Source organism: Emys orbicularis, chromosome 2 (genome assembly GCF_028017835.1).
Source record: "Emys orbicularis isolate rEmyOrb1 chromosome 2, rEmyOrb1.hap1, whole genome shotgun sequence".
NCBI classification, from domain to species: Eukaryota; Metazoa; Chordata; order Testudines; family Emydidae; genus Emys; species Emys orbicularis.
This window is the reverse complement of record NC_088684.1, coordinates 258,202,334-258,274,422: the sequence shown is the minus strand read 5'-3', so window position 1 is coordinate 258,274,422 and position 72,089 is coordinate 258,202,334. Positions and strand designations below refer to the sequence as shown.

The 72,089-nt window shown below is 44.0% G+C and overlaps 1 protein-coding gene across 1 annotated transcript; it reads left to right on the top strand.

Moving 5' to 3' along the window:
- Positions 1–23,715: 23,715 nt before the first annotated feature.
- Positions 23,716–69,316, top strand: ST8SIA6 (ST8 alpha-N-acetyl-neuraminide alpha-2,8-sialyltransferase 6). The gene is made up of 8 exons (XM_065399660.1): positions 23,716–23,810; positions 24,214–24,321; positions 39,269–39,364; positions 49,527–49,613; positions 58,650–58,794; positions 63,984–64,096; positions 66,287–66,379; positions 68,848–69,316. Exons 1-8 carry the CDS (start codon positions 23,716–23,718, stop codon positions 69,314–69,316), a joined length of 1,206 nt encoding a protein of 401 aa, XP_065255732.1.
- The last annotated feature ends 2,773 nt before the right edge of the window (positions 69,317–72,089 follow it).

Genomic DNA, 72,089 nt, shown 5'->3' with positions numbered 1-72,089 from the left:
GGTTATGGGTTAAATAGCTAGGCAGGTAAATCAGAACTTGGAATGGAGTAAAGAAAGGATCTTTGACTTTATTTCCCAATTAACTTGTAGAAATATCCCCAGGGCAAAGGTCTCTCTACAGGTTGATCTCTCTCTTTATTATAGTACAGTAGGTACCTTTCCAGTCCACAGTAACTATTTATGTATAAGCAACTTACCATTATAGCTTAGAGTCATCAATGCCCGGCCCAATCCAAAGCAGAACTTGGGTTATCTACAATGAAGACTGTGGCCCACAGGGACTCCTTGCTATGTAAGATAACTGCACCCTTACTTTATCCTAAAAGCTTGCTGCTATACAGTCTAAAATAGTGGTTCTCAACCAGGGGTACACAACTCCTGGGAGTACGCAAAGGTTTTCTGGAGGTACATCAATTCATCTAGATATATGTGTAGTTTTACAATAGGCTACATAGAAGCACTAGTGAAGTCAGTACAAATTAAAATTTCAGACAATGACTTGTTTATACTGCTCTATATGCTATACACTAAAATGTAAGTACAATAGCTTACGTGCCTATCCAACAGCACATTCGTTCAGCCAATAAATACAGCACTATTGAAATGGATGACATTGCTTGTGCTGCAGTAAGATGATGGTATTAAATAGTTCATGTAAGCTACAGCAACAAGTATCTCAAACTTACATCTAGGAAATAAAAAACAAAGATATAGAAATGTTCTTTAGAGAGAGTAAAGATGTAGATGTTCATGCTTCCAAAACAGTGTCATTACCAGCTCTAAAGCAGATGTTCCCTCATGCCTGATGCTGTGAAGTACTGAGCAACGTACTTGTAGTGGCATTGCCATTCACTAGGTGCCTCCATGCAGCCAGAGGTCTTTCCACATGGCTCTCCCTCTCTTCAGTCTCCCTTGGGAGTGCCATAAAGTTTTTCTTAGGGCTACCACCAGGCCCACCCCCTCGAAATAGGCCAGTTGCCCAAAGTCATTCAAAATAGTCCTCAGTATCCCAAACAAAAGGTCTATCATAATAGACCCATAGTTCATGCCAATCTCCCACACTCCTGTCATCCACAGAGACCTTATTGTGCTCAGCGGAAGCCTCGCCTTCTGGCTCAGTCTTCCTTCCCCTTCGTTTCAGCCAGACTGAGCCTGTTGTCACACCAACAACCCTGAAATGGGGTCTTCTGGTCCCCTTAGGCTTAATGCAGTCCACCCCATTACAGTACTCATTGCCCTCAACAGCCACTGAAGCCAATGGGAGCTGGGGAGGCACAGTAATAAGCACTTGACACGTAAATTACCATTATTGGGTGGTTACTGAGTTTGAGATTTTGAGTGAAAGTAGAGCTATCCAAAGGTTCCTGATTGATACTCAGGAAGCTGAAGTGCTCTCCACAAAACTTCAGTGGCACTGCAAGATGCCCAGTCTGCCTGTGACAGGTTGCAGGGACACTACCTCATCCCCAGCGAACAAAGCGTTTACCACCGCTCAGCTTCCCCGTCCTGTTGCAGAGAAGCTTGGAGGACTATAGACTGGTTGCTGCTATAAAAGGTATGGGAGAAAGCTTATGGACAGATCATGCTCTGCACTCAGAATCATAAGACTGGGTTGAAACACAGGCTGAGAAAGTTTTCTATTATTGTGTCTTTATTTGGTTATATTCACTTGTTTTGATTTTTGGAATTGCAAACAATATTCCCTTGAGGACAAACCCTTGCTTGACTGCATCTCTGATACGTTTCTGATATGTCATTCTGCCAGTTTATACTGCCATTTCAATGTTCCTTCGCCTTGATCGGGGAGATCACTTCTTGGGGGAAGATGAAAATCTCCATCTGTGATCTCTGTTTATCCAGTCTTCATCTTATCTGCTCTGACAGCCATTATCAAAGTCAGTTAGGATGGTGGCTTCTGTGATATGAAATGAGTTTGTAGAATGCAGTTTGGAGAACACCAATTAATTTCCCATAGATCACTCAATATTTCCAGTCCCTATTGTCCAGATGGATTCTTACTGGTGCCCTAAAAGTGAACATTTTCATTTCCCTTTACCAGTCCCCAAAATCATGCAACACTCCACTCTCCACAAATTTGCTTTTTAAGATTTGGCAGTATACTTGTACCCTATTTTTACATATTGAGAGTTCATCTGGCCACACAAATTTCCTTTCCTTTGTTTGAAATGCCATATTGTAACATTTATTAAAATTACTTTTTCTTTAATTTATATGCCCATGTAAATTACACTGCCAGTATACATTAAAACAAGTTTTTAACTGGGATACAAACCAGTAATTAAAGAGTAAAACACTTGTCTTATAACAGTGTTGCCAGCTTCCCAAAGAACACTGTATCTGAACAAATAAATCAATATGTCACATTTTTAAATTATTCAATGCTTTTTAATTTCCTTCAGATTATCTTGCTTCAGATCTTGGCATACAACACTGTACCGCACTCTAATCTTAGGAGCGCAGCAACTGTCATTACATATCTTACAAGATCCAATACTTGCATATGACCACACCGTGTAATGGATTTTTGAGATAGAGATGCACAAGGCACATTGGTGTGTAACTAGAATTAGTGATTCAGAGATCAAAATGTGCAGTTCAGTCCAAATCACTGGGTTCTCGGAGGCATGAACAGCTTAGGGATTTGGTAGTGAATTATAGAACCTTTCATCAGCGGGTCAGATCTGTTCTCTGCCCTCCGTGAAATAAGTTGGTGGTCTCAGTCTAATTTTAAGTGACTTGGTGTCCAAATGACAAAAACATCTCATTGTAGTTAGTACTAATTGGTATTTGGATCAGAAGAATTGAATTCACATGAATGCTGAAGTAACTGCTCCCCCTTAGAAGGGTCCACCCAGAATGGTTTGGTGGCTGTGTTGTTGCTGCCCATGTTACAACTGACTAGAAGTGGGTGAATAACTTTTTGCTTTTTGTTTTAGTTTACTGATAGTTCTGGCAAACAAAAAAAATCAATTCATCCAGTTTGTCATTTCATTTTGGGTTGAATAAGAAGTTTTGTTCGACCAGAAACAAAGTGTTTTGTTTTGTTTCCAGGTACTTTATTTTAAAAAATACTAAGGACATTAAGGGCTAGATTCACCAACAGCTGGAGGGGGCAGGTCCCTTAAAATCTTTAACATGGAGATTAGAGCACTCACCTGGGAGGCCCAGTTAAAATTCCTCCCTACTGCAGAGCAAGAATGTGAATGTGGTCCTCTCACCTAGCAGTGAAGGGCCCAGAACCAGCAAACTACAGAGTTATTCTCCGGCTCTTTCTGGCCAATGACCATTCAGGCATTTGATACAAAGTGGAACAGCTTCAGCTTGTTCTTCCATTGCTCTAGTAGTTATGTAGTTGCATTACTTTTGATTTTCACAGGAGATCTGATTCTGCAAAGTTCTGTTTAACCATTCTACCAAAAATCACCTTCAGTTTCAATGGAATTGTTCAGATCAAATAATACCCTAAGTAGCCTTTCATAACAATAAAGTACATAAAAACTGCTAAAAATGTGAAGTTGAAGTTGGGCTATATGAATCCCAGCAAGAGAAAATACATCACATCACAAGAAAAGGGGAACTGGAGCTAATTTCACTGCCGTTAGGGCAAAGGATCCTGTTTTGCGGCCTGGGACTCACTATGTATGATAGTAAAATAACACTATCAGTATTTATTGATCCCTCCCGTTGGCTTGGCATTTATGTCTGACACGCTCTATTTGGTTTCCTCCTGTGCTAGATTCCTTAGTTCTCTGTGGCCAGAACATTGAAAGTGCTGGATAATAAATAATACACCAAAGTGTGCCTTTATTGGAAGCACAAGCCCCTGAGACAGAGCTAGATAGCTAAGTAGCAATATCCGGACTATAGGAGAAATTCCTGCTTACATCTCATGTACACCTTGGGAGAATTACAGAGTCTGTTTACAGATACTAATGCAAGTGAGTCAGAACTGTGGTGTGATCAGCAGGGTTTGTCACTGAGGACCAAAATACCAAGATATTTTGCTGAAAAGGTGGTGAAGGTAACACTTTAAAATAATTGTCCCCTTTAATTGATGCGTGAATCATAGACGAAATTATATTTCCATACCAAATGAGCCCGCGGTGGGGCCGGGGTGCCTTTGGTGTATTATTCCAGGGGAAAGAGAGAGAGAGAGAATTGCTTACAACAACAGATTTGGGTCTAAAATTAATTTTTCTGCATGAAAAATTCTTATTCTTATTATCAGTACTGTTCAGACAGCAAATGACCTTTTGAATACTTATTTGACAGCCAAATGCATTTTGACAGACCCCTCTTCACAATGAAACCTCACAAATCACTGTGTGACCCACTGGGACCTGAAATACTGTCCGGATATTTCTATTTTGGGGTAGAGGTTTTCAGTCTCACTTTACAAATAGCCCAGCATGTGGTACAGCAAAGGCCTGAAATAAAACAAAGGTAATTAGTTTCGGCTGAGTTCTCTATAATGTTACAGCATTGAGGGTTAGAGATCTGCCTGGCTCATTCTCTTTCCCTGGGTGGTTTCCCTTTTTCAATATGTCCTCCAAGGTTTCTTTTATTGTCGCTTTTCCCTCCAGCGTGTGGACTTCCTTTTTCTGTCTCAACATTGGTATTTCATGTCTAATTGAGGAGCTGTACTGAGGTTAAAAAGAAATGTATAGATTTTGTCTGATGGAGTCAAAGGGCCTGATTCTCCTTGTTTAGACCCCCAGTTCAGCATATACCTAACTTTAAGTATGTTAGTAGCCCCTTGAAGTTAACAGAAATACTCACATGCTTAAAGTTAGGCATGTGCTGAAGTATCTTCCTTGGCCTGGGACCACAGTAATTTACAGTTGTGCAGGGTTGGTGCAAACCAGTTTCACCATGATCTGGCAGTGTTTTACAATAACTTTGCACAGGTGTAAATGACTATAGAAGGTGCAAGTTAGTAGAGAATCAGGACTAATATTTGTACCATATGTTTCTCTAAGGTACTTGTCCTTTTGAACTAAGAGGAGTAGAAGGTGGAGTTTATTCCTGTGCAGATGACAGAATTAGCCTGAAGTCTTGGCAATTATGTTTGTTCTGTTTTTGACTTTTTGATGAAAGCATCTAATTCGTTTTGTTCAGCACAAAGAGAGAGATTCATTTTTCCTTGTTACAGATTCAACAGCCACATGCACTAATGATGAGGTGTATTATAGCTGTCATTTCACTCTTTCTAATACTGACAAGGTACCTTGACCTCTATGTGTCATCAACTTGCATTCTTGCTTTATTTTTTTGGCCTAAATGAATTACAACAAGAGGAAACTAGAAAAGCACCAACAGAGAAAGGAGACTGGGCTGTTTCATCACTTCTGCTAGCCCTAAGGGTCCCATATGGGGCTACAACTCACAGAGGGCCCACAACTCACACTGAAGTCAACGGCACTTGCAGGTGATCATTCCATCTCAGAACAGACCATTAATCCAGGGGTCCCACTTTTTCTTTGTGAAACTGGACTGTGTACCAAAAGCAGCAGACATTTCCATTCATCTGTTTACTTAGAAGATCCTCTCCCCCCCCCCACACACACAATCATGTGGGCTACAGGATCCCATGAACACAAATGATGCTGGCTGCCCACTGCAGTCCATCAGAGTAAAGTATTGAAGGGCCACTCATAGTTCATAGTCCCATCCAGATCAACGAATGGTTTGCATGCTAATGGAGGCTAGTGTATGATCCTAAATTTGATTTTTTCCTACAGACATGGAGATGAGCCTAGTCTGACCCACACCACTGAGGTAGGGGTGGGGTGGCGGAGAAGTGCACTAAGGGCCTTGCTATGCTTGAGGGAATTAATGCAATCATTGACCCCACTGTTTGACTAACCCCTCTCCCCCAGCTTTTGTTAGTTTCCCAGGTCAGATGTGCAGTGCTCTTCAAACAAAGCTGCACGCTGAGCTATGACCAGTAAATGTTGTCTGGATATGTTTTTTAGGATTAATATTCTTCCTTCCCCCTGTATTTTAATAATTGCCTCTGTGTTTGACACTCCATCACTAGCCCATTAGGATTTGGATGAGTGTTTGTGTCATTCTTAATTTGCATTCACAGTATGCATCAAAACTTGTTTTGAATTCTTGCAATGGATGCTGTGAATGTGATTAACAATACTGCAGATTTGTGAGGTGTGTAGCGAAAGTCTACGTGAAAGTAATTAACTACCCATTCCCAGGCACTTGGGGTGACCACATTTCCCAACCAGGAACTTTTTTTTCGTAACTTGGTTTGGGATGGGGGAGGGGTTGTGCAGGGGAAGGATTTGCAGTTCAATGAAGAAGTTGCACTGAGTGCATTTGGATGGGATGAGGGCAGTGACTCAACTCTTCTTCCATAGCTTAACAGCTTCCACCCACCAAGGCTGCCCCTCCCTCTTCAGAACACTCCTCTGTACCTTAATGGAACTTGGGACTCAGCTTGCTCCCTGCTTTCCTCACATTAGCTTGCAATCTGGTCTGGAGCATTCAGACTCTGCAGTGTCCTAGTTCACATGAAACTCTTGTATGGTGCAGTGTGGGGTTTTCCAGACTCCATTGCCTGCCAGTGAATTCATCAAAGACGCTGGCAAAGAGGGACCCACAAGGCCTCAAGTTCACTTAAGCTGGAAGGTGCCTGGCTGAGCGTGGAGAAGTAGGGTCTGCTACAGCGCAGGATCACTACGGGGATGGCCCTGGAGGAAGTTAACTAGCCAATTATACTGAAAGCAGGGCACAGGGGAAGCTGGAAGTAGGTACAAATCTGCAAAACTGATATCTAGAGATCAGAGTCAATTTTCAGCAGTGATTCAATGAAGACCATACTGTATCTGTGAGGCGGGACAGAAAGTTTGCCCTTTCCTTTCTCCCCACTTTCCCCCCTCCCTGTTACTCTGCACAAATCTAATTGGCTGATTGCAACTCCAAAAAAAGGACACAGAATTAACTTTAACCCCTGGGAGGGTTTGAGTGAACAAGCAGATGGGAGTGGAGAGGGCGCAGGACTGGGGACCAGCCTGGGAAAATTGGCACAGAGGAGAGGAAACAAAGGAAGAGGCAGGAAGCATGAACCCTGAGCTAGAACAGAGAGGGAGCTTCTTGGAGGAGACCAAACTGCTTGCAAAAGAGGGCTTGAATAAACGCTCAGCCTGGAGCTAACAGGAGAGCTGAGACCACAGAACAGGACCCACTGTTCTGGGCTCACACCAGCATCAGAGTGCATACTCAGGTTCGATGGTCCCAAAGGCAGGGGGAGAGGGGATGGAATTGGTGTGGGGCAGAGCATCTGTGTGTGTCTAGAAGGGAGTGAGGAAGGCTGTTTTGCTGTACACTCTGTAACCCTACTAGAGATTCTCACCTAGGTCTAATTCCGGGCATTGCCTGGGTTAGATAAAAGTGTCATTCTATTGTTAACAGTTGGAGCAAATACCATTAACTCTGAATCCACTGTGGAGGGAGGGTTGGTGCAGAGATGTGCAGCTGGGACCTGGGCCCCCTTTCCCAACTCTGGGAATCCCCAGCCCGACAAGTGGCACCATGAATAGGATTTGGAGAGTTTATGTAGTGATCCTTGGGGACCATGTATGCGGCACCAGGAACATCTTTCAAGGAAACAGACTTTCTCACAACTCCTTCCAACCCAGCCCACCTCCTGCCACCCTGCTCAGCCCCAGTGATTTTGACATACCACTTAAGGTCCCTACGGTTACCCAGGTTTACAGTGGATGACCTGACCAGCTTTCCAGGCAGGCCTGGACTCCACATTTCACATGTATAGCTTCCTTGAGTACCAGAAGTGAGGGATCCTGTCGTCCGAGATGAGGGGAGCCACCCTAGTGGAGGTGCAGAACTGGTCTGATGACTGGAAGAGTATCACCAAAAATATTATAAGGAGCTAGATTGGATTTATGGGCCCCTAGAGGAGTTAATAATATTTGTAATTATTAATAAGGGAAACCACCAAACACTAATTTCACCACAAATTCCTTTATTAAATCCAAAGGCCTTTATGCAGTTGATATAAACATGCCTAAAAAGCCTAAATAATAAGCAATTTACCACATTCAAATGTATGCATTTGATCAAGATATTTACAAATGGGCTAAACCCAGAGGTGCTTAGACCCTTATTGGTATGGCTCTACCAAATTCACGGCCATGAAAAAAGCATCACGAACTATGAAATCTGGTCTCTCCCCATGAAATCTGGTCTTTTGGGTGCTTTTACCCTATACTATACAGATTTCACAGGGGAGACCAGTGTTTCTCAAATTGGGGCTCCTGACCCAAAAGGGAGTTGCAGGGGGGTCGCAAGGTTATTTTAAGGGGGTAGCGGTATTGCCACCCTTACTTTTGCGCTGCCTCCAGAGCTGGGGGCTAGAGAGCAGTGGTTGTTGGCCAGGCACCCAGCTCTGAAGGTAGCACCCTGCCAGCAGCAGAAGTAAGGGTGGCAATACCATACCATGCCACCCTTACTTCTGCACTGCTGCCTTCAGAGCTGGGTGGCCGGGGAATGGTGGCTGCTGACTAAGTGTCCAGCTCTGCAGTCAGAAGTGCAGGAGTAAGGGTGGCAATACCATACCATGTCATCCGTACTTCTGCTGCTGGCTCTGCCTTCAGAACTGAGATCCCGGCCAGCAGCCACCGCCCTCCAGCTGCCCAGCTCTGAAGGCAGCGCCGCCGCCAGCAGCAGCGCAGAAGTAAGGGTAGCAGTACCAGAAACCCCCCCCCCCCCCCCCACACACACACACACAACTCCTTTTAGGGTCAGGACCCCTACAATTACAACACAGTGAAATTTCAGATTAAAATATCTGATGTCATGAAATTTATGATTTTTAAAATCCTATGACCATGAAATTGATCAAAATGGACCATGAATTTGGTAGGGCCCTACCTATTGATCACCTCCACCATGGTCAGGCAGGTATTAGCAATGAACCTTTAAGAGCTGACTTTTTATATCCTTTAACAACCAATGATGTCACTGCCAATTACTGACTTCAGCTAATAATCAATCTGAGACAGTTCACCATCATTTCCAGTCTTAATCCAGATATGATTTACAACCTCCTTTCTTCCCGAGGTCCTTGCTCCCCTCAATCTTGTCCAAAAGTTTTCCCATTGAACCTGGGTTGACACAGGCTTTAACACTGGTGTGTGGGTTGGGGAAGGGCTGTGTTGGCTCACTTTAAGACAAATCAAACAAAACCATCTGCAGCCACCCCTATCAGGTGCTTTCTTTTTAGAAAGTTCCCCTATCTCATTAGTTATTCTTTGAACCAGACATCCTCCCAACTTTATTGCTTCTGGCCTTAACACTTACTATTTTTAAGACCTTTCTTTACAAGACATATGATATATATTTCCTTAACCAAACTTAAGCCCATTTTAATTCTTTAATTTTATATTTATCCTACAGCCCTTGATCCTAGATGAACAGTTGAAAGAGCTCTTTGCTTGAGCCCAAAAACCTACTGAGACCCTCGGGGACTTTGCCAATAGTCTTCAAGTGTTGCTCTACTCCATCAAAAAGATGAGACTCCCTTCCTGACTCAGAAACTGGTGCGACAATTGGCAAAAGGGGCTGTTGCTTGGCAAGCTTTGTGCTCCCTGCAGGTCCCATACCCTGATATGGGCTTGGAGGACTTTAATGGGAAGGCTGTGGACACAGTTGGGTTGCAAACACCTGAGAGCCAGGGCTGGGCTGCCACCCACACGCTGTGCTTGAGTTGCCTACACCTGACACTCGGGGCCGGACTAGGGTGGACCACAGTTTCCCAGCCAGCGTAGAGACCAGCTACAAATCTGCAAAACTAATACCTAAGAGTCAGAGTCAATTTTCAGCAGTGAGGATCATACTGTATCATACAGGGGAGGCAATACCTACTCTGAGATTCACAGCTGCTGGATAAAACCAGGGAGGCAATGTCTTGCAAAGTGCTGAGCACATCCTCCGAGATGCTGAGCAGCCTCAACTCTTTCATTTTATACCTCTTGGGAGGTGCTCAGCAGCCATTAGGCTTAGGCCTTTACCTGGTGTACCGGATGTGCCCCTCAAAATGGGGCTTATTTTAGCTACTGTGAAAACCTCAGTAATTTGGATACATATACACCTCTACCTCGATATAACGCTGTCCTCAGGAGCCAAAAAATCTTTCCGCGTTATAGGTGAAACCACGTTATATCGAACTTGCTTTGATCCGCCGGAGTGCGCAGCCCCCCCCCCCCCGGAGCGCTGCTTTACCGTGTTATAGCCAAATTCATGTTATATCGGGTCGTGTTATATCGGGGTAGAGGTGTATTCTTTCTTTAGTACCCAACAGGACCTGGGGTCTTTAATAACTGTAAAGCAGTGATTATTTTTTAAATAAAATTCATTCTTACATTTTAGGACACAAAATCCTGCCCAGATAAGCCACTGGAAAACTATCAAACAGGTTTCTTGAAAATTTGTAGCAAAATCAAAATGTTCCCAGGCTGAGAGCTTATGTGTTTTGCCCCTTCATGCACTGGTCTCTGGATTTTCTGGATTTTGGCAGCGAGTACCTCATAGACTTACTGCTTATTGCCCATTATACCAAGTCTCTTAGTGCTCTCAGTAGACATAAATAAAACATCCACAGTACAATGAAATCTATCTAGTTCCAACTGGGTATTTGTAAAAAAAAACCCCAATACACTTGCAGTAATGAACTACACTGGCAATATCCTAATACTAAGTCTCATAAACATACACCTCACACCGGGGGTTCTCAGACTTTGTCACAGGGTGGGCTACATCTTAATAGAAAGCATGTCTGAGGGACTTTAGTCCCAATTGCTCCAACTGCCTATTTAGATATATATTGTCCCTGTGGCAACTACAGAATTGTTTACACGGAAAAGCAATATTAGGAAAATATTTAATGTATTTTTAAACTGCTTTATAATGTGATTTAGCAGCTGGGAATACAGAGGAGAGCCGGTATCATGTGACCAACCAGTTCTCTGCACACCACCAGCAGGCCACATTTTGAGAGCTGTTCCCCTAGATTACTGTGTCACAGTCAGCTTTAATGAAGACGCAGCATGGGCTAAGAGACAGCTATAAAACTGGAAGCTAGAAACTCCTGAGTTCTAATCTTGGCTTGGCCATTGACTCCCGTTTTGGGAAAGTAACTTGACCTCTCTGCTCTGTTGCTATCAGTAAAACAGGGATAATACTTACTGTGACAGAGGCATACCCAGGAACATTTCACTGAAGGGGTTGTGCGTGGTTTCTGCTGAAAGTTCAGAACTAGCTAATTGTCATGGTTATTGCGAGATGTTTGGGTAACCCTTCTGCCAGGCAGAGCCAGCAGCAACCAGGATTCAATATCTAGGGGTTCCTTTCCATCGATACAACACAGAACCGGCTCCAGCCCCCACCCAGTAACCTGGGAAAATTACACACCAATCTGGGCGCCTCTGAGAGGCAATACTTCCCCACTCGCAAGAACAGAGTCTGAGTGTAGAAAAGAAACTTTTATTAAAAGGAGGGAAGTAACTCGGCGTTAATTTGGGAAAACACTGCAAACCGGGTTCATAAACATAAACCATGAGCAAAAGACCCAACCTCAAGTAAGTTGGGCAGTGTCCTTTTCCCCTCACGTTCTTAAGTCCAGCAACCCAAAAGTCCCTTTAACATGCCCGTCCTTTCTCTGAACCCCACTTACACTTGCTTGGTCCTTGGTCAGTGCAGACCCAAAGTTCAAAGGTGCATCTGCAGAGTTCGCCTTCCATCCTGGGTGGAGGTAAGGAGGCACCTTAGTTGCTCCGCTGCTCGGGCACTCACCTGCGGCTCGCTGCGCCTCTTCGCCAGCTGCCCTGCTGGCTGCTCGCTGCACCTCTCTGCCAGCTGCCCTGCTCACCGCCTCACCAGCCACTTGTTCACCAGCCGACTGTCAGTCACCTTCTGCTGCCACCTGCCTCTCTGCCATAACCTCTGCACATCAGTCTCTAAGTGATTTTCAGCTCTTTGCAGGCTGGGCAGAAACACTGCCCCATCTCAAGTGATTTCAGATCTCAGTGATTGAGCCTTTAAAATAACAACAAAGGCTCCTAATGAAGCCTATTTAGCTCTTTCTTTGAACAGTGGGGAAGGAACAGGTTAAACCAATCTAGGAAGAACCCTTGAGAGGGTTTGCAATTTCTTAGCTAGGACACCTGTCCCCACTCCTCTTACTTTCACAGAGCTCTGGCATTCAAGCCCCTGGCTTAACAAGGTTCTTTCAACTGAGGAGGACCCCCTCATTTGGGACAGGTTAAGCACAGTCCTGCTTCCCTGTATTCCTACAATAATTACAACATTGGTAACCATATTTCACTACCCCTGCATTCAGTACTAAGGTGATTTGTAACCCAACACCAGCAAAAGTTGATCACTTTGACACTGCTCTATCTGCTGAATATCTAAGCAAAGCAGGAGCAAACTGTATTTACATAAACACACCCAAAGTCTCTCTCCCTCCCAGCTAGCTGTCAGGGGAGCATTAATTCACACCGTGCTTACATTTGTATGGGAAATAGTTTAAGAGATATGTAGAAAATTAGGTTTCAAAACTGTTGAAGTGAAACTTGTTATCTGAGGTGAGGTGGGTCTCAGGGAGAACTCAATCAGTATTGACACCTGTGGATCCAGCCCTGTGTTTACTGTCTAGACCACTGAAGGCTTGAGGATTTGAAAAGACAAAAGAACCCCAAGAAGAGTCTCTGCATAGGGGACCCATAGGGTGAGAGACAATAATCTCTAATTGTAGCAGAGAAGAAGAAAAGGCACAAGATTTTAGTCATTACAAAGGAGAGGCTCCGTGGGGGGGTGGAGGGCAGAGGGAGGGAACATGTCTCAGGAAAGGTGAATTCCAGCTTCCGGAAGTAGTGGACACACACTGTAAGGACTGACAACTGGGTGAGAAAAACCTTATTAACAAGTTACTTTCCTGTCTAATAAGTATAGGCTATAGATTGCATTTTATATTTTTCTTTTACTTGTAACCTTATGTTTCCCAACCCTTATATGTGCTTTTATTTGAATCTCTATCTCAAGCTCTCTTAAATAAATTTCAGTTTGGTTTTACTGCAGACACATCTAAGTGCCTTGGGCTAAGAAGAGTGTTGAACTGAGGTGAAACCAGCAAACTGTGCTTCCACAGAGGCAGCTAATCAGTGTGCATTGCAGGCGTTCAGAAGATAAGGGACTGGGTAATTGAGTGCAACAAAGCAGGGTGTGTAAATTGTTAGCCCTGCACTGGGACAGAGCGAGGCTTGTGGAGCCCCGAGCAGAGTGCTTGTGTTGCCAGCAGCCAGCTGGAGAGGGTTTGCCCTAATGGACACAGTCAAGGCTCTCTCACACTGTAAGCAGGTGCTAGTGATTTGCCCTGGACACCTCGAGTAACCCTGAAAAGTGCCACACCTACCTTTTAGCGGCATTGTGAGGATTGATATATGAGTGTGTGCACAGTATTTTGAAGATGTAAAATACTATGTAAATGCTGATGCAGACACAATTCATAATCTTGTCTCTCTTCACAGAACCTTAAAATGATGCATAGACTAGCTAATTGACCTGGTAAAAATGGCAGAAGTAAAAAACAGATCTCCATCAATATTATAGACTGAATGCTGAAAGCTAGACAGACTGAAAATACTGATGCCTTCACTTATTTTACTCATGTATTAGTTGCCAGAAATATTTAAGAAGACATGGGAAGAGTGGCATTGCAGGGTGAAAATATTACAGCGAGGATAGGAATGAAAGTTTTTATAAAATATTATTTGTAGGTCAGCCTTCTTCCCTGAAAAAAATGGGATTGCACCAAAAAATGCTAATAAGTGGGCACACAACTGCCTAGAAAAAAATAGGAAGGTGTTGTGACGGGTTCGGTCACAGACACTCCCTCAAGACTGTCACTAGATGTGCTGGGATACAACTGAGAACAAACCTCCCTGCTAGAGAGGGCTTCCCTCCACTCTCATCTTGCTGAGCTAGACACTCTAGTCAGCTTCAGCACAGACCCAGAGGTTGGGCCACACCTCTCTGCAGTTCACTGAAACTAAGATTCACTTAGCCCATGGGGCTTCTCAGTTTACAGGGACTTTCCTAGCACCCCATATTCAGTCTTTCTGGGAGCCTAAACCCCAAATGAATACGTTTTACTCTGTTTTACTCTGGAGCCCTCCTCGCGCCCACCCCCCGCCCCAGCTTACCTGCCTGCTGATTGTTTCAGGCTTCCCGCGAACATCTGATTCGCAGGAAGCAGGGGAGAGGGGAGGAGAAGGGGGGCAGAGCATTCAGGGGAGGAGGGGGAAGTGAGCTGGGGCGGGGGACGGGGTGGACAGCTGCCTGAGCTTTTGTTAAATTTCAAAGCCCTTTTAGAACCGGTTGTCCCGGAACAACCGGTTCTAAAAGGGTTTCTAAATTTAACAACCGGTTCCTGCGAACTGGTGGGAACCGGCTCCAGCTCACCACTGGTTCCAAGTAATAACAGACAGAACAAAGTAAGTTACCAAGCAAAATAAAATAAAACACGCAAGTCTAAACCTAATACAGTAGGAAACTGAATACAGGTAAATCCCACCCTCAGAGATGTTCCAATAAGCTTCTATCACAGACTAGACTCCTTCCTAGTCTGGGCCCAATCCTTTTCAGACCAACGTTGTGGTTTATGGCCTGGGTCCAGCAATCACTCACATCCCTGTAGTTACAGTCCTTTGTTCCAGTTTCTTTCAGGCATCTCTTTGGGGTGGAGAGGCCATCTCTTGAGCCATCTGAAGACAAAATGGAGAGGCTTCCAGGGCCTTTTATATTCTCTCTCTTGTGGGCGGAAACTCCTTTGCTCTTTTGTCCAAAATCACAGCAACAAGATGAAGTCTGTAGCTACCTGGGCAAGTCACATGTCCATGAATGATTCAGCTTTTTGCAGGCCGACGCCATTGCTTACATGTTAGTATAAACATTCCCAGGAAAATTCAGATGTGGATTGGCGTCTCCCAAAGTCCATTGTCAGTTAAGTGTTTCTTGATTGGGCACTTACTCAGAATAGTCCTTTTTCAAGAAACTGACCAAATGCTTCACTGATGTTACTTAGAATCAAACACATTGTGATACAAGTACATAGCCAATATTCATAACTTCAAATACAAAAATGATACACACATACAGACAGCATAATCATAACCAGCAAATTACAACCTTTCCATAGACGCCTTACTTAACCTCCTTTGTACAAGATTTGGTTCAACTATAGGACCTTGGTTGCAACAATGACCTATACGGTCACAGTTCATATAAATAACATCAATATGCTGTTACAAAGGTGCAGTTGTAGGACCTAGCCCTAGATTTTATACTGTGTCCATTGCTGTTATATTAAGTATACAGAAAGTGGATCTATTTCAAACTCCCAACAAAAATGTCTCAAAATTCCAGCTGTTCCACATTTGCTGTGACTATTTAATGCCCAGCTACTGTACTATATACCAGTATTTATCATGAAGTCATGGCAGTTTCTCCATAGTTACAGTTGAACTATAAGCCTGCTTTGGGCCCTCTCTCTCAAATCTATAAAGAAGAAAAGTCAGACATCCTCACAAGTGGCAGGAGAGGTCTGGGGCTGATGTGGACATTTTCTGGACATTTGAAATGATTTGGACGAGAGGTTCTTGGTTTACAACTGCCTACAAATAAGAGTTCATCAGAGCTCCACAAGTCTAACACTTTGTGCCATGTTGTAACAAAACACTTAAAGGCCAGAAAGAAAGAGAACTAAGTCCATTGGACTGTGCATGCTGAAACCTAGTGCCTGAGGCCAACCAGGCACTGCAGAACCAGGTGAGATACCACCAGAAAACCCCCCTGCTTTCTATGTCCCACCCCAATGCTCCTGGCTTCAAGGACATGGTTCTGCTCCTTGTGGTCTTGACAAATGTCCTGTGGTTCATCAGAGCAGGACTCTGTGCCAGGGAACTACAGGGGATTCACTGAATGGAGAAGCTGCCAGGAGCACAGCTGGTGTCACCACACACGAGACATCTTTAGATACAAGTCTTCCCTCACCCTGCACCCTCTGTGCCATTCTCATCATAACAAGGGGGCAGGGAGTGAGGGAGACATGTACCTAGAAATCTCTAAGGAGTAGTCTACCCCCAACCATAGCCCCTCTCTAATCCCAATTTCATCCTCTGAGCCCCACACATGCGTCACTCTCCATCTTCCAAAACACTCCCAGCTCGCTGAAGGGAGGTGCAATTTGAAGAGTGGGGAAGTCATTCTGAGCAGGAATGGAGGAGTGATAGCTAAGGGGGGAGGGTGGAATTGGGGTCAGCAACTATGTGGGAGGGGAGTGTGTGAGGATGATCACAGATGTGGGGAAGAGCAGGGGAAGAGGGAGGATGAGGGACCATCTCTGCGTCCCATCCCATAGGAAGATACCAGGAATGGAACTGGTGGTGTATCTGCCCCAGAGATATGTTCTTGAGCAACCTGCATGGAAGTTGAAGGGAGGAGCACAGGTTGTAGAAGGGAAAAGTTTAGAGGAGCAACAAGAAGTCACTCTATTTGCACATGGCTTGAATGCCAGCTGCAGTTGCAGCACCTCTGTAAATAGTTCTCTTAATAGAGAGCAATTTAGTATTACAAGCATGGAGTCTTCATGGTATTACCCAGTATGTGGTACACAAAACATTGTGGCAGTGGTCAGAGACCCACAGCAAGGTAGAGAGCATGATTAACAGGCAAACAAACAGCACCTACAAGCAGAGCAAACAGGCAATAGGGAGGGACTCAGACCACCAGGAATCATATGCTAGATTGCCAGACAAAGAACCTTGCACAAGCACAGAAGTAAGAATTGAGTCTGTATACGGAGCTGAGTATAGGAGATAAAAATGAAAAAAGGAAGGTAAAGCTTTTTCACTATCTCATGAGGAAAAAGGACGAGAAGATAGTGAGACGGTGTTGCCAGGAATAATTACCTGAAACACTGAACAGCTGATAAGTCTTTGAGTACTGTGCCAGGCATTAGAGGGACTTCAGGCATCAAGATTGTAGCTGTTGACAATTGTAGGAGGAGATTGTAGGCCGGGTGGCCTATTTCACTAGTCCTTACATAAGAAGGACTAAAACCACGCCAAAGTCTGTTCCGGCCCTTCCTTCAGGACACAGTTTATTCTTCAAACATAATAAAGTCATTCAGCATAAGCTTCACATATAAACCCAGTCTTTTGCCCTGACCCAGGGTCTTCTGCAGGGTTCCCAAGGCCTTTCTCCTCACACTATCCCCCAGCCTGCCACAGGAATGAACCTGCCTCCTGTAGCTTTCCTCCCAATTGAACTCTCTGACCCCTTCCCAACTGGGTCTGATAATCAAACAGGGCTGGATGGCCTCAGGGCTGCTGGCTTTTACGGGGAAGACCACCCTGTTACAATGATGGCAAAGAAGAGGCCATCCAGGACCATGATATCAAGTTGTTACAACTGCTAACCAGGTGTTGGGAGCAGAATATTAGGCTGAATGCAGGCAAGCGGAAGCTGAAGAGACCTAAGGTTCCCTATGTTGGACATCTGTTGACTTTTGAGGGATTCTGGCAGGATCTTGATAAACTGAGAGATATTAAGGAAATGCCCAGACCAAAGAATGTGAAGGGAGTCCAGGGATGGGTAACTATCTTTCCAGATTCTGCACACACCTGTTAGCAGCCTGTGAACTTCTGAGACAGTTAACATCCCATGAAGCAGCATGGGAATGGTCAGAGACCTAAGAATAGGCATTTGAAAGGAGTAAAAAAAAAATCATAAGCAAGGCACCGGTCCTAAATACTACAACCCTATGGAGCAGCTAAAGCTACAGTGTGATGCTCAGAAGGAAGCTTAGGAGCAGCACTGATGTGTTGCCTGCAGCTCATAGCATTTGCTAGTAAAGCCTTGACAGGCACAGAAAGGGGAAACACCTAGCTAGAAAAGGAGCTACTGACTGTGCTCTTTGGAATGGAACGATGGGCACAGGGTGGATGTGCAGTCTGATCACAAGCCATTAGAAAGCATCATGAACAAGCCACTGCTGTGTGCACCCAAGACACTGTCATGTGTGCTACTGAGACTGCAGCACTATGATGTGGGCATAAGATACTGCCCGGACAGTGTCTCTCTGCTGGTGGCAGATACGCTGAGCAGGGCATACCTTCCTGAGTACAACACAGATGGGTCTGTGGAACAGGATAGAGTGTCTATCAACATGTGACAATGTCTTGGCATCTCTGATGGAGGTGCCAGGCAATCCAACAAAGCACTGAACAAGACGGGACACAACAGGCAGTAAAACGATTCATACTCCAGAGTTGACCAGACTGCTAGGAGCAAGTGTCACAGGAGGTTACACCCTACCACCACATGAGGGATGAGCTCTGTGTGCAAGATGGGATTTTGTTTAAAGTGGACTGAGCAGTAATCCCCCAGATTTAAGAGCTGACATAATGAGACAGATCTATGCTTCACACCTAGATATAGAGGCAATCCTGAGATGAGCCAAGGGGTGTACCTACTGGCCAGGCAAAAATGCCCAACTGAGAGTATACATGAAAAAGTGTGAGGTATGCAGAGACTATAGTGATCAACAACAGAAGATTTAGGAGACTCTAGAGCCCCATGAAATCCCAGCCCAACCTTGGAAAAAGGTCAGAACAGACCTGTTCACTGTTCATGACAGGAATTACATGGGCTCAGTAGACTAAAGATCTAAAAAACGTGACCTATGAGGGAAGATTGAAAAAATTGGGTTTGTTTGGTCTACTGAAGAGAAGACTGAGAGGAGACATGATAACAGTTTTCAAGGACATAAAAGGTTGTTACATGGAAAAGGGAGAAAAATTGTTCTTCTTGCCCTCTGAGGATAGCACAAAAAGCAATGGGCTTAAATTGCAGCAAGGGAGGTTTAGGTTGGACATTAGGAAAAACTTCCTAACTGTCAAAGTGGTTAAGCACAGGAATAAATTGCCTAGGGAGGTTGTGGAATCTCCATCATTGGAGATTTTTAAGAGCAGGTTAGACAAACACCTGTAGGAATGGTCTAGATAATTAGTCCTGCCATGAGTGCAGGGGACTGGACTAGGTGACCTCTCGAGGTTCCTTCCGGTCTTATGATTACTCTCCAATTTCTGGGAGGTGGACTATCTGGAGAACACTTAGGCAAGAACTGTGATGAGGAAACTGAAGGCTTCTTTTTGCAAGGTCTAGCATACCTGACAAACTATGCTCAGACAATGGGCCACAGTATACTGCAGCAAAATTAAAATGATCCAGCACCAAATGGGAAATAGAATACAAGACTTCTTCCCCTGGGTACCCCCAAAGTGATGGGGAAGACAGAGACAGCAGTAAAGACAGATAAGAGACCGATGGCAAAGGAAAAACAGACAGGAAGAGGTCCCTACCAGCCTCTCAGAGACTAGGTAGTAGCCCAGCATAAGGACTGATGGGCTGGAGAACCCAGTGGAGGAATGATTGACGATACGCAGAAGCAGTTAAGAGACTGCAAAGCTAAGCAGGAAGCCCACTACAACAAAGGACCTGAGGCTACTATGCACAGGTGACCAGGTCTGGATCCAACCATCAAATAGCCACACAAGGCAATGGCAAAAGGCAACAATCCAAGCTGCTGTGGGACACAGATCATAGGAGGTAGCTACAGACTCAGGACAGCAGTAGAGACAAAACCTAAGACAACTGCTGATTAGGGGCAGACAGATGGCACACCCAGGCAGACAGGGCCATGGCCAGGCCAGACAGCCACAGCCGTCAGCAGGCATGACACAGGAGAGTCAGAAGAAATAAGGTATATGAGCAACACAGATGACCCACAGGATGCCACCCAACACAGTGAATGCAGAACAGGGTTGTAGCCAATGATTTGAGTTTCTTGATCATTTACTGTGTGATGTTATGATTAACTAACATGTTATGTCATATATTATCATATACCCATGGTGGTATAATACCACATTACAAAATTCCCTTTAAATAAAATAAAAGGCTACAGGGTGGAAGCAAATCCCCTACCAAGAGCAGTAACACAAACAAGAAATGGGAGACTGGTTGGGAGACCTGCACACTTGAAGGACTATGAGGCCTAATAGGCCACAATGGGTTGGCAGTAAAGGACATGTCACTATGATGGGTAGAGTTGCCAGCTTGGTAATATTGAAAAACCAAACACTCTAGCAGGGCTATAGGAACCTCCCCTGCCCTGCCTCTTCCCCCCCACCCCTGGAGGCCCTATGCCCCCTCTTCCTCCCAGGGCTCCACCCCCATCCATTCCTCTTTCCCCCTCCCCGTATCGCTCACTGCTTTCCCGCTCCTATCCTCCAGCCTGGGTCAGGAGGAACTTGCCTGTGGAGCTGGGGCTGGAAGCTGCAGCTGCCCGACACAGGTAGGAGGCTGCAGTGGGGGCTGGCATGGGTGATGACCTGGCACCCCCCTGCCTCCCCCACCCACAGTAACCAGACTTTGAGTGTCTGATCTGTAGATCTGACCAGACACTGTCAGGTCCCCTTTTCGACCAGACTTTCCAGTCCAAAACTGCGCACCTGGCCACCCTAATGGTGGGCTACATACTAGTAACTTCTGGACTCCACAAGTCAGCAAATGCCTGCACAAAATACACAACAACAGTTAAAATGAAAAAGATAACAATTAGGGCTGTCAATTAATCACAGTTAACTCACATGATTAACTCAAAAAATTAATCGCGATTAACAAAATTAATAGTGATTAATTGCACTTTTAATCGCACTGTTAAACAATAGAATACCAATTGAAATTAATTAAATATTTTGTGATGTTTTTCTACATTTTCAAATATATTGATTTCAATTACAACACAGAATACAAGGTGTACAGTGTTCACTTTATATTATTATTTTTATTACAAATATTTGCACTGTAAAAATGATAAAAGAAATTGTATTTTTCAATTCACCTCATACAAGCATTGTTAGTGCAATCTCATTATCGTGAGAGTGCAACTTACAAATGTAGAATTTTTTGGGGGTTACATAACTGCACTCAAAAAACCAAAAACAATGTAAAACTTTAGCGCCTACAAGGCCACTCAGTCCTACTTGTTCAGTCAATCACTAAGACAAACAAGTTTGTTTACATAATGCTGCCCGCTTCTTATTTATAATGTCACCTGAAAGGCACTGTTGTAGCTGGGGTAGCAAGGTATTTACGTGCCAGATATGCTAAACATTCATATGCCTCTTCCTGCTTTGGCCACCATTCCAGAGGACATGCTTCCATGCTGATGATGCTCATTAAAAAAAAAAAATGTGTTAATTAAATTTGTGACTGACCTCCTTGGGGGAGAATAGTATGTCTCCTTCTCTGTTTTACTCGCATTCTGCCATACATTTCATGTTATAGCAATCTCAGATGATGACCCAGCACAAGTTGTTTGTTTTAAGAACATTTTCACTTCAGATTTGACAAAACGCAAAGAAGGTACCAATGTGAGATTTTTAAAGATAGCTACAGCATTCGACCCAAGGTTTAAGAATCTGAAGTGCCTTCCAAAATCTGAAAGGGATGAGGTGTGGAGCATGCTTTCAGAAGTCTTAAAAGAGCAACACTCCAATGCAGAAACTACAGAACTGAACCACCAAAAAAGAAAATCAACCTTCTGCTGGTGGCATCTGACTCAGATGATGAAAATGAACATGCGTTGATCCGCACTGTTTTGGATCGTTATCAAGCAGAATCTGTCATCAGCATGGACACATGTCCTTTGGAAGGGTGGTTGAAGCATAAAGGGGCATATGAATCTTTAGCTACAACAGTATGAACACCTGTTGCAAATGTAAACAACTTGTTTGTCTGAGTGACTGGCTGAACAAGAAGTAGGACTGAGTGGACTTGTAGGCTCTAAAGTTTTACATTGTTTTGGTTTTTGAGTGCAGTTATTTTTTGTATATAATTCTACATTTGTAAGTTCATCTTTCATGATAAAGAGATTGAAAATATTTGTAATAAAAATTGTAATAAAAATATAAGCGAGTGCCGTACACTTTGTACTCTGTGTGGTAACTGAAATCAATATATTTGAAAATGTAGAAAACATCCAAGAATATTTAAATAAATGGTAATCTATTATTTTTTAACAGTGTGATTAATCACACGATTAATCATGATTACTTTTTTTAATCATGTGATTCATCGCGATTAATTTTTTTAATCGCTTGACAGCCCTAATAACAATCTGCATGGAACTTGGGTAGAAGAACACAGGTTGCAGGAGGGTACCAGGAAATAAGTCTGCATGTCAATGGCTTAAGTGCTAGTAGTAGTTAAAGCACTTCTGTAAAGAGTTATTTTAATGAAGAACCACTTTAATTTTAGACACATGGCATCTGTAATTGAGTAGCTGGCCCAGTACATGAAATTGGGTTTAGTTCTCCTTTTCCACTCCAGGAGCACCCTTGTTTGGTGCAATTAGGAGGGTGGGGCTGACTCTGGGGATTACAAATGAGAGTAAAGATAGCTGAGATGAAGAGCTACAGGGAAGGGATGCCCCTGAAGGAGGGAGGGGTGAGAATTCCTTGGTTGGGCAGTGGAGCCAGTTCAGGCTGGTGAAAGTGGAAGGCAGTCAGGGGGTCACCTACAACCTTTGCCAGGCCAGAGAGGGCTGAGATCAGTGGAGGAAGAAAAATGGAGGGGTGAGCTGGCTGTTGTCTTCAGGCAAGAGCTGGAATCCTACCCCAGAAGGAAGCAGGGCAGAGAAATACCCCAGCTAGGGGGGCTAGGGAGAGGCGTGGTGAGAGATGCTAGCGTTGTGCTTGGTGTTGGACTGGTGGGATGAATATACCATTTGAAGTGTGCTGGGGGATTCTGGTCTATGGTAGTGAGCATTTTGGTAATAAATTAACCCTGCAGAAAGGGCTGTTTATATACTCTGAAGGCAGCACTGAATTTGTTTAAAGAATGAAGAGAGAAACTGAGGGGAGGGGCCACTTGCAGGGCTGCCCTGAGGGGGCACCTGCGAGGAGGCCAGGCATTTAGAGTCCTTTCATGTTGTTACCCAGCACCTGACATGAAACACCGTTAGGTGCAAGTTTCCGTTCTCCTTGCCCCCCTCGCAGTGCTGGAAGAGGGCAGGGAGACATGCAAGCCCACACTCGGGTTGCCAGGGGCAGCTCTCCTTCCCTGCCAATGCCCTGTGGGAAGGCGCCCTGACATCCCAGATGCCTGGCATTTTGCTGTGGCTATCTGACACCCCCCGACCACAGCGCCCCATGCTGGCAAGTGCATGGACCTCTGCCTGGGAGATACAGCCCCTCCCGAGGGGGGCTGATGCTTGCCCAGGGGAGTTGAAGCAGAGCAGGGACAGGATGCAATCACTCACTGTGACACCCAGCTCTTCTGCTGTGCAGCCCCTACTGACTTCGGGAGAGAAAGGAGGATGCTTCAGGCTGGTGGGCCGATGTCAGTGGCTGGGGGAAGGTGGCAGCACTGGGCCCCACACGCCGGAACTGGGTGGGGCGGAGCAGAGAGACCCTGTGGTTGCTATCACCGCCTCCCTCTTCTGCCTCCCTTAAATACTATGGGGTCGGCTTAGCTGCAGCGGGCGCTGCTCCCGCTCAGACTGGACGTGCAGCTGCTCCGAGCAGTCACAAGATGCGGGCAGTCATTGCCTTAATCGCTATGCTCAGCAGCCTGCTTCTCTTCGTGTGCCTCCTTTGGCTCACAGCAGACGGGTCCCTCAGCACCAGGTAGAGAGACTTGCAGCGGGGTGAATCCAAAAGAATCCGGGCGTCCAAAGCCAGCTCCAAAGTGTAGGTGGGGCAGAGTTTTGGTTTGGCTGGAAGCAGGCAGCAGCGTGGCTGATATTGATACCTGGCTGGAAGGTGGGCTCCATGCCTGGAGGAGGTGGGATTCCAGAGATCAGATACTCTAGCCTCTGAAATGCAGCTGGAAAATAAGGAGTGTGACTTTATAATCCCCTTTAGACACTAGACACAAACAACAGCAGAACAGCGTTCGCTCGGCTTTTCCTGATCTATTTTGGCTCGGAGGCTTTGCAGTGTATTAATGATTCATGGAGAGGGAACGGTTCACGCATGGTAACGTTTCATTACAGTGTTTGACAACTTTATTTTCCTTCTTGCTTACTAGGAGCTGGGAGAAGGAGGCCAAATCAGCTACTGATGTCACACCTAAAGGGTTGAGAAAACTCAGGTCCCCTTTAACATCTGTCCAGCTTGCTACTCAAACCGAGAACAGGTACAGGCTATTTATTTCTTATTTAGTATTCATATTATTTATGATTGTGGTATTAATGCTCTATACAGCAAGAATTCACTATAGTTACCATTTGCTTTTATAAAGCCTTGATCAAAAGATATGTTTAAAGCATATTAGAACAAGAAAATTGGCTTGCAGTGTAATAAAAGGACTACTCCATACTGGGTATCATCAAATGTCAATCTGTGGCTGGTTTTGTGTAGCAAAGCAAAGAGTGCTTTATAATTTGCTCTGAGCATTTTTTTTCCTTTTCTTCAAAAATGTGGGTCTGTCTGTCATTTAATTTTTTTAAAAATTCATCTTCACATACTTTGTTCATAATGTGGATTTCTCCTTTAAAATACATAAGCTTAGAGCCAGATTCTGAAATCCCTTACCCACACTGAGTAGCATCTTCTTCCATATGTAGTCTCATGGTTTAGTCCCAAGTGCCATGCTCTTTCTGAATCATTTTGTGGATCCTTGTTATCATGCCCATTAATTTATATCACAATGTTTAATAAGGGTATAGTCAATAAAATAAGCTGTGGGGGAAAAAAGTCTTTTTATAAGTGCAGGGCTTGAATGTTTATAACCAAGAACCATATTTTGCCACTCAATGTTATTCCAGATTGCTCACAGCATAAGGTACTACTCACCATGGGTAAGTGTAGAAGACTTCATATATTAGTCATTCAAAAGCTGCTGCTATCTGGAATTTTTTCTCCACTATTTATTTTACTTAAGTTAGCCATATTAACATTACAGCTGTTCTAATTAGCATATATATATCAACAGATACGGTGACCAAAGAGCCACACAATGATTTAGAGAGAGTTTAGCAATTGGCTTTTAAGCTTGACTTGTGAAATTTTGGCCCCATTCAAGTCAGTGGCAAAACTCCCATAGACTTCAGTGGGGCCAGGATTTCACCCAAAGAGTCTAACTGAAATTTTTGGTTCAAACTACAAATGCTTTCCCTCCAGTCAATACAAATGGAGATAGTCCTACTATTCATTCTAACTGTGTAAATGTGGACAATTCAATATTTCTTACTGTGACGCTCTGTACCTCAGGGGAACACCCTACACCCCCATGTTCATCTTTATAAAATGATTGTGTGGCATCCGATGCAAAGTTTGTCTTGTTGGGTGTCTTTGGAAGGCTCATAATGCATTGAGCATGGTTGTTATAGTGATGTTATAGTAATTGTTACAGCAATGTTATAGTAAGGTTATAGGTTATAATTTCATGTATATAGTTATGAGGCTGAAAATGTATCCTCATGGCTTAAAGCAAGCCCATGCAAAAACTCTCCAAGAACAGAGAGGCAGTTCACACCTCATCAGGGCATGGATGGGACAAACCCAGCTCAGCCTCACAGGAACAATGGACACTGGCTTAGGCAGCAACAAAAGAATCTGTTGGACACCAGAGGGAGTCACCCCCTTCCTTTGGGCAGTTTGGGACTGCGATGACGTAATGCTCACCTGACTCTGATGGGGGGAGGGGGCAAAGCCATGAGGGAAGAAAGGACATGATAAAAGGGAGAGACATTTTGCCATGCTCTCTCTCCCTTCCACCTACATCTACAGACACCACTACCACCAAGCGACTGAAATGCTGTTCAAAGGGGAGAGCCCAGAGGTGAAAATAAGCCAGTCCGATCCGGTACAGCGTACCGGCAAGAGCCAGTACACCGTGCCAGACCGCACTGGCTTCCGCGGTGGGGATGCGCGGGGAGCCCAGAGCCCTTTAAATCCTGCCCGCAGCTCCGGTAGCCGGGCTGGGGCCGGGATTTAAGGGCTCGGAGCTCCCTGCCGCTGCGGGGAGCCCAGAGCCCTTTAAATCCCACCCGCAGCTCTGGCAGCTGGGCTGGGCTTTAAAGGGCTCGGGGCTCCCCGCAGCCGCGGGAGCTCCGGGCCCTTTAAAGCCAAACCTGAGCCCGGCTGCCGGGCTGGGGCCGGGATTTAAAGGGCCCGGAGCTCCTGCCGCTGCGGGGAGCCCCGAGCCCTTTAAATCCCCCCTGCAGCTCCGGCAGCCGGAGCTGTGGGGGAGATTTAAAGGGCCTGGAGCTCCGCAGCGGCCGGAGCCCCGGGGGCTCCCAGCCACCTCTGCAGCTGGGAGCCCCGGGTTGATTTAAAGGCCCTGGGGCTCCCAGCCACAGCCGGTGCCCCAGGGCCTTTAAATCTTGAGAGGCCCCGCCTCTTCCGGTTGAGATCACGCCTCTTCCGGATGAGGCCACACACCCCTCAGGACTCCGGCAGTACCGGTAAGTCCTGTAAATTACTTTCCCCCCTGGGAGAGCCTGACTGAAAAGCCAGCCTGTGGTGAGAAGCATCTAAGTTTTAAGGACATTGAAAGTGTTAAGATCAGCTTAGAATGCGTTTTGCTTTTATTTCATTTGACCAAACCTGACTTGTTATGCTTTGACTTATAATCACTTAAATCTACCTTTATAGTTAATAAATCTGTTTGTTTACTCTACCTGGAGCAGTGCGTTTGGTTTGTATTGAGAGAACAAGCCTGGTACATATACATTTCTTTGTTAAATTGACTAACTTTTATATAAGCTTGCAGTGTACAGCGGGCATACTGGACACTGCAAGACAGAGGTTCCCAGGGTTGTGTCTGGGACTGGAGATATTGGCTAGTGTTATTCGCTTGCAAGTAGCTGGGAGCAGCTTACATACCAGAGGCTGTGGGGGTTCTCACAGCAGAGTAAGGCTGGCTCCCAGAGTCAAGGATTGGAGAGGCCTAGATAACACCAGAGGGGAACGTCACAGTGGTGCAGCGAGCTTTTGTTGCTGTACGGCTTGTTACTCCAAGTGAAGTTCACACTTTAAGCACTGATATTTGTGACTTTAAGCGAGTCAGAAGTGCAGTGGCTAAGAACAGTCAGGAGGAGGTCACAGTTTTGTTATTTTCTGTTTGCTTATTTCGGGAAAGGAAAGTAAGAACAGGAAAGCAGGAAAATGAGTGAAAGCAGTGAAGCAATTGCAAAGTTGGAGCTTTTTAGGTTTCAGTCTGCAGAAAAGGAGAGGGAGCACCAGAGATTACTACAGCTGAAAGAACTGGAGATAAAAGAAAAAGAGGCAACCAGGGAGAAAGCTGCACACAGGAAGGAATGGGGGTGTAATGCCTGCCAAGGAGAGAATTGTCCAGGTTGTTAGCTGCCAACAGGTCGCAGCTGAACCAGAAGCAAAACAGGCTCTAGGGAGTATAGAGCAATGTGTCCCAGAGGAGAGCCCAGAGAAGGGGCAGGGGATCTCAGAAACCACTGAGGTGGATGAGGTTTCCTATGACACTGTAACACAGGGAAGCAGTGTGCTTCCAAGTATGGGAGGGGCTGAGACTAGCTCCTTCCCAGCAGAAGGCAACATGCCCTCAGGCGCAGGGGCAGGAGAGGTGTTGCCTGTAATTAAGGAAACTCTCCCAGTTGTTAGCTGGCAGAGCTTTGCAGCTGAACAAAAGACAGAACCCTTCCTAGAGAACACAGAGAAATGTGTCTTGGGGGGCGGAGGAGGAAACTGGGGAAGGAATAGTGGGGGTACAGGAATGTCTCCTCACTAGTCACTTAGGGCAGGATGCCCAGGACACTAGGAGGATGGCTGGATCAGCATCTGTGCACCCAGGCACTCCGCCGGTGACCCAGGTTTTGAGAAGGAACTGTGTAACTGACCTCCCAGAGGGGAGCAGTCACACAGCTGACTTCTCGGGGACAGAGAGAGGGGTGATGGAGGGTACCCCAATCCAGGTCCCAATTTTTCAGGATGCTATTCCTGATAAGTTTTTGGAAAGTAACGGTGTCTTTTTACATCAAGATGCAGCTCCAACGCCTCTAACAGCAGAGGAGTTGAGACCAGGAAATTGCCAGGCAGTAGTCTGCCAGAATACAGATGACCCAACTCATGGGGGGGAGAGGGGGGTGCTTTCCCCCAGGCTGGTGAGACACAGAGAGCAGTTATGGGAAAGCTGCTGGGAAAGGGTGAATCTGATCAAAGGGTAAACACACCCAGCCCAGAGAGCACAGATCACCGCCCTCTAGGGGGCAGTGAAAGGGGAACACACAGGGTAACCCCAAAAGGGAAGCTGGATTTTCTACATATGTACAGTCCTGAGGTTGGGAGACCGCTCCCCAAAGGGCCAGCCAGTGTGCAGGATCCCCCTGAACACCTATCTTGCCAGACCCTGAGGCACCAAAATTCCAGAAACATGATTAAATTAAGAGCCCACACAGAGGGAACACTGGAGGGAAAGAAAAGCCAGTGACTGATTACATGGGAGAGAGAGAGTCTAAGGACACCATGGGTAACGAACAAACTAACCTCAAACTACACTATCTGAACAGAGGGTGTGGTCAGGGCCGGTGCAACCACTAGGTGAACTAGGCGGCCACCTAGGGCGCCTAGTGGTTGAGGGCGCCTAAAAGCCCGCTCAGGCGAGGAGGTGGAGTGGAGGTGAGCTGGGGCGGGGGGGAGCTGGGAGGGCCGCCTGCAGTAACGGGGGTGAGGCGGCGCACAGGGGAACTGCTCCCCGCCCCAGATCACCTCCACTCTGCCTCCTCCGCTGAGCACGCAGCCCCCGCTCTAATTCTCCTCCAATCGGCGCCGCAAGCCTGGGAGGGGAGGAGAATTAGAGCGGCGCCGGCGTGCTCAGCGGAGGAGGCGGAGCGGAGGTGAGCTGGGGCGGGCTCCCCGGGCGGGGTTAGCTTCTGCGGAGGGGGGCTACCTGGGCGGGAGGGGTGGCGGGCGGGGTTAGCTGCTGTAGAGGGGGGCTCCCCGGGCGGGGTTAGCTGCAGGAGGAGTAGTTGCTGCGGGGGGTGGCGGGGTTAGCTGCCGCGGGGGGGGGGGGGGGGCTCCTCTGGTGGGGTGTGTGGGCGTGGTTAGCTGCTACGGGGGGTCAGGGGGCGGGATTAGCTGGGGGGGGGGGGCACACCGGCCCTGGGTGTGGTATCATAAAGATGCTTGTAAATGCACATCTGTGATAAAAATTTTGGTACTAATATTAAGTTTTGGGGATAAGAATTTTGACACGGATGTTAAACCTTATGATAATGCTATTTTTCAATTAAATACCTGTAAATAGGTTTAAAGCTTATCACAGCAGAGAAACCATAAAAAAAAACCAAAACTTGCTTTGCTGTGTGTGACTGAGGAAACTGAGGCACACTGCCCCATGACCTTAATGGCTGGATGCCAAGAGAACTATAACAACAAATGACACCCCCCCCACCCCCCCGAATTTAGGTGTTCCAAATGTCTTAGGTTTTTTAAAGTTTAGATGCAACAAAACATGTAACGTTAACATGTGGAGCATTTGGTCAGTCTGTGTGAACTCCTTTTGTGTTCTTGTCATCTGTTTCCCTTTTCTGTGTTCTTTCCCTCTCTGTCTGCTTTCTCATTCCTTCCTGCTCTCAATTACTAGTAAGTGGCTTCTCAGCATGTACTCTGTTCTGTTGAGGTTTATGTATTTGTTGCTTCTATCTCTTCTCCACTTTATGTGTTTTGTTTTTTCTTTTTCTTTTCCCCCCCTCTTAACTCCTTATGTTGCTTTCTTCCTCCTCCCCACTAGTTTCTGTGTTGTGCTTTCCTGCCACTCAGCTCTGTGTGCTAAACAATGGAGTCACGTTGAATTGGAAGTGCTGGCAGACTCAGAGTGCTTCAGCGAATGGGAGTCTAGTCAATTTTAACCTGCTATTAGCACAGTCACAATCAGAGCAAAGAAATAGAGGGGACAGGAGACATCTGGGAAGACCAGTGACAGGTTTTTAATCTCAGTTGTAAGGCAAGTGTTGATGGGGTGTTGCCGGCTATCCCCCAGATAGAGTCAGATCATTGTTAGGGACCTCATGGATGGTGGATGCAGCCAACTGGTGTTCCTAGAGGGCCATGATGATGGAGTTCTTCTAAAAACAAATATTATGGCCTCTCCCCCAAGTGGCATGTGTCTCTTTCCTAGGCATACCTCTGGAGAACTCCTCCCCAGAAGTCTGGCAGCAAGGTCCAAAAGGCAACCAACCTAAAGTATTCAATCAAACCCCAAAAACAGAACGTGACCTCTCCCTGGGGTTTGTTCCTTGCCCATACTCCTGCTGGGAATCCAGACTCTTCGCAGAAATGCAGCAGGCACAGCCCAAAGCAGCCATGCAGATTCTCACTGTCTCTAGGGGAAATTCACAACAACCGTCTTTGCAGTACAGGCCCTGGAGACTCCCCTCCTCAGTTTTAAAGGGACAGTTTACTCTGTTACTGTGGACTCACCTTCCCACCCCACTTTCTACAGGAGTATAGAACAGGGGTGGCCAAACTGTGGCTCGTGAGCCACATGTGGCTCTATTACCATTTAAGTGCGGGTCGTGGTGCCCTCCACATCTGCCCCCTCCACACCCCCCCCCCGTTCTCCACCTACCGGGGGAGTGGGGGAGCTCGTGCAGCAGGGTGGTGGGGTAGGGGCTTCTGTCCAGCAGGGATAGGGGGGTCTCAGGGCTTCTGCCCATTGGGGCGCACCTGCTGGGGCTTCAGCAGGAGCAGGGCTGAAGCCCTGAGTCCTGGCAGGTACCTCCCACGGGGCTGAAGCTCCAAGCCCCAGCTGGCACGCCCCAGCTCTCAAACTTCTGAAGATTGTCATATGCGGCTCAGAGGGTCAGTAAGTTTTGGCCACCCCTGCTATAGAAGGTAGATATGGAAAAGACCTATTAGATCACTTAGTCAATCTCCCTAAAAAATGCAGACTTATTCCCTACAGGACATTTTCTAGTGCTTTGCCTGGTCTAGTTTTTCCAGTCTCAAGCAATGGGGATTCTGCCACTTCTCTTGAGAGATTATTTCAGAGCCTAATACATCTCACTGTTAGCAGAACATCCGGGAAATCTTCCCTACGATTCTCCATTATTAAAGTAATCATTCCATTGCTATTAGTCAGACATCTCTTTCCCACGCCCACTGACTCACACCAACCTCTTCCCTTCTTGGTAGCAGGAACCTTGCTTTAAAGACCAACTAGAATAAGAAGCAGATAAATAAGATCAGCCCATGCCGGTGGAGGGGAAGACAGCTTTCTCAAAACACAACTAATGCAGAGATTTAGGTTAATAGAAATGATGACGGGGCAGCAAAGAGCTGGCCAGCCACCACTCTCTACGTGGCACCAATTTTAAAGCACCTCTTAATATTTTCTTTGTCTTGAGCATCATTATCTTTTCAACAGAAAAGTCTATTTTGTAACAAACATGACCTGCGTTGTTGGGTTGGTCGGATAATTGGCGAAGGTGTTAGAAGAGCTGTGAGTAAGCAGGGAGAAAGGAGATGTTTGCAGTGAGGATAAGTTAGAATTAATTAATACATCATATCACAGCCTTTTTTCCTCCATTTTTTTTCTTCTACAATAGCAGATCGTTTTGCAGGGCTAGGGAATAAATAACTATATCGTGATAATAATGAACTATGCTATAGAGTCCAATACATTCTTTCTTCTGTTAAAATATTGTATCAGTGGGGTGGAGGGTGGGATAAGCTGATTACCAAGGTTATGAATCGTAACCTAGTAATACAAATAATAAACTGCAGTTTAGATTAGCAGAGCTGCCACCTTTGCTGACTAATTTTGCTGCTGTCTTAATGTTTTGTAACTTCCCTCCTCAATGATATGTGCAGACACACTTGAGAAGTGTATTTCCAGGACATACCTAGTGTATCTGCTATGTCTAAATGAATAGAAGTTCTATTGTAAGCTACTGCCAGGACACATTTATGTTCTGACACCAACGAGGGGTTTCTCAGCCTCTTCCAGTCCACTTAGCCAAAGTGAAATTGTTGTTGTCTGTCATTCTGTCGAGTGTGTATTGTTCTAATACCATTTCAGTATTATCACCTTATTATATTCTCTTCACTAGTCTAGTAGACTGTGAATATTGTTTGCCATGTTCTCTGACTAGTTTATGGATTTTATAAAGAAAAAATATTGATACTAAATATGACACTGGTTCAATGCAACAGAAGGACTACCAAATAATTTCAAAGTGCCATTGAGTTAAAGGATATTTAGGACCTGCTGTAACATTATTTATCCAAGCTAAAGTTTCTTGGGAATTTTGCCGGAGTAAGGAGTGAAAGATCAGCCTTTTACACAGTTACCATTATTAATATTATAAGGCAAATAGTTGCTCCTGTGGTTTGATAAAGTAGTTTTTACAGTCCATTTCACAAAGCATTTAGATTGTGTATTGCCTTATTAATCAAAGTGTCATGAACCTTAAAAACGTCAATGTATTCTCATTATCTAATTCACTTAAATTGGTGGCAGAGTTAACAATTTAATAACACCCTTACTATGGAAGAGTGGAATATTGGTTTCTAATAACCCAACTAACACACTGTGAAAGATTCAAAATTAAATGTGTCTACTAGGGAGAAGATAAGACACAAGAATATTCACAAATGGGCTGCCAGTTTTCGGTAGCCAAATCTGGTAGAAAGAGGTACATATACAATAGTATGAAGACAAAGGCACCTGAGAGACTAAGGGAGTTAGTCAGCTGGTGAGTATCTCAGGGGCACTTCTGTCTTATTGCTATTGATTTAATTTAGGGGAATAAATAACTATATATAGTTAATAATTCTCTATGCTATACAGACCTGGGCGGGGGAGAGACTGGGAACATGCCGTCGAGTTTGGTAGGACACTGGGCTGGTTTTCTGTGTTTGGTGTATGTGAAATCTAGGCTTGGTTGCTGGCTGACTGACTGAGCTAGGTTGCCCTGCAGTTAGGTGGGTAAGCATCTGATTTCAAGTAGGACTGTTTGAAGTGAGAGCAGTGGAGTTTTTTGGATAGGCCACTGATCAGCGGGGGCTGAGTGAGAAGGGGTGAGTGACCCATTCCAGCTGTGTGTAGGGCCCAGGCCTTAAAAAGCACAGATGTTGCCAGTCACTGATAAGATGAAGGCAGATGGGAGACTAAAGGAGTTAGCCAGCTGAGCTCACCAGCAGATGGAGAGAGTGTGGGTAGGTGGGTTTGTTTTCTCCCCTTTAACTTGCTGGTACTCTACAAGGGAGAACCCACAATGGGAGGAAATTGCACATTGCCAATGCCACTGCTAGCTAGCTATTTCTCTGCCTGCACCTGTGGGGGACCTGGTCAGATAGGTGTTATGACTCTGGTAACTTGCTGGGAATGTGGCCTGTATGTACCTGTCAAAGAAAGTCAGACAGGAAGAACCAGGTGGTGTGAGTGGTGTCTGTTTATTCCCCATACTCCTTGCATTTTGGGGAAGAAATGTGAAGGAGTGGAAGTATTAGTACATAAGATACATTATGACTTAAATGGCATCACAGAGACTTGGTGGGAGAAATCTCATGACTGGAATACTGGTATGGAGGAGTACAGTTTGTTCAAGGAGGACAGAAAGGGAAAAAAGGGAGGAGATATTGTGTGTACATCAAGCATATATGTGCTCATTCTAAGGTTCAGAAGGAGGTAAGAGGCAGACCAGTGGAAAATCTCTGAGTGAAGATAAAAGTGGAGGAAAAACAAAGGTCTACTACAGACCACCAAACCAAGAGGAAGAGGTGGATGAAGCATTTCTAGATAACAGAAATCCAAAACACATGACCTGTTGTAATGAGGGGCTTTAACTACCCAGATATCTGTTGGCAAAGTAATACGGCAAAACACAAAATGTCCAGTAAGTTCTTGGAATGTATTGGGGACAACTTCTTGTTTCAGAAGGTAGAGGAAGTAACCACGAAGGCAGCCATTTTAGGCTTGTTTTTGTCCAACAGGGAGGAATAGTTTGTGAATCTGAAGGTGGAAGGCAACTTGCTTGAAACTGATCATGCTTAAGTGGGACCAAATAGGGCCAAGGCCCTCGTGCTGGCTCTCTGTATAGAGCTGAAGTTCACTCCTTGAAAGAACATCAGTTCTTGCATAGTGATGTGTTAATGTTATGATGGGATGTGCCTCAGATGGTCAGTCTACCTGAAATAATGCCATGTCAGATCAGCTTTCTGACTGGCTCTTCCTGGCAGGGGGTGATTTCTTCTTGCCAGGAAACCTAGCAGGCCAGCTTTCAGAACTTGTTTGAACAGGTTTCAAACAAGCATTTGAGTACTAGCTACAAGCCAATGGCAGTGTATCAACTTTGACTTTGAACCAGCCTTACTTTATGTGGAAACCAACTAATGCAAAGTATGACCAGTTATTACCATTGGCTTTTGTGTATCTCTGAAAAACCACTGTCAGCAGGTGACGAGGAGGGTCTCGTATATAAGATCAGCAGTAAAAAGGAACAGCTGCTGTTGGATCCTCTGTGGCTGTGTGTGTTTTTCTGTTTTCTGTATTTGGAGATCACTTTTGTCCTGTTTTGAACTCCGAGGCTGCTGTGGATAATGCTTTATGTGCCGGTGGATACAAACAGTCGGTATATAACAGACATGGGCCTGATTAGGCTGATCAGACTTAAGCTCCATGTACATAAATGGAAAAGGTTCTGATTTACACCGGCTTAACTGAAATGACAAGTGGCACCTACGTCTTCAGTTCTCCTTGGCTGACTTGTGAGGATGTCTGCCTAAAAAGTGCTCCCTTACAGAGGTAGAGTAACCACTCAGGGCAAGTCTACGCTGCAGCCAGGGGTATAATTTCCAGCTCAGGTAGACATGCCTGCACTAGCTTTGATCAAGCTAGTGTGCTAAAAAGAGCAGTGTGGCCATGGCTACATAGGTGGTGGCATTAGCTAGCCTGCCTGAGTACAACCCTGCCTGACCCCCTAGCTACCTACATGAGTAGCTAGCCCAAGCTACCGCCTGTGCTGACATGGCCACACTACTAATTTTAGTGCACTAGTTTGTGCAGAGCTAGCTCATGTATGTCTACTCAAGCTGGGGACTACATCTCCCAGTTGAAATGTATGTTCCCCTTCATTCTTTCTGGAGAAGCAGCTTTTTCCTCCTCCTAACACTTGTGACTGTGTTCTTTCATGTTGATAGCATCCACACAAGTAGATGAATCACAAGGTTTTATTGAATATTCCAAGATCTGTCCTTAGCACAGTTCCTTTTCACTCTTTCATCCAGTCCCATATCTCTGGTTATAAGCAATGACCGTTTGCACCAGTAGCATGCATTTGGCTGATAATATTATTTCTCTTTTTAAGATGGTTTTTATATAATTAATCGTAGACTGTGTTCCCATTTGTACTTTGAACTGCTGCAGTATAAGAATAATTTTTAGCAACCACAGCAGTAACAGGAACAACAGAAACAAAAGAGAGGAACAGTGCATCAGTATATTTCACTTATTTTTTCTGCGGTGTCATTCCGGTTGTGTTTTGAAAGAAATATCTACATCTATAAATCTGGGCTAACCAAAAGCTGCTTAAGCACATGTGTGCAGAGCTCTTATGAGAGCCAGGACAAAGGGACCTCATTTAGTAAACCTCGTAAACGTGTGTGTGAACTGTATTGACAGAACGTTTATTATTAATTATATACATGCTGTACTGAGTTCGGTGCCCTGAAAAGCTGCTGCCCTTATATTTGTATGCCACTCTTCCAAAAGAAGTATTAACATAAGAAACCATATCCAAAATCAGCCACTGAGCTGATAACAAGTAATACCAGCTGTTGTTGTCTGTCTCTTGGATGTCCTGTATAGCTGAAAAAACAAAGAGCTAGATTGTGGCATTTTACCACAGCCCCCAATAAAGTGTGTGCAGAGCTGCAGCTCCCTAAGGAGAACCCTAGATGCACTCCTAGGGGAACCCCCTCGCAGGGCCAGTGCTACCATTAAGGTGAACTAGGCGATTGCCTAGGGCGCCAAGATTTGGGGGTGCCAAAAAGCAGTGCCCCCAATTTTTTTTTTTTAATAGCGTTCCTCCCCGAGCGCGCAGTCGCCGCTCCACTTCTCCTGCCTCCCAGGCTTGCAGCACCAATCAGCTGTTTGGCGCCACAAGCCTGGGAGGAGAATTAGAGCGGGGGCGGCGTGCTCGGGGAGGAGGTGGAGCAGAGGTGAGCTGGGGTGGGGAGGTGCCACACAGCTCCCCGGGCCGGGGGGGTGGGGAGCTGCCGCGGGGGTGCCTCAGGGCAGGGGGGGGGGAGCTGCCGCAGGGCTCCCCACCCCAGCTCACCTCTGCTACGCCCTGTCCCCGAGCACGCCGTCGCTGCTCCGCTTCTCCCACCTCTCAGGCTTGCGGCGCCAATCAGCTGTTTGGCGCTGCAAGCCTGGGAGGAGAATTAGAGCGGGGGCGGCGTGCTCGGGGAGGAGGCGGAGCAGAGGTGAGCTGGGGTGGGGAGCTGCCACATGGCTCCCCGGGGGGGGGGGGGGAGCTGCCGCGGGGGGGTGCCTCAGGGTGGAGGGGGGAGGGGGGGCGGGGAGCTGCCACAGGGCTCGGGGGGGGGGCGCAAGGTGGAAGTTTCGCCTAGGGCGCGAAACTTCCCTGCACCGGCCCTGCCCCCTCTCTGTCCAGGGGGAAGTGCAGTCTGTGACTTCCCTCTTAGGGATGCAGTATGTTCCTTCTCCCCATCACAGCCAGCCAACTCTTGGTGAGTTGTTCCTGGGGTCTCCAGGCAAATGGTTGCAATTCTGCCCAGCCCTTTTGTGCCCTGTCCTGGGGGAGGAAAGGCTCCTTACTCCCTCTCTGTCCTACTGCCTGGCCATGTAAGTGCTTGTCATAGCCTAGTACCAAAATGTTGTTACCGCTAACTTTAGTCTGTTTATTCCTGCTTAGTCAAGCAAGGGCTGGTCTGCGATTCTTACCTGAGTAAGACTTCCACTGACTCTTAAGGGAGTTCTGCCTGAATAAGAACTGCACGATCGGCCTCTGCTTCAGTATTTGTGCGCACAGAGTGGGCCAAATTCTACTTTGACATGTGGCACAGGCCTCTCAGGGACTTCATTGTGAGCCTGGTGTGCACCCAAGGACAGGATTGGGCCCTGCACATCCCTGTGATGGTGACACAGGTGCAGGAACAACATCAGCACTCCTGGTTCATCAGCCTTGAGGCAGAAATGTATGAAGCCCTTGGCATCCTAATCACTAGAATGAGTATGTATGCACTGCAGTGGCCTGGCTGCCTTGACTCTGAGAGCTGGATTGGGTTGCTCAGGAGAGCACCCGCACATAGGCAGTCATGAACGAATGACACAGCATCTGTGCACAAGCTACACACCTTTAACCATGATCTATGCAAGTATGCTCCGAGCATCAGAGCTACACAGTCTCCAGAAACAAAGACATTCTTGCACAGTGTGAGTTTTGGTGTAGGGGTGAACAAATTGTGCACTCAAAGGGCCAAATTTACAGCTAAGGATCTGGCCCACACTACCTGATTGATTGTTAAAAAGGGTGTTCATATAATTAATTCATATAGTATCAATAACCACAGAGGATACTTTCTCTGTCCAGTTGCCTATTGAGACAGGGTCTTGGCCTTTCCTGTGACAGAAGGGAACTCTTTAAGAAGTTATTATTGTTTAGGCTGGTTTTCTATGCTGGAATAGGAATATCTTCACCTAGGTCTAGCAAACATGTTTAGGATCATTAAAGGCGATAATTTAGGGTCCAGCATGCCAGAAGGTGAATTTAGAGAGTCAGACGGTTTTGAAGTGTTTGGGTACAAAAGCCTGTTAACTTAATGTTGGTCAGTTGAGTGTATGAACATGTTGGTGGGCTCCTACTGAATCGGTGAAGTGGAAGAGTGGGTGCAGAGAATGAGAAATGATGGTCAGTGGAGCAAAAAACCTCATGTCAGTGGGAAGAAAAATGTTGCAAGAGATGATAAAGAGAGGAGGATATTGTCTGATATAAAACATGGATACCAGAGAGAATTTAAGAGAGAAATAGAAGATACTGTTCTCAATCTAAGAGTACGTCTATACTGCGTTTGAAAACCCATGACAGTGAGTCTCAGAGCCCGGGTCTACAGCTATGGCACTAAAAACAGCTTGTGTAGACATTTGGGCATGGGCCAGAACTTGGGCTCTGAAGTCAGGGGTGATTTTTCAGAGCCCGAGTCTGAACGTCTGTGCAGCTGTTTTTAGTGCCATAGTGTGAGTCCGAGTCTGAAGGCCCAGGCTCTGAGATCATAGGTGCTGGAACAATTTTTATAGTGGGGGTGCTGAAAGTCATTGAATAAAACTGTAAACCGTGTATATGATGGAAACCACTTCAAGCCAGGGATGGTGCTGAATCCCCAGCACCCCTAGTTCCAGCATCTATGTCTGAGACTCACTTCATGGGTGTTAAAACGCAGTGTAGCCATACCCAAAGAGGCTTAGTAACCAACAGGTCTGCCTTCTATCAGGAACATGGGAGCAAGAGGCTTACTTAGAAGTTCGGGGGCGGGGGGAGGGGAGATAAGTTATTTAAGGTGACTAAATGTTGTTCATGTGACTACATTTTCTTTATGCATCATCTTATCCTATAAAACAAAGAGGAAAACAAGGGGCAAATACTAATCTTGGGTCACTAGATTAAAAACTAGTGACCTACAGGTGAAAGTTTCCACATCCAGTTACGTAGCCTTCCCGAGTTACCCAGTTTTCTTTGAATTGTAGGCTGTTCCTGAATATTGCATTTTAGCAACAGCTTTGGAAAACCACCCTCTGTTAAATATTTATTGTAAAAATATTTTAATCTTCAAAATGTAACGTTCAAGCTGCTTCCGAGTCCCATTTATTTTTTTAATTACATTTCTGATTTACATTGGAATTGGCACAAGGCAATTGATGGTATGAACTGAGATTATGTTAAATCAAATTTGTTGCTGGTGAGAACAACAACCACCCCTTCTGCAGAGAAACCTCACAATAGAAGTGATTCAGACTTCATGGGTAATGTTTTTCCAGAATCTGTGGCAGTTATTAATCTCATTGTCACATCAAATTAACTGTGGGGATGCTAAGAGTGGTTTCTATCTTTTGAAGATTTTCATTTTTATTTTTCTAACAGAACAACTCTCAAAAATGCAATTTACCAACTTCAACAGGCTTCAAAATGTAAGGAGATGCAGGACAACATTTGGTCTTCATCTATCAAGAAGAAAAGGTAGGTGTTTGGTTTGCTTTCTGCTATGTTTGGTTTAAATAGAAGACTAAGTGTCTGCTTGTCTTTTGCACATAATTCTCATTGACATTAATGCAAAACCATAAAACAGCAAACTGAAAATGTGCAACTAGTGTTTGGCTGATTTTTTTTTTTTCTCTTTAGCATCCACTGGATTTATTCTTGGTCTAAATTAAAGAAAACAAAAATTAGTATGTCAAGAAGATTTCTCATTCACAGTTACAAATGAGAGGGAGACTTCTATTTCTTCTTCAATCTAGGGTCTTTTAAAAAAAAAAATCACCCTGACAGAATTTGAGAAGCACATTTTTCCTTTGGGGTTTCCTTTCCTGATTAGTTCACATTCTTACAAACCAATACACAATCACAATAAGTGGATTCTCTTCAGAAAAGGTCTAGAAATGAGCTAGTATAAAAACTGAATTACCTATAGTGACTGTAATATTGCCCCCAGGAGACTAGTTGTTCCATTGTATAGACAGACACCATGGTACATTGTATAGACAGACACCAGCATCTCCTCTACTTTACAGTTTTCATCATTGACTACCACTGGTGAAACTGCACCAGTGCAGAAAAAATTTATATATACTTTCCTAGTGTAGACACTATAGACTCTGACATCAACCTGGCTCAGGTTCCTGGCCCCTATGCCCCTCTCTGTGCAGGAAATAGAGAAGTGGCCCATTTATTTTGCCCTCTCTCCACCCCTCTCCCACTCCCCATGCTATTACATACTATGAAAGCATATGCTTAAATATCTGCAAGATCATGGCTGTGGCCTTTTATTTGTACACAGAGGACAAATGACATGTAAATAAGATAAAATAATAATAAATTACACTGGTCTACAATTTTTGAGAAGTCGTCTGCTTCAGAGATAAAATGTGCTATTTATTATGTATTTTGATGTGCTGAATTCAAATATGACAATTAAAACAACTTATTGGCTACTGTTTCTAAGATATTTAAGTTTTTACATTTTATGTCTCTGTATATTGTGTAGATAGTAGAGTTTTAATCATAAATTGTAAACCTAGGTCTTTTCATGTGTTTATGGTTGCTTTACATGATAATATTTCACCTGTCCTGTTTATGTAACACTTTAAAAATCAGCAAAAGGGTTATATAAATAAAATTTATTATGAAACAAAAGGCAAAAAACTATTCTGTACATAGTTTAGTCCTATTCAGTGTCTACTCGGCGCTTCTTGGCTTGTCTCTTGTATTCATTAAATGGAGCATCTCTTGTCACTGTCCAGCAATAGTCTGCAAGCATTGATGGGCTCCATTTGCCCTGATAGCGTTTCTCCATTGTTGCAATGTCCTGGTGAAATCGCTCGCCGTGCTCGTCGCTCACTGCTCCGCAGTTCGGTGAAAAAAAATCTAGATGAGAGTGCAAAAAATGTATCTTTAGTGACATGTTGCAACCAAGGCTTTTGTATGCCTTGAGGAGGTTTTCCACCAACAACCTGTAGTTGTCTGCCTTGTTGTTTCTGAGAAAATTTATTGCCACTAACTGGAAGGCTTTCCATGCCGTCTTTTCCTTGCCACGCAGTGCATGGTCAAATGCATCATCTCGAAGAAGTTCACGAATCTGAGGACCAACAAAGACACCTTCCTTTATCTTAGCTTCACTTAACCTTGGAAATTTTCCACGGAGGTACTTGAAAGCTGCTTGTGTTTTGTCAAGGCCATTGACAAAAGTTCTTCATCAGACCCAGCTTGATGTGTAAGGGTGGTAACAAAATCTTCCTTGATTCAACAAGTGGTGGATGCTGAACACTTTTCCTCCCAGGCTCCAATGACTGTCGGAGTGGCCAATCTTTCTTGATGTAGTGGGAATCTCTTGCACGACTATCCCATTCGCAGAGAAAACAGCAGTACTTTGTGTATCCAGTCTGCAGACCAAGCAAGAGAGCAACAACCTTCAAATCGCCACAAAGCTGCCACTGATGTTGGTCATAGTTTATGCACCTCAAAAGTTGTTTCATGTTGTCATAGGTTTCCTTCATATGGACTGCATGACCAACTGGAATTGATGGCAAAACATTGCCATTATGCAGTAAAACAGCTTTACGACTCGTCTTCGATGAATCAATGAACAGTCTCCACTCATCTGGATCGTGAACGATGTTGAGGGCTGCCATCACACCATCGATGTTGTTGCAGGCTACAAGATCACCTTCCCTGAAGAAGAATGGGACAAGATCCTTTTGACAGTCACGGAACATGGAAACCCTGCCAGGAGATTCCACTGCTGTAGTCTGGAGCCCAACAGCTCTGCCTTACTCTTGGGTAGTTCCAAATCCCTGACAAGGTCATTCAGTTCACCTTGTGTTATGAGGTGTGGTTCAGAGAAGGAGGATGGGAGAAAATGTGGGTCCTGTGACATTGATGGTTCAGGACCAGAAGTTTCATCTTCTTCCTCTTCCTCGTCTGACTCAAGTGAGAATGATTCTGGTGCATCAGGAACCGGCAGTCCTTCTCCGTGGGGTACTGGGCGTATAGCTGATGGAATGTTTGGATAATGCACAGTCCACTTTTTCTTCTTTGACACACCTTTCCCAACTGGAGGCACCATGCAGAAGTAACAATTGCTGGTATGATCTGTTGGCTCTCTCCAAATCATTGGCACTGCAAAAGGCATAGATTTCCTTTTCCTGTTCAACCACTGGCGAAGATTTGTTGCACAAGTGTTGCAGCATATGTGTGGGGCCCACCTGATGTCCAATTTTGCAGCCAAAATAAAGGTGATAGGCTTTCTTAACCATAGTGGTTATACTGCGCTTTTGTGATGCAAAAGTCACTTCACCACAAACATAGCAGAGGTTATCTGCACTGTTCACACAAGTACGAGGCATCTTTGCTCACTTTGGCTAAACAGAAATGTGTCCCTTTGCAAAATCAAACACTGACAAATAAGAGAGCACGACACTGTATGATTTCTAGAGCTGATATAGGGCAATTTGTTCAGCAGAGTGATGTAAGCTTCGTTATGATTGCATCATCCATGACTTCTAGGAATAACATGATGCAATTCATATCATGTATGACGCAATACCAGCTTCAGATTGCATCATTCATTGTTTTGCCTAAAAAGCAAGTACTGTCCAAACCCAGTCATAGATTTATTCATAGATCCAGTCAAAGATGTATTTTAGTCATTTCTGGTTTAAATTGAGATCCCTTCCCTTTATAACTCACTTATCCTCCGCCATTCCCAAGTCAAGGGTCGTATATACTGACCCAATAGCATATCTTGCAAACTAGAGCCAATCAACAATTTTAAGCATCATTTTCGTTCTCAGTGACCCAGAATTAGTAAAGTTTAACTACATTTATTTCAGAAGCATTTTGGCTGTAGAGCAGTGTTATCAAACTTTGCCCAGTCAAAGGCCAGGAAATGTTTAAACTTTGCTTCACTGGAAACCACCATTAAATCAGTTTTTAAAACTTTTTTTTTTTTTTTTTTTTTGCCCCCACCCCACACTTTTGTTGTCCAAATTTTGATGCTGCTTTTTCCTGTTTTTATCAGTCTCTGTGTTTTCCCTCAGTCAAATTTTAATTCTCTTTAAAATGGTTTGATCTAGGTTTTTTTAATTCTACCTCTCCCACTAGTCAAGGCCTTTTCCCTTCTTCTGATTGAACCTCTTTTTCCCCTATCTATCTTAAACTTGAGGATTTTCTGACTTTTCAGTCTTTCCTCTACCACTTTTTTGGTCACTCTACTCCCCTGCACTTGGTCATCTCTTCCCTCCATTTCACCCGTTCCTATTGCTGCACTGGCTCTTTCTTCTCTTTAGTCACCATAGAATCATAGAACTGGAAGGTTCCTGAACTCATCTAGTCCAGTCCCCTGCACTTGTGGCAGGACTAATTACCTAGACCATTCCTGACAGGTGTTTGTCTAACATGCTCTTAAAAATCTCCAATGATGGAGATTCCACCACCTCCCTAAGCAATTTATTCCAGTGCTTAACCACCCTGACAGTTAGGAAGTTTTTCCTAATGTCCAACCTAAACTTCCCTTGCTGCAATGTAAGCCCATTGCTTCTTGTCCGATCCTCAGAGGATAAGAAGAACAATTTTTCTTCCTCCTCCTTGTATCAACCTTTTACATACTTGAAAACTGTTATCATGTCCCCTCTGTCTTGTTTTTTCCAGACTAAACAAACCCAATTTTTTTTCAATCTTCCCTCATAGGTCATGTTTTCTAGACTTTTAATAATTTTTGTCGCTCTTCTCTGGACTCTCTCCAATTTGTCTACATCCTTCCTGAAATGTGGCACCCAGAACTGGATACAATACTCCAGTTGAGGCCTAATTAGAGCAGAAGAATTACTTCTCGTGTCTTGCTTACAACACTCCTGCTAATACATCCCAGAATCATGTTTCCTTAATTTTTTTTTTTTTTTTTTTTTTTTTTTTGGCAGCAGTGTTACACTGTTGACTCCTATTTAGCCTGTGGTCCACTATGATTCCCAGATCCCTTTCTGCAGTACTCCTTCCTAGGTAGTCATTTCCCATTTTGTATGTGTGCAACTGATTGTTCCTTCCTAAGTGGAGTACTTTGCATTTGTCCTTATTGAATTCCATCCTATTTACTTCAGACCATTTCTCCAGTTTGTCCAGATCATTTTGAATTTTAATCCTATCCTCCAAATCACTTGCAACCCCTCTCAGCTTGGTATCGTCCACAAACTTTATAAGTGTACTCTGTATGCCATTATCTAAATCATTGATGAAGATATTGAACAGAATTGGACTCAGAACTGATCCCTGTCAGACCCCACTCGTTATGCCCTTCCAGCATGACTGTGAGCCACTTATAACTACTCTCTGGGAATGGGTTTCCAACCAGTTTTGCAGCCACCTTATAGTAGCGCCACCTAGGTTGCATTTCCCTAATTTATTTATGAGAAGGTCATGCGGGACAGTATCAAAAGCTTTATTAAAATCAAGATATACCACATCTACCACTTCCCCCCTATACACAAGGCTTGTTGCACTGTCAAAGAAAGCTATTAGGTTGGGTTGGCACGATTTGTTTTTGACAAATCCATGCTGACTGTTACTTATCACCTTCTTATTTTCTACATGTTTGCAAATTGATTGCTTAATTATTTGCTCCATTATCTTTCCGGGTACAGAAGTTAAGCTGACTGGTCTGTAATTCCCTGGATTGTCCTTATTTCCCTTTTTTTAGATGGGCACTATATATTTGCCCTTTTCCAGTCTTCTGGAATCTCTTCTGTCTTCCATGACTTCTCAAAGATAATCACTAATGGCTCGGATATCTCCTCAGTCAGCGCCTTAAGTATTCTAGGATGTATTTCATCCGGCCCTGGTGACTTGAAGACATCTAATTGTCCAAGTAATTTTTAACTTGTTCTTTCCCTATTTTAGCCTCTTCTGATCCTACCTCATTTTCACTGGTCTTCACTACATTAGACAGACATCCAATCACCACCAACCTTCTTGGTAAAAACCGGAACAAAGAAGTCATTAAGCACCTCTGCCATTTCCACATTGTCTGTTATTATTCCCCCCCCCCCCCCCCCACGGGCCTACCCTGTCCTTAGTCTTCCTCTTTCTTCTAATGTATTTGCAGAATGTTTTCTTGTTACCCTTTATGTCTCTAGGTAGTTTGATCTCATTTTGTGCCTTGGCCTTTCTAATTTTGTCCCTACATACTTGTGTTAGTTGTTTATATTCATCCTTTGTAATTTGACCTAGTTTCCACTTTTTGTGGACTCTTTTTTGATTTTTAGATCATTGAAGATCTCCTGGTTAAGGCAGGGTGGTCTCTTGCCATACTGCCAATCTTTCCTACGCAGTGGGATAGTTTGCTCTTGTGCCCTTAATAATGTCTCTTTGAAAAACTGCCAACTGTCTTCTATTGTTTTTCCCCTTAGACTTGCTTCCCATGGGATCTTACCTACCAACGCCCTGAGTTTGCTAAAGTCTGCCTTATTCAAATGCATTGTCTTTATTTTGTTCTCCCTCCTACCATTCCTTAGAATCATTAACTCTATCATTCTATGATCACCTACCCTATTTGTTGTTGTCCTCATCTCAAAACTGCACTCCTCTTTGTTTCCTCCCACTGATGCTCCTTCCCACCAGCTGAGTATTCCCAGGCCTGTTCATCCCCTGGTGGATGGAGAAGCACTAAAGTGTTGGTACTGCCTCCCCTTCCAGCTGGTGGTAATCAGAAGGGAGAGTAGCCAAGCCACAGTTGAATAGATGCAGCTGGCTCAGCAAGTAGTAGTTCTTTCTGGAGATTTTTTTTTCTGCCTGTCTGTGCTTCAGTATTTGCTTTTATTTATAAAGAGTCTGGTCACCAGCCTTAATGATTGCATAGATATTCTTCAGAATGTGAGCTGGATGTAAACCAATACAGTGACATCGGGCTGTGTCTGCAGTCAGCCTAAACTGATAGCACCAAGTGAGGTGTAAACTGTCCTTATTAGTCACCTCACATGTGTTAACTCTGAAACTTAGTGACAACAATATAACTGTCAACATTGTTACCCCTTACACTTGCTGATCAAAGCACTCAGAAAGAAGAGGGATCATCAGATGATGAATATCTGGACAACCTACTTAGAGTAGTGACTTGTTTCAGCATTTCAAGTGTTTGGGGCTTGGTTTATAGACAAAGTTTGGGAGAGTGCTCATGCCTCCCACTCTCTGTTTCTACCATTGTGGCTGAGAAAAGAGGAGCTGTGCAGATTGCGGAAGGCAGATAATGAATTGGGAAGGCTGGAAGAGGAGCTGGGTTTGTGGAACAGGGCATTGCATTGCTCCATGAGTGCTGCAACTCAATTTCCATAGCTGGCTGCCCTTTGAAGCTACCTCTGGCAAGGAGTATGTGTAAGCAGTGATTTGTACTGCCATTCCAGAGTGCCTTCAGTAATAATCTGGACATTTCAGCCTCCTGAGCTGATACATACCAGGATAAATTATCTAGTTTAATATTTGTCCAATGACTTGAAAATTAAAAAATGCTAGTAAGTACTAAGTATTATTATACCAAGCATGCCTTGGTAGTGATGGATGGCCTGAGGGACTGGGTTTCCTGGAAGATTTCCATCTTTTATTCTAGGGCAAGCCCTGAGGGCACTTCCTAAAGTTTAAAAAAAAAAAATGGTTCTTTTGGCAGCTTTGTAATGTCAAAAGGCACGAGGCAGCCTTCCCTTGTCTTGCATTTCCCTCTGCTTCTGTTCTTTGTATTTCTGTCACACAAGATTACTGTCGGGTTAGAAGAGCCTCCTCTTTCACAGCCCCTCCTTAGCATTCTTGCCATATGAACTGGCCTTTCTGAAGGCAGGTGCTTAGCTTCAGCATGTCATAGGTGGGGTTTACTTCTGTCTTCCTTCTCTAACTTCTCCCTGACTCTCCTTGTGGGCTCTCATCACCCACTCCTGGCTGTGGCCCTTCTGTTAGCACACCAGAGCTTGTAGCCTGCAGTGCAGGAGACTAAGGCTAGGTCTACACTGCAGCGGGGTTCCGACCTAAGATACGCAACTTCAGCTACGTGAATACCGTAGCTGAAGGTGCGTATTTTAGGTCGGCTTACCTAGCGGTGAGGACGCGGGAAAGTCGACCGCTGCCGCGCTGCCGCCGACTCCGCTGCCGCCTCCTGCCGAGGTGGATTTCCGGAGTCGACGGCAGAGCGATCAGGGATCGATTTTACCGCGTCTTCACTAGACGCGGTAAGTCGATCCCCGAAAAACCGATTGCTACCCGCCGGATCGGCGGGTAGTGAAGACAAAGCCTTAGTCTGCCAACATCCCCACCATGCGTACTAATAGGCATTGCATCCTGGCCATTCCCCAGTAGCTGAAGCCCTCTAGCACCCTGTGTACATGAGTGAGAGGCACCGCGGGGGGGAGGGGAAATCACTTGACTAGCTGGGAGGGATCAGTTAACACAAGGGAGTTTCCTAGGGTGGCATGTCATTGCAGTGGTTGGGATGTCAGTGATAGACCCTCCAAAGCAGAAGGGGGAAGGTTTCATTAACACAGGTCTTCATTTACCATTTAACTTGTATTCTTCTCTGTAAGTCAGCCAGGAGAGAGTGAGATTGTAAGTATTGGAGCAGGGCTGATCCCATCCAGCAGAAGGCAGTAGTAACACAGCAAGACTGCACATTGTGGGGTGTGTTTTTCTAGACAGAGGCACATAACTCATTAATATATAGTTAAGAAGCCTCTCCCATTTTATAAGGACAGCTAATGCACATAGTGGGGGCAAGAAACCTTAACTGGTTTTAAGATGGAGCTTGATACACATGGGTTTATATGACCGGGTTGTCTGGACTCTGTGACCCAGGAGTTCCCTTCCAGTCCTATGTTAAGTCCTTCATGAGGCCTTAGAACTGGCATTGTGGTGATTGCTTTGTTTTTCCTCAGTATAACTAATGGCTCTCTGAAGCGCTCTAATATTGTCAATCCATGGCATTTCTTCCCAAGCTGACAGCACTCTTTTTCACTGAAGACTGTGATCTTCATCTAGTTGATGTCCTTAGGCAAGAATTTGCTTTCAGATTCTCATAGGTTTTCTCCTACACAATAATGTTGTTCCAAGTAATTTTTTTTCTGTCGTATTTGTAGTCTTTCCCTTAATTTATACAATTTCTCCTTGGGTCCCAGTCTCCTAAATAAAGTTATTTATTGATTTCAGCACTAAAAAACAAAACAAAGCTAGCATGCAGCGTTTCCACACAGAAACATCTACCTTTGCTTCCCTTTTAAGCAGCATAATGTAATATTAGATATGATTACTGTACTTAAGACCATTTTATACAACTGATACTTTCCTAAAATCAGCTAAGTAAAAATGATTGGCTTCCTTAGACATTGTTAATATGCTGGGGCTCTGGTAAACATGTAATGTTTTCATTGCACTTAAATGTTTATTTCAAGACCATGTGAGCTACACTGCGTATGTTTAAAGACCTGATCCAAAGCCTAATGAACTCAAACCTCAGTGGGTCTTTGGATTGGGCCCTAAATGATTGCAAATAGGTAGTAATTAGAAGTCTGGCAAACCTGACCAGAAAGTTAACATTACACAGTAAGCAACTTCTGTTTCTTTCTCAAGCAAACAAAAGGAAAGATGCAATTTTCAGAAACATTTGCATATAAAAACTGTGGCACTCTAATTGCCCTCTGGTTCCAAAAATAATCCTTTTCACTAAAAACACTGGGTACAGGTTTTCTGGAGCAACAAGTCCTGTAAAATTAGTAGTCACATTACAAACAAAAAAACCCAAACCATAAATCAGATTTGTTTCTAGGGAATAAATACACACAACTCCATTAGATTTCAAGTACATAAAAAAGCACAAATGGAATCTGTACTAGCAGAGATCCATAACAGAAGAAAATTTCTCCTTAGTTTTGATAAAATGTTGTGCAGTATTTCATCTGTGCACTAACTTAAATCTCTTTAAAAGGTTCCTTACAGTATGAAAAAACCTCTTGTTCCATATGCCCTGGTAGTGTTGTTGATTCTGTGGTGTATACAATACAGATTTGATATTTTTACTTAAGAGACGTTTTACAAACAAACTTTCATGTTTAAATATTGATAGTCTTGGATAATAAAATTGATCTTGGAAGAATCTATGAAGTAAATAAATGAATAAGAGGAGAATTGCAAGGCTACCTCTTGGTTTGCAACAGCTATGTCTCAAACCATCATTAAAGTTTAAAGCATACAAGAAAAAGCGGTTTTCTGGCATAACACAGGCAGAGATTTATATATTTATTTGGACTGCTGTGTTGAGATCATTTTGATCCAATGAATCTAAAATATGCAAGTTCTGAATCTGTAGGTGTATTGAAAAACTCTGAAAATAGAAGTTCAATAATATATCAAAGAGGTAAAAGAAGATGGTTTAATAGGTCACAATAATTAAATGAGGATACCAATACATAGAGGTAAAATGGGTCATGGAAATTCACAAAGGGATTTGTTTGTTTTGTATGAACCATAAACTGTGTGTGTGTGTGTGTGTATCTATCTATCTATATCATTTGAATGTTTGAGAAATTTTGTATTTATAGCTGGAACTAAATACATATTACACATATTCTAGCCTCTGGTCCCCCCCCCCCCTTTTTTTTTTTAGGTACTCTGAAGATTATTACCTTCAGATAGTGACAAAAATACAGAACTGCACATGGAAAAGAAGACCAGAAGAATATACAAAATTTAGGTAATTTAATTTTATTTATTTTAAAAAGCAATCTGTCAAGGGTTTGCTTTATAAATGTATGGTGCAGATCTTCCCCAGGAAATTGATACCGAATAAACCAGTGCCTCTTGTATGTAGTACATGGTTGTAAGATTCTGTTATCTCTCTGGAGCTCGGACTATCTTTATTTCTGTGAAATGTATAGCAATGAGCACATTCTAAGAGCTAAACAAATCTAGTTTCCCCAATTTTCTCTACATTTTGGGAGTGAACAGCTGGATAATTTACTAGAATTAGCCAAATAAAGAATTCCCAGCTCCAGAAAGAAAATTGACAATTTTAAATGATAAATGAAAAGTGATAGTATAGTTGTATCTATTTAGACATCTCTAATGTGCCTGGTATCTGAGAGGCTTTGTAAATGTGCAATACATTTCTTAATTCAAGGTTCTAGACTATTATTTATGGTTTCTATTGTAGAAATGCTTGGAGGGCCCCCATCAAGACTGGTGCTAGATTAGGGTTCCCATTGTAGCCAGAGTCCAAGTAAACCCATGCCTAAATCCATCCCTGTTCAAGACTGCATGTAAGTAAGCACGTGCTCAAGTGTTATCCTGAATCAGGGCCAGTGAGTGACAATCCCTGCCCCAAAGAACTTACAGTTAGAAATGCACAACTTCAGGTTTAGGGAAGCACAACTTCATTCTGCTAATACTGATTTTTCAAGAAGGAAAAATACTCTCTTGAATCACATTATTCTACAGAACAGAGGGTTAGAGATTCTGGCAAGATGATTAATAATTTGACCTACCTTACAGCTGTTTAGAATTAGGTAGCTCTGAGATTTTAATATCCAGTTTGACTGGACGGGGTAAAGGGGGGGGAAACGTCCTTTTGTAGAGAATTTGAAATGTTATGCTCCCATCACTGGTCATGAAGCATTGGTTAACTAACCAACACTGTTCCTGTAGCTGAGCCAATATAATGTACGGTGCTAAGGCCTTGACCAAAGACCACTGAAATCAATGAGAGTCTTTGTATTGATTCCAGTTGGCTTTGAATCAGGCCTCTCAGGCACAAAGGTTTTAGAGCATGATAAGAAGCTATGTATGTTCATGTCTCTAGGCAAAATCAGCCATGCTAATTTCAGACCCTTTCAATCATAACTCAGGGTGGGCAGGAATAATATGCCTGCAGAACAAGCTGGAAGTGAGGCTGTGGTTATCGGCTGTTTCCCCAGCCACAGCCAGGGCTGCTGTGCTCTGATGCTTTTCTCTTTTATGGCCTACTACCTACAGAGCTGCTTCAGAGGGGCCTACCCACCACTTGCCACTCTGCAAGCTATTTCTGCCCTGCCAGTGAGGCAGATGTATCCCCAGAGCAACCTCTCCCTGTTCCAGGCTGACTTGTTCCTCGCTTGTCTCCGCCAGAGGCTCCCACCTCCCATTCCACACCTGTTCTAGCTCTTAAATGAAATAAGTTCCATGAGAATCTAGCGTGGTACCTTCTATCCAGTCCTCTTGTTACAGCATAGGAGGAGTCTATGAGCATCCTCATTGTTGCTCTAGCAGTCTTTTTTTTCTCCTGACCAGAAGTATCTAAAATGAGCAGCAAAGTCTCCCAAGTTTTGTCATGCTTGCAAAGATCAGGGCAGAAGTATTCAGATGTGCAAACTGTTGGATACACTAGCCTTCTAGGAAACTTAAGGTAATTATATGGCCTTCTACCCTAGTGATAGGTTAGGATAGGCTTATTGAAATTTGGGCCCATTGACTTTTACTGTAAAAATTGTACTAATTCCTAAACTTGTAGGAAATAAAATAAGAAGTTCTCTTCCCCCATCTATCAAATATGTCTAATTTATATATAATATACAGACACAACTTGTAGGTCAGCGATCACATTTTATTTTAACTTGTTTTTGGTGGCTGGATGATTATCATGTGTGGGATGTATGTGTTCAAGTAACTCTTTTTATCTCAATCTCTTCTCCTTTCTGTTCTTTTCAAGAAGCCGGATATTAAAATTTTATAGATATCCTGCTCTTCCAGCACTTCAGAAACTTGCAAAAGTTCTGATCTCTTAGCACATCAGAGGAAATATGCTTTCCTTTAAAATTCAGTACACTGTTTCCTAACTAAATCTGTGCCCCTTAGAAACTCGCCACACACTTTGGTACGTTTATCAATCGTTGAGCAAGAGACCCTGGAACTAGAATAGCAGCTTATAAATGATGATGTACTGGCAGAGTTGTGTGGGGAACAGAGCTGGAAGAAATTGGTGAAATCTTTTGAGTGGGGAGGGGGAGGAATAGCACCACATTGTGTAATGTTGGACAGGAAGGGAGTTGCACTCTGGTATTTAGACTTTTCACAGAATTTTGGGACAGTGGCAATTTTTCACGCTGAAGCATATGAAAAGTCAAAGTGCTGCTTTTGCTTATAAATTCACATTTGTCTATTTCTACCTCTAAATTAATATTTCTGTTTGTCCATGTGTTCCTGCTTTATAGGGTACTGGTCCAATGCATTGAGCACAGGGCTGGGAGCAAGGAACTACTGAGTTCTGCTTCTACAGGATAGTACATTACACTTGTGTAGTACGTTACAAATATTACTCCGTTCTGCCTCCCTATGAGCTAGGTAAATACAGTCACACCCATTTCACAGATGATGAAACTCCACTTAGAGAGGTTATGTGACATGAATCAGGTCATGCAGCTACTTACTGTCAGAAGGAGGATTAAAATTGACATTCACATGCCTAATCCACTGGAGTCCTTTAATGGCTAGACCACGGTATCCACAGGCGAACTACTTAACTTTTCTCTCTGTCTGTGTTTGCCCATCTGTAAAATGGAAATAGCACTTACCAACCTCACAGGCATGTTTAGTATTGTTGTACAGGATCACCATGTTCCTCCCTGCAGCTATGAAGAATAGAATAGATAGGATAAAATACATTTTTATAAGAGATGTAAAGCCTTGTGCTTCTAGGCATAAACTAATCTTGAGTTAATGAGGTTTGAAAAAAGCTTCCCCCATGCGTAGGTTATTCCATAACTGAGATTTGTTGCACCTTCCTCTGAAGCATCTAGTACTGGCAGCTACCAGAGACTGGTACTAGAGTAGATAAATCACTGCTCGGTTCCAGTATGGCAATTCCTATGTTACTAGAAACCAGCCCCACCTAATGTTGAGCAAACATCTCTCTTAGTATCATAGCTCTGCTGCCTTCTGCAGATGACTCCAGCCTAGCAGACCCACAGACAAACAAGGGGGTGGGGGAGTGAATTAGTACAAGGAACAGGTATGGATCTAAGGGAGAAATATTTACTTAAGTGTTTGGCCGAAAGGTAACAGCTGGCAATTCTATGCTCCACAAACCCCAGTGGCCCCCCTGCAGGCACAGGGTATAAGCTGGCTATCCACTACCTGCCTCAGCTTGTGCAAAACTGACAGGCACAATGAGTCTTCTTGCTACTACACTTGTCTTTCCAGAAAGCCTTTGACAAGGTCCCTCTTCAAAGGCTCTTACGTAAATTAAGTTGTCATGGGATAAAAGGGAAGGTCCTTTCATGGACTGAAAACTGGTTAAAAGACAAGGAACAAAGGGTAGGAATTAATGGTAAATTCTCAGAATGGAGAGGGGTAACTAGTGGTGTTCCCCAAGGGTCTGTCCTAGGACCAATCCTATTCAACTTATTCATAAATGATCTGGAGAAAGGGGTAAAAAGTGAGGTGGCAAAGTTTGCAGATGATACTAAACTGCTCAAGATAGTTAAGACCAAAGCAGACTGTGGAGAACTTCAAAAAGATCTCACAAAACTAAGTGATTGGGCAACAAAATGGCAAATGAAATTTAATGTGGATAAATGTAAAGTAATGCACATTGGAAAAAATAACCCCAACTATACATACAATATGATGGGGGCTAATTTAGCTACAACGAATCAGGAAAAAGATCTTGGAGTCATCGTGGATAGTGTGCAGAGGCGGTCAAAAAAGCAAACAGGATGTTAGGAATCATTAAAAAGGGGATAGAGAATAAGAAGGAGAATATATTATTGCCCTTATATAAATCGATGCTACGCCCACATCTTAAATACTGCATACAGATGTGGTCTCCTCATCTCAAAAAAGATATACTGGCACTAGAAAAGGTTCAGAGAAGGGCAACTAAAATGATTAGGGGTTTGGAACGGGTCCCATATGAGGAGAGATTAAAGAGGCTAGGACTCTTCAGCTTGGAAAAGAGGAGACTAAGGGGGAATATGATAGAGGTATATAAAATCATGAGTGATGTGGAGAAAGTAGATAAGGAAAAGTTTATTTACTTATTCCCATAATACAAGAACTAGGGGTCACCAAATGAAATTAATAGGCAGCAGGTTTAAAACAAATAAAAGGAAGTTCTTCTTCACACAGCGCACAGTCAACTTGTGGAACTCCTTACCTGAGGAGGTTGTGAAGGCTAGGACTATAACAGTGTTTAAAAGAGAACTGGATAAATTCATGGTGGTTAAGTCCATTAATGGCTATTAGCCAGGATGGGTAAGGAATGGTGTCCCTAGCCTCTGTCTGTCAGAGGGTGGAGATGGATGGCAGGAGAGAGATCACTTGATCATTACCTGTTAGGTTCACTCCCTCTGGGGCACCTGGCATTGGCCACTGTCGGTAGACAGGATACTGGGCTAGATGGACCTTTGGTCTGACCCAGTATGGCCGTTCTTATGTCTTTTTTCCCCCGTCCAAATGTTCTTCTCCAGCACTGTCCCACGGAGTGCTCATACTTTACAGAGCTCAGTGGTGGCATCAAGATACTACAGCTGCTGGTATCGCTCTGCCATAGTGAGCTGGAGGACGGATGAAGAAGTAGGAACAGCAGTGGGGCTGGTGGGGGAGCTCAGTGGGGCTACCTACAGCTTTGTGTGGGACTGTTCTCATTCTCAACCAGTGGTCCGTGTTCTGATAGCTGTGTGGTGAATTTTCTTTCCCTCATACCTCTCAAAGTCAATGAATGCCACTAAACAAATCCAAACCTCTCCAACACACACACACCACAATCACCTTTGTATGATGAATTTTTGCCCAGGCCTCATAGGTAGATAAGGGTTTCATGTTCTTTCTCTCATTTCAGGGTGTCTGTCTACCCTGTGCTAACAACACTTCCACCAACTTTAGACTGTCCACTGGGGTGCACGGCCCGCCTGGCACTTGTCTTCTGGTTATTGCCTTTGTGCCTCCAATGGAGGACATACTGTGTCACATGCTTGGGTATATCCTCCAGCCCCACTGCTGTTCCTACTTCTTCATCCGTCCTCCAGCTCACTACGGCAGAGCGATACCAGCAGCTGTAGTATCTTGCGATACAGTTTTACCACAACTGAATGGAGTGCAGATGACAAGTGACTGACGCAGTAAGGAAAAGTGTGTCTGAACGTCTACTATTTCCAATGTTTAGTACTACATATGAATCTTGGTCAGAATTTTTTTCCCATGAGCCCATTTGTCTCAAAATTCAGCCTTATTTCCCTTGTTCTTTATCACCAATCAAAACACAAGCATGGCAACTCCACTAGCCTATCTCTTAACCTCTCTGCTTTAAAGCCCACCTGAATTCTTCCTCCTTTTACAGATTTACATCAATCTACATTTGTTCTAACCAAACCAAGACCTCACTCTTCTTGGATATTACAGTGAATCCGAGAACATGAAAAAGATGGGTGAAAGAGCCTTGCTTTTCCCCAGAAGGCTCATTCCTAAAGCTTTGGAAACTACTGTGGGGTGGGTTGCTTCTACCCCACATGCTTCTCTGTCTAGAGTTTTTAGTCTCAGGTTCCCTAGGTAACCTGAATATTAATTACTACATTAACATTTTGATTTTTCATGTAAGAGGTATATCGTTAGTACAACAAACTACAGAACCCAGCTGGGTACCTCCACAGCTATAATTGTTTTTAATACCTACACATTTCTTTTGAGCAAGATGCAGCTTCACAATTTCTTTGCTTTAGTGATTTTAGGCTTTATTCATTTGTGCCAACGGAATTCAAGCTGTAGCCCTTTATCCTTCATCAGCAATCAGGCCTTAGCACTCCAGATGCAGCCTATAGGTTAACTGGGCTAATTTACCCCTTCTGGCCCTGTGGGGATGGACACCCAGTCACACACCCTCCCCTTAAAGACTACATCCCTCAGAGGTATGGATGCCTTCTCCCCTGGAGTTGCTGGAGCTGGCTCCACAGGTCATCCTGCTCCTGGTCCCCTACCATGAGAAATCGTTTACCCCTCTCTTCCATGTTATTTCTGAGTTTCTCCTTCTGAAACTGCATGTCCTCTATGGCTACTTGTAATGCTTGCTCTGCTGCTAACAACTTTTCATGTAGCTTTTGCCCTTGCAGACTCTCCCAATATCCTTTTTCCCCAGAGTCTGAATTCCAACTGCGCACTGGTTAGTCTCCATATTGGTCCCTGTATCCTTTAGCTTTGCCTCTGAGATTTTTTTCCTTCCCTGGAGTTCTCATCTGTCTTCTCCCTCACAGCCACCTCGGCCTTCTCCACCATCTTTGTGCATCCATTCTGGCCCTCTGGCCCTCCCTTCCATATCTTTCCCTGAGTGATGCCCTTTTCTTGGCAACTTTCATTCTTCTTGTTCCTCATCAGGACCCTGTCCTTCCCTGGGCTGCAGTTCTGTTTTGTGAGGGCACTGTCTCCTCAAATGTCCTGGTTTCCCCCACCCACTTCCTGCTTTCTCCACAGGAACATCATCTACATCCAGGTAGGTTGTAGACAACTGCAACCATCATTTTATTGGGGGCAGCAGCTAGCAACAATTCACAGATAACATAAGAAAAATCAGCCTTTTAACAGTAAATATAGCAGCTGATCTTTCAAGTTAAAAATACAAAATAATTATATATTTTTTTAAATGCAGCAAAATATTTAATTGTGCTCATAATTTCTCTTCGAGAATACAGTTAATTATATTGATCCAACGGTCCAACTGTAGATAAGTGTTTCAAATTTCCTATTATAAACTATTTTCAAAAAACCAAATGTGTAAGTTAGTTACAAAAATACCAAGTCCTACAAAATCTTGGTACAGAAGCAGTCACTTTTTGCACTGGCTATTTAACTGAATCCAATGTTTTTAAAGTTCTGTAAAGAAAAGGTTTTATTTTTTTCTTTGATTTTTGCTAAATACCTTTTGTCAGTATATGAAAATATTTTGGGTGAAAATCACCCTGCTCAGATGGGCCAACAAAGCCCCTTTCACTGCTTAAACCATGAATGTAGGGGCTAAGTGAGGCTTAAGCAGTGCACAAGGTCTTGTAGAGAGTCTCTACCTTAGGATTAATAACTCTTTTTAGACAATATCATACTGTTTTGTAATCACACTATCCCCTCTGAGTAAGGGTAGTGGTGCTCTAAGAGCACACCAGAGAACTATTCACCTAATTCTTCTTTGAGTGATGGTCCCTATAGTATTCCATTGAAGGTTTATGCATGCGCACCATGCGTCAGGAGCTGGAGAACTTGAAAGTAGTGTCCGTTGATTCATGAATGTGCCCTTGCCTTGCCTCATGGTTTTGTCTGAAGTGATAAAGGGCAGGGCAGAGCGAGCATGTCTCCAGTTCCTTTTCACTCCCACACGATACGGATCAGAACTATTAGTGTCCTCTTGCAACTTTAAAAAGAGTGTAGTTGTATATAGTTTTTTTTTTTATAGTATTTTTTTTTACAGTTTTTACTCACTTTAGTAATTATTTAGAGTTGTTTTGGGACTTTTGGGGGAATCTGTTTACTTATAAACGCCCCCCCACCCCCGTACCCATGTATGGGTACTGGACTGTGCTGAAGACCCCAGGCTTTAAAATCTGTGCTTCCTGCCCAAGTTCCTTCTCAGTCAGCGACAAACATCAATGCTGCTTCTACTGCTTGGTAGAAGCCCACGTTGCATCCAGGGGCAGCATCTGCCAGTCCTTCAGTCTGACATTCCAAGGATATCACTGCTGACCACAGCCTGACAATCTGGAAGTGTGAGGTAAAAGTGTTTAGAGATAAAGGCCCAGACCCTCAGTGGGAGGTTCAGTGGGAATTAGGCTCCTAAATATCTTTTGAAGTTCTGGGCCAAAATGATTCCCTAGTATCCTGGACATGGTGCATTGTGGGGTGTATCAGATCCCAGAATAAGACAAAGGGCAGCAGGATCAATGGCAGATTTCAGAGTCCTGATAGTACTGTTCACAACTTTACTGCTTTTCAAAATAATACTGCTTAGCATGTACACATACCCCTGGAGGAAATAAACTGAGTTATGGGTTGGACAATCAAGAGACCATCCTTCTAGAAGGCATTTAAATGGAGGCTGCCCTATTGATTAGATGGTTTTTGTGGACTGTGTTGGCTTATCTTACTATTTTTCTCTCTCACTCACTCACACTATCTTATTTATTTGTATCTTTTAATTTATTTAACATCTGCCAAATCTTGCACAGCAGAACTGTGCTGAGTGGTTGAAGACATTAATCATTAATTAATTAACTCAAAACCATCTAGCTGTTCTCAAAGCTGAGCTATGTAACCAGGTATTTCCTTTCACTGTTCCTGCATCCTCTCTCCCCCATTCCTTCTGATTGTTACACCCACCTCTTACATTTTTGCTGAAATCTGATTGTTAACTCTTCAGGGCAGGGACTGACTCTTATTATAGGTTTGTACAGCGCCTTGCACAGTGGGGCCCTGGTCTCTGATGGGGCCGCAGTGCTTCCGTAATACTAATTTATAACAATAATAAGGGTGATTGTGGCCTATTTTCCTGGAAAGGGGGATGGAAAAACAAGGAAAGAGAAGGGGTTCCTGGGTTTGCCACAAATCATACAATCTTTCTTGACAAAGCTGAGCTGTTTGGGCTGGTTACAAAGCAAGTCCGGGGAAAAGTCATTCTGAAAGGTTCACACAGCTTTATTGGTAACTAAATTAATTAAAAACAGACTTTATTTTCTAATTCTCTGCCACCTCCTTAACATTCATTAGCTACACTGGTCTTTTGCAGGTTAGAACTAGCTTCCTGCTGTGATGCTGTTCACAACTTTATTGCTTCTCAAAACAATACCCTGCTGGGAAGTAACATGAGTTATGAGGTGGACAATAAAAAGACTATCCTCATCACAGAGGACATTTTTAGGATGCTGCCTGAGGTAAGAACAGTTTTTGTGTGTGTGTGTGTGTGTGTGTGTGTGTGTTTTTCTTTTCTTTTAGAACTAGAGTTGTTTTATTTGGCTCTTCAGAGGACAGTCCCACCACATACTCTCACTCTCACTCTCTCTCTCTCTCTCTCTCTCTCTCCTTATTTCTTGATAACTTTCTTGTGCAAAGGAGAGAGGCTGGCTGGGACTCTCATTAGGATATGTGTACACTGAACCTGGAAGTAAGCCTCACAGCCCAGGTCCACAGGTTTGTACTAGCCGGGCTTGCACCAGAGCACTAAAAATAGCTGTGTAGAGGTTGCAGCTTGGGCTGGAGCTTCGGCTCTCAAGCCCACTCAGCCCCCCAGATTTCAGAGCCCAAGCTACAGTTCTACGCAGCTATTTTTAGCATGCTTGCACAAGCCCCGCTAGTGGACCTGGCCTGGGAGGCTCGCTCCCAGATGCAGTGTAGACGTACCTTTAGTATCCATGAACTCTGCTGGTAGCTCAGCCATAGAGGTTCCTGCAGAATGCTGCAAATTGTAACCTCTCTAAGCAGCCAGATGTGCCTCTGTAGTACTTCTAGTCCAGGGGCAAGAGATCAGGTCTATGGACTGAAGGCCATTGTGCAAATTAACATTGCTCTTCTCACACCTAGTTTCAGGTGATCATGAAAAGTTTCAGTCTTCAATAGATGGTTTGTATTCTTTTATTCCATGCCAATCCCGATTACTGTGTGATGGATATCAGGAACTGAACTAGACATCTCTAGAACTGAAAACATGACTATGTTACAGGTTGAGCTAAAGAGACTGTTAAAGACTCCCATCCTCTGTGGATGGAGCACAGAAAGGAACATTGACCATTGGATCACATGTGCATCTCTCTTCCTGAGTGTATCTGACACACGGTTCCTCTTGACACCTCTTCAGCTTCTTCTTGTGTATGCTCAAGTACAATGGAACTGATCCTCCTCTCCCAATGATGTAAATCAGGAGTAATTCCATTAAAGTAGATAAAGTTACAGTGGTGTAAAACTAGGGTAAGTGAGCGGAGAATCAGGCCTCTGGTATCTGCTGATATGTACATGCACTTGCTATCCCAGCCAGACTAGTTTAGCCTCGGGTCTGTCCCCCCAAATACAATGTTTTTTGTCACTCGGTTTCACTGCAGAAAGACAAATTCTTTCTCCAACATAAAAGAGGTACCTTGGTTCTCCAAACAAAGCCTTTTATTGTGTTGTCTTGAGATAAACTTCTATAGGGACTGGCATTTACCAGCTTTCACGCACTTCCTTGCTTTCCCGTATGGCACCCTCTACTGTTTCTCTCCTTCTCCCTCTCAGCACACATGGCCTGCCTGAGAGAAGGGGAAGGATAACATTAGGCACCTGCGTTTCCCCCTGGCAGTAGCAGTTCCTGGAGGTCTCCCTAGATACATGGTCCCACTAAGGGTATGTCTGCACTGCAATTCCATGCTTAAGCTCAGGCTTAAGTGTAACCTCCCCCCCCTCCCCCCTTGCATCTACACTGCAATTGCATGGACCCAGGGTCCCAGGAACCTCAGGGCTGCAGGGTCTGAGCACAAGTCAAGCCAGGACCCCAGGTTCAAGCCCTATTGCTTTGCAGTGTAGATGCAGCCTTGCTTTACTCTTGTCCTGGGAGTCTGCCAGAAGTGTCCCACAATTCTATGGGCGAACCTCCTTAGTACTCGCTATCCCAAAAATCTCCAGTCGACTGTATTGAAAATGAGTCACCCCCATTGGCATACGGCAGCAGCTCAGGTCAGCGTTAACTCCTTCTCTTCTGAACACCAAGCTCCCAGCACACTATCAGCCCTCCTGGGTTTGCAATGGAGACTGAGCAGGGCAAGACTTTTGTAAATCGTGCTGCTTCCTGGTCACAGGAGCACAGCCCAATTTTGGTGAATCTCTGGTGCAAGGCCAGTAAAGCTGAACTTCAGCAAAAGTACCAGGAATGACCATGCATACCAGCAGATAGCTAAAAAAGCTGACAGCTTTAGATGGGTGATCAGTGCAAGGAGCATAGTAAGAGGCTGAAGAACGAGTACTGGAAGACCAGAGACAAGAACCACAGCTCGGGCAACTTGCCAACATCATGGCTGTTTTATGAGGCGTTTGACCTGGTGCTGGGCACTGCACCCAGCATGGAGCCAACATGCATGATGACAATCTGGTGAGCTGGGATGGTGCCCTGCTGGCCCCTGAATCCAGCATGGGGACGGATGAGAGCCAGCAGCAGGCTCCGAGAGAGGTGCATGAAGTGACTGTTTATTAAAACAATCCCAGAGGAGGCTGTGGATCAGGATCAACCGTAAATTCAAGGTCCCTACTCAGAAGAGCTGTTTGATTTCTCCCCCTCTGAGAACAGCCCACTACTGAGTCTACAGCAAACCTGGGGGAGACAGAAGCCACCCTGGAGCCTGGTAAGTTTATTACTCTGATTTACAGTTTATTATTACAATATTGGGAGGGATTTCTGCTTTAGAAGCAATGCACAAGTTATGATCAGCTCCGGCTACCAGTGTGTGTCCGGTAATGGTGGATTGTATCAGAGCACCTTGGTGTCCCCTCTCCCCTCCCGTCCCCAACTATGTGGAGTTCAAAATGGCGACTGGGAATGTCAAACAGTCATAAACAGCTGTAAAGGTATCTTCACTGTAAAGTCACAGATGTTTGCCAGGGTCATGCATGTTTTCATTTCAGTAGTAAGGGCTTGAAATTTGCCTCTCCGTAATCATTCCTCCTTGCTCTATGGAGCCACCTGGAAACAGTGAACTCGGAGTGTGTGTGTGTGTGTGTGTGTGTGTGTGTGTGTGTGTGAGAGAGAGAGAGAAACTGTTTTCTATTTCCATTTCAGTCCGACGTAGTCCATGCAGTCTGTGGGTCACCAAATTATTTCTCCCAAGTACAAGTGGGGTGTCAGTTTTTGTCCAGAACTGTGGTGGGTGCAGAAGGCTGTGGAGTTCTTCATGCTTGTGTGGAGCAATAACAGGGTAAAGCAAACACAGCATCCTGTTAATTCCCTCATGGATTCGGACCCAATGCTGGTTAGTGATAGCTGCAAACTTTTCCTGAAGCAGGAACTCCAGATATGCAGTTACACTGTGGGGAAGGGTGTATTTTCCAGGGCCACCTCAGTAGCTGACTAGCCCACTCCACTCACAGATGTGTGCTGTTCAGTCACTATAGATTTGACTACTTCTGCTGCATACACTGCAGGTTTCCCACTAGCAGCTTGGAATAGCATCTCCCTTTGGCAGTAGGGCACCACAAGAACCGTTACTTCCTCCGAAGTGTGAAAGGCCTGAAATGACGGGAAAAGCCTTTTGCAGCAAGGGCACTATCCTCCCCCACATACATGCTCCATATACCACCCAATTATAAAATGTTTATAAAACAGAAAACGGGTTGTTATTTTAACCATGCTACTGTTTCTGCCCTTCTGTAACTGCAAATAACCAGGCTGTGGCCAGAGAGAATGTGGACTGAAGCATCTCTTTCACAATAGGTGTGGGTTCAGTTTCGAAATGTATCATTTTATGTCCTTGAGATTCCACAAGAATTAATTCTGTGCTTCTCCACTGAGCTACTTTAGACAGTAACCCTCCGTTTCTTGTCCTCTTTCAGACCTCTCAACCTCTACTGCCTGCTGTTCATCAGGAATTGATCCATGGCCCAAGGTACCCTCATGGGCCATTCCAAAAGGAAGCATTTCCATGATAATTTATGATCAATGTTCTTGACACAGCAGACCAGCAGGTCCACTACCAGAAGAAGAGGGATGAAAGCCTGCAGCAACGGCATGCTGAGAAGCAGGAGGAGTTGGCTGAAACAATTCTCTGTTGAGCTCTGTCCTCCTCCCTTAGCTGCCTCTCCTGTTCCAGGAACTGCTTTGCAAGTGCCTGCTCCCTCGCTGAAACCCTCTCCTCCACCTGGGCAAAGAGCCACATACCTGATTGCCTCAGATATCTCTGCCACCACTTTACCCACAGCCAACTTTCCAACCCCAAACTGGTTGGCAACGGACCTGTAGCAGTCTGGAATAGCCAGCTTCCAGACAGTTATAGAAACCTGCTTCTGGACCAGCATGAATGACCTCAGTTGTGTCTCTTTACACTGGAGGGTTGGGGGTAAGCTGCTCACAAAGCTCCAGAAATGTAGCTTGCTTCATGCAAAAGTTCTGGACCCGCTGTTGGTCATCCCAGGTCTTCATGACAATGTGCTTGTGGCCTTGTGCCAGAAGCGCTGGTCTACATATGGGGCATCAGTGGCTATGCCAGTTGTACCAAGCGGCATCAGCCAGTGTGAGTCTGTGATGCCAGGGTACTCCTCCTCCTGCTACTCCATCAGGAAATCCGTCAGGTACCTTCGGTGGGACAGAAAATGCTGCTGAAATGTCCACCAGTGCCTCATGGATGCTTTGCCAGTTTCCTGACGCAGAAGTGAAAGCACAAGCAAGAGAAGTTCTTCAGAAGGTACCTCCTCCATGTCGCTGGCTCCAGTAATTGGGAATGCACAAACCAAAATGACTGCTCGGCAGGCTCAGATTGTTCAGACTTCCTGTAATAGGCAGGGTGGGCAGTAAAGTTTTCCCACAGTACATCACGGTCAGAGGGCTAGAGCAGCACTTGCGACTCTGGGATATGGTTGGTTTGGCTCAGGTCTGTGCACAGCTGTGTGGATGCCAGAGCCCCAGGTTGAAGCATGGGTTAGAACAGTCTTAACATAGTGTTAAAAACAGTATAGCTGCTTAAACCCAGGATGGGACTCGAGTCCGCTGACCCACTAACCCTGGCTTACATTGCAGTGTAGACATACCCTGTGTCCTTCAGGAGACACTGTCCATAACAGGAGTATTGTATGGTAAACCTATATCAAATGTGTTCTGAGGAAAGAAACAAAGCAAGTTATTTATCTTTTTGTTCAATTTTAACAATGCAAAGAGACTTCCCCAAACTGTTGAAAGCAAAGATAGCAGCTCAGATTCCATTCTTGCTCTTTCCACCTCTCTCTGTCACTTCTGACTGTTTTGTGGCAGACACGTGCTGCATTCTGTGTGCATTCTCTGCAATTTACTGGAGTTAGCCTGCAAGTAGTTATAGTTCTGATTCCATATCATGAGAAATACAAAAAAAAAATCCACCCCAAACTCTGTTCATGTTCTTTTTGTTCTTTTCAGTCCCCACCCCTTTTGGGCTATCCTTTTAAGCACTGTGCAGTGGTTGGAAATGGGGGCGTTCTGAAAAATTCCAGCTGTGGAGCTGAAATCGATAACTCTGACTTTGTATTTAGGTAAGAGCTGCTAAACACTAATGGGATTAGAGTGCTAAAGCTCTTGAAGGGACTCTGTCAAGCTTGGTAGGCCAAAAAGTAAACCAAATGGCTGTGCTATGGTTAGTGGGTGTGCACATGCGCCCCATCCCTGTTTTCCCCATCCTCTCAGCCTGTCTGCCCCATTCTTCAACAAAATAGCCAAGCACCGTGTTCTGCTCTGTAAATGTCACTACTCTGGGTGCGTATAAGAGAGCAGAAGCAGAAAAAAAGCGCACATGTATTCACACACCTGCGATTTCAGGGAATGCCAGCAATTCTTTCCCAAGTGTCTGACTGTTGGGTCCTGCCCACATGCTCAGGTCTAACTGATTACCATATTTGGGGTCGGGAAGGAATTTCCCCCCGGATCAGATTGGCAGAGACCCTGGGGTTTTTCACCTTCCTCTGCAGCATGGGGCATAGGTCATGTAAATGGTGGATTCTCTGTAACTTGAAGTCTTTAAATCATGATTTGAGGTCTTCACTGAATCAGCCTGAGGTTACAGGTCTATTGCAGGAGTGGGTGGGTGAGGTTCTGTGGCCTGCAATGTGCAGGTCAGACTACATAATCACGGTGGTCCCTTCTGGCCTTAGTCTATGAACCTGGATGTGTTCTAGTTTGGGAGTGGAGCCTCTGAGAAGCTCAGTTTTTGCTTATTGACTATCATTTAGGGTTGAGGGGTGTTTTTCTTTGGATCAGGAGAAGAGAGTTTTAAAAAAAGACTGATTAAGCTAGCATTAAATATGTTACATGCTTGCCCTTGCCTTACAGGCTTCATGCCTTAACTTTCTTGAGCACTTTTGAAAATCCCCTAGGTCCCTACTGGCATTTTCAGATACCTTTGAAAACTGGTTTTAGGAGCCTAAGTCACTTTGGGTACTTTTAAAAAATGTTACCAATTGACATTCATGGGACTACTCATAGGTATGAAGTCAAGCATATGGTTACATGTTTTGCTGGATTGGGGCCTCGGGTCTAGGTTTTTAGGCCTTGCAATGCTGAGTGGAGCAAGGCCTAGGGGCCAGATTTTTAAAGCTATTTAGGTGCCTAAAGATACAGATAGGTACCTAAATAGCTTCTCAAACTCCCAGTGGGACTTGGGCACCTCGGCATTTTTGAAAATCCCTATAGGCACCTAACTGCCTCTTGAGGTGCCTAAGGGTATGTCTATCCTGCAGCTGAGAGCAAGCCTCCCAGCCCAGCTAGACAGACCTGCGCTAGAGGGGCTCGAGCTAGCACACAAAAAATAGCAGTGTGGACGTTCCGGGTGGCAGCTTGGGCTCTCGAGCCCACCTGAAACCTTGAGTCTGAGCTTGGGTGGCAGAGATTCCTTTTGAGTCTCACTCCAGGTTGTGGAAGTAAAATTCCCACTTTGTTCTCCACCAGAAACTTTCCAACATGTGAATGAACTACAGCCTTGCAGGCAGACCTCTGAGCCCACACCCATCTCTACTGGATTTTGTCACCTTTCTTATTTCTGACTTGCATCTGGTGCTTTTAAATAAGACAAAAGAGAAGCCTTCCCATGTCTAATTTAGATGATTGGCCTGAATAGAACTGATGAACCTACAAGATGAGATGCTGAACCTAAATGTAGCAGGTTTTTAAAATACATAAGTGTTTATAAACATAATTCAGACTAAAACTTTTTCTTCATCTTTAATAGAAATTGACTAATTACTACTGAATCAGTAGTTGGAATGCGTTAGTAGTTGGACACTTTTCCATTTTCATCTTTGATACAGGCAATATCATCACTATGCCAATTGCATCTTATTATTAATCACACCATTTTTAGGCAGAAAATTACAGAAAACCTTTAGAGGAGCTGCATTACTTTATCTTGGAAGGAAATAGTGGCAGGATATAGTCTAGTGGTTAGAGCAGGGGAACTGGGAGATGGGACTTCCTGGGTTGTTATTAGCTTGGCTACTGACTCATGTGATATGGAGAAAATGTGACTCTCTGTACCTCAGTGTACTCATCTGTTAAACAGGTTAAAAACTTATTTTTCAAGCATGTTGTAAGGGTTCATTAATATTTATTTATTTATCGGGTGCTTAGAGGGAGGTGACGTAAATATTATGGTGCAGTCGAGGAATTTGCATAGAATAACAGCAAGGCATTTGTGGTGGGGTTCTAGTTAAATAACTGTTTCTAAACCTCAGGTGTAACCTTCCCCCAACCACAGGAAGTGTTAGCAAAGATGTTGGCAATAAAACAAGTCTTGTGACTGTTAATCCAAGTATCATAGCACAGAAGTAAGTATCACCACAATTTTTTTTTTCCTGTATAATGTTGTTTAATTGTTTGACATGCTTTAGATGTTGTTATTAAACCCTTTGGGATACCATCACAGTGGGCAATGCATTCTGATTACTTCATTAGTGATTCTTAATTCCCAGGTAAAAGGCATACTAGTGAATGGAAACCCATTAAACAAGTCCTTTTGAACAGAAACGAGTCAACAATACAGAGATTAGCAGTGCCTCTGTTTGCACCCATCCACATGTTCCTAACCAGGGGAAATAGCAGCATTTCTCATCTCAAGTCTATTTTCTAAAGCTGGCATTATAGCCATGAGTTAGGAAAGCCCTTAAGCATGTGTCTAAGTCCATCAGTGGGACTTATAGTTAAGCATGTGCTCAAGTGCTTTCCTGAATTGGGACCTAAATTTCTATAATTGTCTGAACACTAAAGAATCCAACCCAAAGTAGATCTCCCTTTTTTTCTCCGAAGTATTTTGCTTTCTTGCCCTTCTTGGGAAGAAAACAATAAGTCTGATTAGAACTTGCTAATTATTCTATAACCTTCAGTTTCACATTGGGCCATTAGCTGTTCTAGCTAGTGCTTATCTGCCAAATGAACCAGTGTGGTATGTTGATATTTACTACTTAATAATCTTACAGCCTCTTACGGTCTGTCTTCTCTGTATTCCTCAAACAGACACAACCAGACAAAATTGACTGTTTTCTTCTCACTTTTAAACTAATCGAATACACAGAAAACTGAAGTTTTGTTGTAGCCATGTCAGTCCCAGGATATTAGAGAGAGAAGATGGGTGAGGTAATATCTTTTATTAGACCAACTTCTCTCTCTCTCTCTCTCTCTCTCGCCATCAGAAGTTGGTCCAGTAAAAGCAATTACCTCCCCATCTTGTCTCTCTAAAAGAAGTTTGTCATTAAATCAAGGAGATATCTGGAGTCTTTGGAATAAATTCTGCTTTGATGCTCTTGCAATTCTTATTGATGTAAATGGAGATATATTAGTGGCTTACACCAGCAGTGAATTTGGCCCATTGACTTCAATGGGGTTGCAAGTAAAAGCAAAATTTGGTCCAGAGGTTTAGCATAAGAAGACAGTTTCATTGGTGGCTATTGAAGCTATTTATTGCTCTTGGGCTTAATCATGATGTTCCACTAAGTTTTTTTTACTCTGTTTTTATTCGGGCAAACCTCCACTGAAGTTAACAGTGTTAACCTTAATAAGGACTCAATAAAAATGAGTCAGGACTTTGGGATTTGGCCATTTCAATGATTGTATTATTCAGAGAAAGCTGTACGTGTCTTAGAAGGAGGAGAGGGAAAGGGTTGTCTAGAGAACTGTTCTAATTTTAATCACTTTTAATTAGCAAGCTAAGTGTGGGGTTCTTCTCACAACACTATAGTTGAAGTTTATATCAGCCATTCTGTTATGGACTGTGCAGGGCCGGCTCCAGCTTTTTTGCCGCCCCAAGCGGCGAAGCAAAAAAATAAAAAATAAAAAAAGGCAAAGCTGCAATCGGTGGCACTTCGGTGGCAGCTCTACCACGCTGCTTCATTCTTCAGCAGCGGGTCCTTTCCTCTGAGAGGAAATGAGGGACTTGCTGCCGAAGACCCGGACATGCCGCCCCTTTCCATTGGCTGCCCCAAGCACCTGCTTCCTTTGCTGGTGCCTGGAGCCGGCCCTGGGACTGTGGTTTTCAAGGCATTTACAGTACAGATGTAAAAACTATTGCAGGGCTGAAACAAAGTCCCAAAGCAAAATCACTTTGACCGTTTTTTCTTTTATTGCAGAATTTTGGAGGGCTCAACAGTTTGACATGGGATCTGGCAATTTATTAGAAGTATGGTCTAATCTTCAGAAGTGCTGAGTCAGTGGGAGCTTTGGGTGTCATCAGCTTGGACAATCAGTCCAGCAGTATTTAAAAAGCAGCTAAGGTTCTGATTCTGCAAAGACTTAAGCATGTGCTTACCTTTAACTCCATGAGGACTATTCACATACTAGGCACATGCACAAGTCTTTGCATGGTTGCAGCCTACATTTGTAAAGCAGCTACCACACATATGTAGTAACTACTTAGCATAAAGATTTTTATGGTATATGCTAATGTGCCCATTTTTAAATGTGTGGGGCTTCTCGCACCTTCCTTTGAAGACATGATCCTGGGCTAGGTGGAACACAGGTCTGATTTGATATGGCAATTCCTGTGAAATTAAGTAAATTGTATAGTGAATTTGTAATTATTAAATAATTCATATAAGGCCAGACTTTCATAATAGCACATGTAAAACTGTGCTCATCCTATACATTTACTACATGTACAGATTAAATGGCAGTAATAGTGCTCACAGATTACTTGCTCAAGCAGTTGTGAAACTCTGGCCCGCAATAATAAATAGTTGAATATTGAATTCAAGCATTTTTTCCCTCTAAAACTGATAAGTTCACTAGGCATTTTATTTGACAGATACAACAAGCTGAATGAAAAGAAGGTGACGTTTCTGGAGAACATTGCAAGTTATGGAAATGCTTTCCTTTTATTGCCAGCATTTTCCTTCAAAAGCAACACAGCTGCTTCTTTCAAAGTATACCACACTCTACAAGAGTTCAGAGCAAAACAGAGGGCGATATTTTTTCATCCCAGGTACCTGAAAAATCTAGCCCAGTTCTGGAGAACTAAGGGCGTGAAAGCATATCGATTGTCTTCTGGCTTTATGATTGCTAGTGCTGCTATTGAACTGTGTGAGAATGTGAAGCTGTATGGCTTCTGGCCTTTCTCTAAAACCACAGAGGAGATGCCAATCAGTCACCATTATTATGACAACCAACTGCCCAAGCCGGGTTTCCATGCAATGCCCAAAGAATACAACCAGATTCTCCAACTTCATGGGAAGGGCATTCTGAAGCTGCAGTTTGGTAAATGTGACTCAGACTAAAAAGGTAAGTCAGATTCCTCAAAGATAAAAACACTTCCGTTTAAGTATCAGGGCAAAACTGCCTTTTCTGCAACCAGGTGGTGTTCCCCAGATATGCACACTATTCCCAAAGAGTCAATGAGAGTTATGTATATGAATTAGAGGGAGGCTTGACTGCTCTACCTATATGTACAGTACCATGGAGATGAAAGGTTAGGGTCAACTCTGACGTTTTCCTCCACACTGCCAATCCTTCTGCATACATGAAGGATTGGCAGCACCATCCGTGATTGCCACAACTCAGTCTATCAATAGTGTTCCATCGCCCCAAATGTGTGACCGCCAGTCTCTTGTGTGTTGTGATGGATTCCCCAAGGTGTCCTGTTTTGACTAAAAGTGGGCTGTTTTGTTTAAGGCAGACACATTCTACCACCTGAAAGAGAGAAGAGGCGAGATTCTGGTGCTGCCTAAACCTTTCTACACTGATGCAACAGTGTACGGGACCATAAAAAGGGCCAAGCAGTCCATGGACAAATTCACCCAGAGAAGAGGCAGCATATGGCAGGTGTATGCAACCTTGTGCCCCCACTTACATGTCCCTGCAGAGTGGCTATGCCAGGTTGGCACAAGGAGAGGGAGCAACTACAGTACTCTGTGTTGCTGCAGTTCTGGTCTGCAGAGCAGCCGGTTGACAAAAGTGTAGAAGCTGCCATAGGTTACAGCAGCTCTTGGGGCTGCTGTAACTTACTTTGGGGATCGCACTGGCCCACAGAGCATCCCAGAATCCTAGAGGCATGAAGCACTGCACCCTCTTTGCCTGGGCTGCATCTTCTTTGTTCCGCATCCTAAGCGATGCAGCACAGAACCTAGCCCCAGATCTTGAGCCAATTTACTGAGTGCAAATTACAGTTGACTGTGGAAAGATTCGGTTGTGAGATTCTTCTGACCTGTTGACAAAACACAACCGGCCAACATGGCTGTTTGTACATCCTTCAGCTACATCAAAAGTTCCAGCTCAACATCTAGTACTGTTGCTGACTGAGTCAGTCACTAGGACTTTGACTCTCCAAAAGATGGGAGTCCAAACATCAATAAATAGGTTACAATGAGACGTGAATATAGTATTTTAATTGGGCTGATATAATCTTTCTCCAGTATTTTTCAAGTTTATATAAAAGAAAACTACCCAGCCAAGCAATCTGAAAGTTCAAAAGCTAAGAAATACTTTTCTCTGCTTAGACTGTGAAATGTATTTCAAAATGGTTTTCAGTGCTATTTAGAAAATGTGCTTTCAAATATATATTTCACAGTTGATTCATAATGATAAGAGATTGCTACCTTTTAAACTTTCAGATTGCTGGGCCAAGCCAAATAAGCACAATTTTCTTCCAATGGTTTCAGATCTTCCCATGTTCAAAAGAATAAAACAGAATGAGGATTGCTTATACATATCATTACAATACCTAATAGAATGGAGGATATACATGCTTGTGCGCACGCACATTACTAGGTTATCCTTTTTAGCTGTAAAAAGGAATGGCATATAGGGAATGTTGAGAAATACATAATGTATTTCGTAATCACACATACAGTTGCTATGCTTTTTACATTCCGCTGTTTGCACTTCATATAATATTAATCATGATAACTATGTCCTATAACTTTAATTATAGTAACTATGCCAGCTAGGAAAATGAATAGGAAGCCATTTATGAATTTTTCATCAGAATGGAGCACATGGGAGTCACAAAAAAACTTAAGCATATATATGGGTGAATTAAATATTGTCAATGCTTGACAGATTGAGGATCTGAAAACCATTTCTGTGGCCAGATTTGCACGGGAAGCTGCAAAAAAACAATCTGAGGAGTAAATTGCACTGCCCTAACACTTAAACTTTTTGACTTAATGGCTTGTATTTCCAAAAGGAAAGAATTTAGTCCTTTAACAACAAAGAAGTGAAAGGTTTTATTAAGATCTACTGTTCTACTGTAGAGATGGTTAAAATTTTTAATGAAGTTTTTCATTGAAAAATAGTCTTTTTGAAATCAGACGTTTTCATAATTTTAAAAATATTCCACTCTCTGGTGAGCACAAGGATTAGGTCTGGGTCTGTCCCCTGCATGTGTATGCAACTGGGGCAGGTTCTTTAGACTCTTCCTCCTTGGGGCATCCATAGAGGTTTCAGCCATAATCTTGCGCACAGTGTTCACTCTCTGCGGATGTTACCATTTCATTGACTTCAATAGAGCAATGCTCTCATATACTCATGTAGCAAAGTGGCAGGATTCTCCTGTTGACCCACCCTTTTAGCAGGTGTAGAACCCTGCAGGGAGATGGTAACTGATTCCTGATAAATCCTTGTAGCAGGTATGGCTTGTTAACTCCACCCTGGCGATAAGGGGTGTCTCTTTTTGGAGAGAGGAAATTATGGTTTGGGCTACTGGTGTGTAGTCAAGGAAACCCTAGGAGTAGTCAGGAAGAAAGCTTAGCCTGAGGCTTACATTTCCATTGCAACTTGAGTCACCCATCAAGCCAAACCACAGGAAGAGGGGAAGATTGCTGGAAGATTTGGCCCACTGTATGAAGTGCAGTTTAATTTGGCATAGATCCATTGACATCAATGAAGCAGCACCATTTCCCATCAACTGATGGCCAGTATGTGTAGAATCAGTTCAGAGCAGTATGGGAGCTCCGTCTACTTAAATGCACACTCATGCATGCACGTCCTTATGCACACACAGCCCCACACATATTTGCACTAGAATATATGCATACTTTCTCACTGAGTGAG

Coding starts and splice junctions, on each gene's coding strand:
- ST8SIA6 (XM_065399660.1), top strand. CDS start 23,716: ATGCGGGCAGTCATTGCCTTAATCGCTATGCTCAGCAGCCTGCTTCTC. Junction 39,365..49,526: donor TCATCTATCAAGAAGAAAAG/GTAGGTGTTTGG, acceptor TTTTTTTTTTAG/GTACTCTGAAGATTATTACC. Junction 66,380..68,847: donor CCAAGTATCATAGCACAGAA/GTAAGTATCACC, acceptor TTTATTTGACAG/ATACAACAAGCTGAATGAAA.